The sequence below is a fragment of the Brachyhypopomus gauderio genome, unplaced genomic scaffold (assembly GCF_052324685.1).
Source record: "Brachyhypopomus gauderio isolate BG-103 unplaced genomic scaffold, BGAUD_0.2 sc273, whole genome shotgun sequence".
In the NCBI taxonomy this organism is placed as follows: Eukaryota; Metazoa; Chordata; class Actinopteri; order Gymnotiformes; family Hypopomidae; genus Brachyhypopomus; species Brachyhypopomus gauderio.
The window spans coordinates 38,845-110,933 of NW_027507094.1; positions in this window are offsets into that span (position 1 = coordinate 38,845).

Sequence of the window (72,089 nt, forward strand, 5' to 3'; positions counted from 1 at the left end):
TGCAGCTCTGATGTTAATAAAGCAGTGGGACAAGCTCAGCATCCAGAATGGAGTACTCTTCAGGGTGACAAGAGATGTGACAAGTAAGCAAAGAAGGTCTCAGTTTGTACTTCCAGAAAGTCTTAAACAACAGGCTTTATCCGGTTTGCATGACATGGCCGGACATCAAGGTCAGGCTAGGACTCTTCATCTCACAAGGCAGCGCTTCTTCTGGCCAAGAATGGAAAGGGACATTAGACAATATATAAGATGCTGTGAGCGGTGCATACTAGCTAAAACCCCTGAACCTGCAGCCAGGGCACCTCTAGAGAGTATAGTTACATCTGCCCCTATGGAGCTTGTTTGTATCGATTTTTGGAGTGCAGAGGATGCAAAGCAAAGGTCAGTGGATGTTCTTGTGGTCACTGATCACTATACCAAACTAGCTCATGCATTTCCCTGTGCCAATCAAACAGCGAAGCAAGTGGCAAAGAAGTTATGGGATAATGTGTTCTGTGTTTATGGATTCCCACAGCGCATCCACTCAGATCAAGGAGCTAACTTTGAAAGTGAGCTCGTGGCTGAGCTTCTTAAATTGTCAGGGGTTGCCAAATCACGTACAACCGGGTACCATCCAATGGGGAATGGGGGAACCGAGAGGTTCAATAGAACCCTGGGAAGTATGCTCCGTGCTTTGCCCCTGAAGTCCAAGCAGCAGTGGCCGCAGCAAATACAAGCTTTGACGTTCGCGTATAATGCTACTGTGCACGAAACTACGGGCTATGCCCCCTTTTATCTTATGTTTGGTCGAGTCCCTAGACTCCCAATAGACGTGGTTTTCAAGCAAGTGCTAAAGGACCCAATCATAGTTGACTACAACACCTATGCCAAGTCTCTGATGTCAACTCTGCATGAAGCTGCCCAAATCGCACAACAGCATGCAGCCAAAGAAAGACAGAGACAAGCTCATGAATATAATAAAAGAGCCAAGGGCGTTGCTTTGAATATTGGGGACAGAGTCCTCCTTGCAAATAAGGGAGAACGAGGGAAAAGGAAGTTGGCTGACAGGTGGGAATCCACCATATACACCATCATTGACAGTAACCCTAAGACACACATTTACAAAATCGAAGATGACCGCGGGAGAGTCAAGGTTGTTCATCGAAATCTAATCCTCGATGTGAGTTTTCTGCCTATTCAGGAAGCCACTCAAGATGAAATGATCTCAGATGATTCAGATAGAGTGGATGAACTTCAGGCTACTGGCCATGATAGCTCTGGAGAAGACAGCTCTGACGTCACTGAAGAATCATGGACTTCCTTATCAGAGACTCCAGAGGAGCTCGTTTCTGAGGAAGAGTGCTGTGAAAGTACTAGAGACCTGTCCCATGATTTGCGACCAGATGATTGGCGACGAATGTCTGGAGGAATAGGGCCTGATGTTGATCGTAGTCCTAACAGAACACCAGACCTAACTGACTTAGATGTAATTCCTGAGTCACCTGTTAATGACACTGACGACCACAGTGTACAAGATCCTGACATGACAGAAATGCCTGATATGGATACGGACGCAGAAGCAGCTGAAAGTCAGAATGCTAGCACAGCGCCAGGTTTAGTCAGGACAAGGGCTGGCAGGGTAGTAAAAGCAGTCAGCAGGTTAATTGAGTCTATGGTGCAAAAGCAGCACACAAACACCCTGAGAGGCAAACTTCATAGAAGGTCACAGTCTTTGTTTTCTTTGTCTTAAAATGGACAATAGGGGGATTCCTATGTTGTCACAATGACAGGTTTTGTTGGAGTAAGTTTTGTTTTGGAAAGAACATTTGATTAAGAAGGTACCAAGTCATATGTGGTGTAAAAGGCATCATATTTCCTAAGAAGGAGCTGAAGCCTGATCAACTTCTGCTCCATCTGAACTTGTTTTACAAGTAGTTTGATATACTGGAAGTTAGGATTATTTCCTTTAAGGTAATTTGGACCGGATTTTGAAAGATGTTTGCTCCTATGTGGTATTGTGGTTGATTCTCATTACTGTTAATACATTCTGGGTTTCTGTGAAATTTAGGAGGGGTGAATGTAGCAGATGGAAAAAATGATGTTTATATTTTGTTGTATTTGTGATTTATTTTATTAATTTCACAGAAATCCCTCCTTTATTTTTATTTTGTTTTGGAAGTTCTTTACGGTTCTGTGTGGCAATGGGAGTGCGTATATTCCTTTTGTCCGGTCTGTGCACCCGTAGTTACTCCCCCTATTGTCGCGTTTGGCGCAATTTTTCCCTCAGTCTGTGGCGAACCTGACTGAGAGAGGTATGCTGTGTAGCGCTCTACATAAATTGTGCATTTTAATAGTTAAAGCAGTTATTTTGTGAGCATTTCTAATACACATCGATATTGTAAGCCTAGCGACATGTACTACGGTGTTGCCAGTAATATTTCTGAGTTTTAAAACGGTTTTAAAAGCAAAGTTACACTCTTTATCGGGCAGTAAGCGCCCTTTGCTAATCGTTCGGCAAAGTAGCTTCCTAGCTCTATCGTCTAACGGATAAAATGGTTTTCTTTCCATGTTAGGCATGCCTGTTGAAGCTAGTGATGATGCCTGTTGAATATTTTTGCTTTGCTTTTTATGGTGTTTATACAGGTGAGTGCTCTCATTGCCATTTTAGTTTGTTTGATCTTGGTCGATGTACTGTGTATTCAAAATAGAGGACTTTCGTTTTATCAATTCTTTCTTTTTGTATTAAGGGGTAAATGCGGGTGATTTTAGTTGAGATCTCAGGATAACAAAACAGATTAAGATAAAAGTGATTAAAGTGGGAATGTATTTTGAAATTGGTGTATAATAATATTAGGGATATCAATGTTGAAATTAGGTTATATATATATGTATTTTTTTTATTTCTCTGTATACATGCATGCGAGTCTGTGGCGAACCTGACTGAGAGAGGCATGCCTGTTGAAGCTAGTGATGATGCCTGTTGAATATTTTTGCTTTGCTTTTTATGGTGTTTATACAGAATACACAGACTGAAGCTGATTCCGGTGTCCAGAGTTTTATTCCTCACATACACAACGCAGAAGGGAGTAGCTTAAACCCACACACCGGCTACACAAAGCCATATAATGAGATTAGAACTATAGATTTCTAGAGAAATCTGGCGTGAGATGATTCTAGCATACCGGTAGTTTTTAAATCTACTTAATAAAGAATAATATTCATTCATAAAGAGAACAGCCTTTTAACCACTCCACTTATGGTAGTGAATTTATGGAATCAGAGAAATTCGAACTGAAGTATAATGGTATCAAAAGAAAGAAGTTTGAGATTAATCCAGTTTCTAGTGTCCATGCAAAAACTTTGTAAATATTGAGATGGAAAAACATATGCTCCTGGGATTCATCTTCTGACTTAAAAAAGGTCCATTAATCCACATCAAGTTTAACTCTTCTTTCAAGAAACATGGCTACAGGATATATCTTATTTATTATTTTGAAATGAGTCTCTTTTACTTTAGAAGACATGAGCCATTTGACAAGCCTTTGTGGTTTTATAATTTTTATTAGGATGTTTCTTGAAAGAATATCTATTATATCTTTTGTCTCATACCATCAGTGATAATCTTGTTATTACACTTGAACTCAACAGTCATTCACTTTTAACATGGGCATCGAAACAGTCAACTCTGAATATAAAATGTTAAAGGAATCACTTTGCAGACTTTCTTTAAATCTTTATAACAACTCATATCAGATCATATTTTTTCAACAAAGGATGAGAAATTTAAAACATCATGGCAATCTTTTTCATAGCAATCTTTTGTAAATATTGACTTCCTTACCAACTGTGCCCTATTATTCTGTGACCGCGGTCTTCATCCATGTGAAATTTCAAACCCTCTAAAATATTCAAGGACCGTCAAGGACGGCTGTCTTTTATGCCTGTTTTCAAAAACTTTCCAGGGCCTTGAACTTATTTTTTCAGATTCACAAACTTTCAAGGATTTCAAGGACCCGTGGGAACCCTGTAGGCCTATGATATGATATTTATGTCCAATATAGTCCGACAGGCTATGCCAAGCTACCGTAGCCAACTCCGGTAGCATCCGACACGATACAGAGTACTCCAGCACTCAAAAGCTCCAATACTGTCTATAATCTAATGTTTAGTATTAGAATATATATTTTGTACAATATCGCTTATGAAAAATTATCAATTTTTACTCACGTGTACACTGAGTCGCGTCGTAGCGGGTGTACGGTCTCACTTCCGGGTTGGCGAAAATGCCGAAAATTGCTCATATATTCCATAAAAAGTTATCGGTTTATGTTCAAAAGTATCCACAATCAGAATAAAAACGAACAAAATAATCCACGACTGCTTCAGTTTCGCCGAATAGTGCGTTCTGGGGAGCTTGGCTTAGGTTAGCAAAGGTTAGCGGTTAGCTTATGTTGCTATGCTAGCGGACCCACATTGGAAATGAAGCGCGACTTTCCGAGGGCTCAATAAAAAAATATAATTGAGCAATCATGGCAAATGAGGGCTGGTTAGCTTCAGAAGGAAGTAAACTATTGGTTAGAAGAGCTTCCAATCACTTGTAAGGCTCCGGCTTGTCTCTGTGGACTGATCAAGTTGGTGCACTTGCAGTCAACACGAGCGAGTGTGGCCAGGGTTGGCAGGTCGTGCATAAATATCCCGGCCAAAGTCAGTGTAAAATGCGCCCGTCAGAAGCCAAAAGTAGCCCAAAGTGTTAGAGTGTTAAAATTGAGACTATTTAAGTATTATATCGCCATCGATTGTTATTGTTGACTTGTAACTCCCGCGGTGGGCCAAGTGAAAAGTAGCCCAAAAACGAAAAACTTTGAAGGAGTTTCAAACAAGCCCAATTTGGAGTGAAAACCGCGAATCTGGCAACCAGGTTTAGATGGTATGTGCAGTATATAAAGAGCTGCAAATTCATATATGTCTCGAGGACGGTATGCCAAAAAGTATATTAACCTAAATATATTTTAGGAAACAGAATAGTCCTATATTACATATATTCTAGTTCTACATTAACTGTTCAAACATTATTCCATTTTTCCCTGTGCAAAAATAAGATTTCGCTACCACAATGCATTACTATTTTGCATAAACCAATCAGCTTCAAGTCGGCATATGACGCCCGCTGACGTTTCTAGGAAGTAAACAGGAAACTAACGAGCTAACTGTGAATGTCTTTGGACTGGCTTGATCAAATTTGACAATTAAGCCATCTTTTTTTAGTTATATTGTGCTGCATCTAATAAAGTATGGTTAGCAAACGCTTCCTTGTATCCATGTTAACGTTAGTGATTGTATCAATAAATTTACCTTGACAGACCACAAGCTATTACTTACTATTGAGATGTTTGTTTTAGCTAGCTAACTATGAAGCTGCTGTGTAAGTAGCATATCATTACATTTTTATTTTTATTCATCTTCCCCCCTGCACAGTGTCAATGAAAAACAAGGTGACAGGAGAGGTCCGCGTGAGGGCAGTTTGTCATAGGTCTATGAGGAAAAGTGAAAAGCCACATGACTTGAGAGTAGGATCAATGGTTACACACACACACACACAAGTGTTTGTGTATATATGTATGTATGTATGTATGTACAAACATGCACTAATCAGTCATAACAATTACTGTTTTTTCGCAAGATATTTAAATATGGCAGTCTGAACTAAAGAAGCAAAAGCAGCCTTAATCCTGTGGTCTTTGCTGAATAAGACTTCCAGGGACTTCACATACAGTTGTTCCTGTTCTGGCAAAACAAAATATCCTGTTCTCACTCAACAAAATATTGGGCGCAGTGGGGGGCGCAAAATTATTCTCATCTATTAATGGGGGGCACGGCAGAAAACGTTTGGGAACCACTCCTTTAATGTATAAGTGTATAGAAGTGTATAACCACTACATCAGATTACTGCCATAATATAAGCAAAGCTGATTAAATATTGAAGGTGTGGTCATCTCCAATCACACCCTTCACTAATCACATTGACTAAATCTATAGCATCAATAAAACATGGTATTTGGTGCCCAAGCTTTTGCATGTGCCTACATATTTTATCTCTCTACCTTCAGTGAATTAAAGTGGATGTGTACAGTCAACTAATTTGGGAAACTTTACCTGACTTATTTATTTTTGCTCAATTACTGCTGTTCAATAAAATGTTAACAGATATTTTAATATATTTTTTTCTCCTTAGATGGTGTTAAAACACTCGAGCCCTGTCATTTTGGTGAGCACCCATTGCTCCTGTGTGGCAGGATGTGCCCTGTGCAATCATTTGGTTGCCCTTCTTTATCAGACTGCACACTATTCTCAGCTAGATATTCCTGCTGTACCCCCAGTCCAAAGCTGCACAGACACCGAGCAGCGAGTTACCTAGCATGTCAGTTTGTATGTCACATGTATGTTCATCCATATGTAGCCACCATTAAAACAGTGCTAAATGTGTCCCTACTTTTAGGGTGTGAAGCCGGGACCCGTTGGAGAAATGGAGGTTCGAAAACCAAGGAATTCAACTGCTGACTGTGTGAGGTTATATATATATATATATATATATAGGTTATATATATATATATATATATATATATATATATATATATATATATATATATATATATATATATATATATATATAAGTTATCTTTTAAACCTTATATTCAACATCTAATTAAAAAGCTTAGACTTTTGTTAGGTTTTTATTATAGAAATAAATCTTGTTTTTCTTTTATTGTAAAAAAGAAGTTAGTTGAAGCAACGTTCATGCCTGTATTAGATTATGGAGATATTTTGTATATGAATGCTCCTGTGCACTGTTTGAGCATACTGGACAGTGTGTATCATAGTGCTTTGCGATTTATAACAAACTGTCGACCTCTTACTCATCATTGTTTGTTATACACAAAAGTGAATTGGACTTTGTTGCAGGCACGACGTTTTGCACATTGGTATGTTTTTATTTACAAAGCACTAATTGGGAATTTGCCTAATTATTTATGTTGTCTTCTGAATAGAAGGCAAAGTCTGCTCAGTCTTCGTTCGAGTGAGTTTTTGCAACTTGCTGTTCCTAGAGCTCGAACAGAGCTAGGAAAGACTGCTTTTAGTTTTGCTGCTCCATACACATGGAACCGGTTACAGGCTGATATAAAAATCAAGGACCTTGTTTCTTTGAACAGATTTAAGACTCTGATAAAATCAGTCAGGTCCAGATCATCTGTGTGTGCGTGTTTTAATAAATTTTATGTGAGATTTTGAATGTATCTTGAATGTTGTAATTTGTGCTGCTGCTCGGTCTCTCTTGGCCAGGTCTCTCTTGTAAAAGGGATCTTGTATCTCAAGGGACTAACCTGGTTAAATAAAGGCAAATAAAAAAATAAAAAAATATTACCTTTGATCCATGTGATGTGTAATGAAGTTTAGATTATATTGTGGCAGTAATTTGATTTAATGGTTATACACGTTTTTGCTTTTAATATTTTTCAGAAGTTCACATTATAAAGCGTTTGGATGGAGAAATGCCCAATGTTGCCATGCTAAGAGTGTCAGAGGTCTATAAGAAGTTTTAGTCCTGTAATTGCCCCTCTGGTTACAACAATGGGCATGTGAACTGCAGTCCCATTAGTTGAATGTGCTTTTGGGCCTGTAGAGGCAGGGAGTGTGGTTTCATTCCATCATAAGCCAGCAGCAGTGAGAGAAATTGTGAACATCCCAGGTGCCCCCACTGAAGCACCCCTTGCTATCCAAAACTATAGGCTGGGACGATGAGAATGTGCGTATGTTTTGTGAGAAGAGGAAGAAGTGCATGTTAAGTCCCTGGAAGTGTGATTGAGCATGGGCCAGAGGATTGAAGCTGCAACACAGGAGCAGAGTTGATGTGAAGAATGGCATGGTCTGAGAAAGATGAGAGTAACATGTACAGCAGGCATGTGAAACATAGGGCCCGCGGGCCGGACCCGTCCCGTTGGATTATTTAATACGGCCCGGCATAAATTTCTGAGTATGTCAAAAAATGAAGCAAGTCTCTAGCTCATTTCTATCAAAAGTTGTGATTTTTAAAAAATGAATACAAATCAAATGCTCTCTCTGGTCGCTAGAGGGCAGTAAATGACAGCATGCAGCACTGACACGAGTTAAAGCTTCAGTCAAAGGATGCAATTCCGCTATGAAGCGATTCTGCTATGAAGGATAAATTTGGGTCCGTGGAAATGAATACGTTTTATCAATATCTCGTGCCAGGTTACCCCAAATTAACAGCCATGGCTGCATAAGTTCTATCCATGTTTGGGACTACTTATCTTTGTGAACAGGTGTTCTCTGTAATGAACAATAATAAAACAAAGCAGCGCTCAAGGTTAACAAATAAACACTTGAATGACATTGTTAAATGTGCTGCTACTCAGGATTTGACACCTAATATCGATGCACTTGTGAAGGCAAAAAGATGCCAAGTTACAGGAGCCAGCAGCAGCAAGTAGACTGCAGGAATGCAGTGAGAGAGAGAGAAAAAAAGTGTGATGACACGAAATTTGTTTGCACTCATGAATACAGATCATTAAAAATAAGATTCATCTGGTTTCATATTAAAGATAATTAATATTGTGCAGTATGTTCTCAGCTTCAGTAGGCCCAGCCTAGTAGTTTGATCTGATGTAGTCTAATTTTATTACCCATGCACTGCTATAACTTTTATTTGTATTTCTTTTTTTATTTATTTCAAAGCAGTATGACTATTAAGGCGAAAATATTTTTTTCATAGCTCCCACTTGAGTTTGTTAATGTGGTGAGTTGCTTCAGGTATAAAACTGCATTCACTCAACTGTTAAAATAAACCAGTTGTTAACACATTCACCGTCAAACATGAAAATCTTTTTTTTTTCATTGTTTTAATGTGTTGTGCTTAGAAAAGATCCCTTTTCATCCATGATTATAATATGTAGGGTAGGCTAAAAATGTAGGCTGAATGATAAAGCATAGTACTGAAAAATAAAGCTAAATATTTGGAGTTGATTTGTAGTTACTGATCCGGCTCACCTGAGAACAGAAGGTCTGGATCCGGCCCCACAGCCAAACTGAGTTTGACATGCCTGATCTACACGTTTCCATGAGGCAAACCATGTTCGAGGACATACTTCTGCAGAGAATTTGGCAGAGAGAATCTACAGGGGAACTGTCCAGACCAAGGACATGAGGGGAGGAATTCATATGGAGCCAGTTGCAGTTCAAGAGTACTGCATTCTGAAAAATGTGAATTATTCACCATGTGGGTTTGTCATTCACCCTGATGCTCCATGGCTGGGTTGTTCCCCTGATGGAGTAATCTTCGATCCCTCTGAGAATCCACCATTTGGACTCTTAGAAGTCAAATGCCCCAACATTCAGAGTTATGTGGACTGCCCCTATCTGAAAATGTCAAGCGGTGCTTTGAAACTTCGGAGGCAACACAAGTACTGCTGGCAAGTTCAGGGACAGATCCTCTTGACTGGTTTAGAATGGTGTGATTTTGTTGTGTGTGCTCAGGAGGACACACTAGTTGAGCGAGTTTACAAAAATCAAGAAGTGATGCACACCATTAGAGAAAAAGCGGATCATTTTTTCTTTTACCATTACATACAAAAGTGTTTGCAGTAAAACATAAATACAATGATTACCTGTATAGTGTCAGATTAATTATCTGTTGTTCATTAAGAAGTGATTTGTTTGTTTTTTCTGTCAATGGATTAATTCCACTGTTTTTATGTCTTCCTTTAAGTGCAGACATAAAAAAAATATGAGAAGGATTTTTGATTCTCCAAGCCAAGGTTTATTACAGCAGGTTATTAAGACCAGTAATAATAAAGCATCAAAACATATTTACATATTTTCGATATTTAAATGCATACATTCTAAAATTTGCTCCATGTCTTTACAAGTGGTCCATTCTGATAGTTCACAAGCAGACAAGATACAGTAAATAGCTGATTTATGCTGCCTGAAATAGACATGGGGATGACGGTGTCAAACAATTTGTGCTCCTTTACTCGTCGGATGCACCGTTCAACATGTACCCTGAGCCTGGCTACGGACTGTGTGTGTTTTACGTCATGTGCAGACATTCGTGTGCACCTTTTCAGGAAAACTGGCCTGTGGATCTTACATGGTACAAGATCGTCTACCAGGAAGCCCTTATCCACCATTATTGCCATGTCAGGGGTAAGTAGAGGAATAATTCCTGACTGTCTGAACATCTCCCTGTCACTAATAGACCCAGCATAGAGTCCAGACACAAAGGTTATGGCACTATGGGGTGCCATTCCAATTAAGAAAGTAGGTTTGGAGTTGGTGACCCGTATCATCTGATGTGTTGCAGGTTCAATCAGTTCCCAGAAGGCCATCAGGTGGTTGTAGGTTGCAAACCTGCAAAGACAGTAGATGGATTATTAAGATACACTGATCAAAAACGAATCAGTCATATCCAGTATTTTTGTTCAGAAGCTCATCTTTTTAGATCATTTTAACTCTATTGTGCACACATTCCAGGCGGACATTTTAAAAATTCCTCAGATTCCCGACATAGTCCACTATAAAACTAGATATCTCAGGTTGTACATATAGGGAAATGATAATTCATGGCTCAAACTGAAGTAGACAGTTGGGGGAACATATTGATTCACTTCAATACCATATTCCTTGGTTTGTTTTATTTTAGAACCTCTATTACAGATGCTAATATGCCAGGAATGTCAGACAGGGTTCCCACACCTTGGTTAACATAAAATTCAAGGACCTTTCAATGACTTTCCAGGACCAACTTCCTCAAATTCAAGGACAGCACCTGCCAGCATTTACCTACTCTTACCCCTGAATATGTTATCAAAAAACGATGTTAATACAACGCAAATTCAAAAGACTGAATGTCATTTCAAGCCATGCATCCTGAAATTTTCTGTGCATGACTGGCAATTTAGCAATGCACATCTGAGATGACGACATTCACGTAAAATGGCTATAGTTGTTGAAGGATCAACAACTACCTACAGGAAACACTTGCTTTCGGTGCTGAACAAACAAACAAATTTCTCTACAGGAGAATGACCAAACTTTGCCAAGTAAAAGTCAGCATAGGCCCTGTAGAATCAATGTAATTTTAAATGAACTTGTGCTGGCAAAATAATGACACGTTGACAGTAGACAAATAATAATAATAATAACAATAATACACATATGCATATACACATACAGTACATACATAAAACAGAGGAGCAAAGCCATATAATGAGATTAGAACTATAGATTTCTAGAGAAATCTGGCGTGAGATGATTCTAGCATAGTTTTTAAATCTACTTAATAAAGAATAATATTCATTCATAAAGAGAACAGCCTTTTAACCACTCCACTTATGGTAGTGAATTTATGGAATCAGAGAAATTCGAACTGAAGTATAATGGTATCAAAAGAAAGAAGTTTGAGATTAATCCAGTTTCTAGTGTCCATGCAAAAACTTTGTAAATATTGAGATGGAAAAACATATGCTCCTGGGATTCATCTTCTGACTTAAAAAAGGTCCATTAATCCACATCAAGTTTAACTCTTCTTTCAAGAAACATGGCTACAGGATATATCTTATTTATTATTTTGAAATGAGTCTCTTTTACTTTAGAAGACATGAGCCATTTGACAAGCCTTTGTGGTTTTATAATTTTTATTAGGATGTTTCTTGAAAGAATATCTATTATATCTTTTGTCTCATACCATCAGTGATAATCTTGTTATTACACTTGAACTCAACAGTCATTCACTTTTAACATGGGCATCGAAACAGTCAACTCTGAATATAAAATGTTAAAGGAATCACTTTGCAGACTTTCTTTAAATCTTTATAACAACTCATATCAGATCATATTTTTTCAACAAAGGATGAGAAATTTAAAACATCATGGCAATCTTTTTCATAGCAATCTTTTGTAAATATTGACTTCCTTACCAACTGTGCCCTATTATTCTGTGACCGCGGTCTTCATCCATGTGAAATTTCAAACCCTCTAAAATATTCAAGGACCGTCAAGGACGGCTGTCTTTTATGCCTGTTTTCAAAAACTTTCCAGGGCCTTGAACTTATTTTTTCAGATTCACAAACTTTCAAGGATTTCAAGGACCCGTGGGAACCCTGTAGGCCTATGATATGATATTTATGTCCAATATAGTCCGACAGGCTATGCCAAGCTACCGTAGCCAACTCCGGTAGCATCCGACACGATACAGAGTACTCCAGCACTCAAAAGCTCCAATACTGTCTATAATCTAATGTTTAGTATTAGAATATATATTTTGTACAATATCGCTTATGAAAAATTATCAATTTTTACTCACGTGTACACTGAGTCGCGTCGTAGCGGGTGTACGGTCTCACTTCCGGGTTGGCGAAAATGCCGAAAATTGCTCATATATTCCATAAAAAGTTATCGGTTTATGTTCAAAAGTATCCACAATCAGAATAAAAACGAACAAAATAATCCACGACTGCTTCAGTTTCGCCGAATAGTGCGTTCTGGGGAGCTTGGCTTAGGTTAGCAAAGGTTAGCGGTTAGCTTATGTTGCTATGCTAGCGGACCCACATTGGAAATGAAGCGCGACTTTCCGAGGGCTCAATAAAAAAATATAATTGAGCAATCATGGCAAATGAGGGCTGGTTAGCTTCAGAAGGAAGTAAACTATTGGTTAGAAGAGCTTCCAATCACTTGTAAGGCTCCGGCTTGTCTCTGTGGACTGATCAAGTTGGTGCACTTGCAGTCAACACGAGCGAGTGTGGCCAGGGTTGGCAGGTCGTGCATAAATATCCCGGCCAAAGTCAGTGTAAAATGCGCCCGTCAGAAGCCAAAAGTAGCCCAAAGTGTTAGAGTGTTAAAATTGAGACTATTTAAGTATTATATCGCCATCGATTGTTATTGTTGACTTGTAACTCCCGCGGTGGGCCAAGTGAAAAGTAGCCCAAAAACGAAAAACTTTGAAGGAGTTTCAAACAAGCCCAATTTGGAGTGAAAACCGCGAATCTGGCAACCAGGTTTAGATGGTATGTGCAGTATATAAAGAGCTGCAAATTCATATATGTCTCGAGGACGGTATGCCAAAAAGTATATTAACCTAAATATATTTTAGGAAACAGAATAGTCCTATATTACATATATTCTAGTTCTACATTAACTGTTCAAACATTATTCCATTTTTCCCTGTGCAAAAATAAGATTTCGCTACCACAATGCATTACTATTTTGCATAAACCAATCAGCTTCAAGTCGGCATATGACGCCCGCTGACGTTTCTAGGAAGTAAACAGGAAACTAACGAGCTAACTGTGAATGTCTTTGGACTGGCTTGATCAAATTTGACAATTAAGCCATCTTTTTTTAGTTATATTGTGCTGCATCTAATAAAGTATGGTTAGCAAACGCTTCCTTGTATCCATGTTAACGTTAGTGATTGTATCAATAAATTTACCTTGACAGACCACAAGCTATTACTATTGAGATGTTTGTTTTAGCTAGCTAACTATGAAGCTGCTGTGTAAGTAGCATATCATTACATTTTTATTTTTATTCATCTTCCCCCCTGCACAGTGTCAATGAAAAACAAGGTGACAGGAGAGGTCCGCGTGAGGGCAGTTTGTCATAGGTCTATGAGGAAAAGTGAAAAGCCACATGACTTGAGAGTAGGATCAATGGTTACACACACACACACAAGTGTTTGTGTATATATGTATGTATGTATGTATGTATGTACAAACATGCACTAATCAGTCATAACAATTACTGTTTTTTCGCAAGATATTTAAATATGGCAGTCTGAACTAAAGAAGCAAAAGCAGCCTTAATCCTGTGGTCTTTGCTGAATAAGACTTCCAGGGACTTCACATACAGTTGTTCCTGTTCTGGCAAAACAAAATATCCTGTTCTCACTCAACAAAATATTGGGCGCAGTGGGGGGCGCAAAATTATTCTCATCTATTAATGGGGGGCACGGCAGAAAACGTTTGGGAACCACTCCTTTAATGTATAAGTGTATAGAAGTGTATAACCACTACATCAGATAACTGCCATAATATAAGCAAAGCTGATTAAATATTGAAGGTGTGGTCATCTCCAATCACACCCTTCACTAATCACATTGACTAAATCTATAGCATCAATAAAACATGGTATTTGGTGCCCAAGCTTTTGCATGTGCCTACATATTTTATCTCTCTACCTTCAGTGAATTAAAGTGGATGTGTACAGTCAACTAATTTGGGAAACTTTACCTGACTTATTTATTTTTGCTCAATTACTGCTGTTCAATAAAATGTTAACAGATATTTTAATATATTTTTTCTCCTTAGATGGTGTTAAAACACTCGAGCCCTGTCATTTTGGTGAGCACCCATTGCTCCTGTGTGGCAGGATGTGCCCTGTGCAATCATTTGGTTGCCCTTCTTTATCAGACTGCACACTATTCTCAGCTAGATATTCCTGCTGTACCCCCAGTCCAAAGCTGCACAGACACCGAGCAGCGAGTTACCTAGCATGTCAGTTTGTATGTCACATGTATGTTCATCCATATGTAGCCACCATTAAAACAGTGCTAAATGTGTCCCTACTTTTAGGGTGTGAAGCCGGGACCCGTTGGAGAAATGGAGGTTCGAAAACCAAGGAATTCAACTGCTGACTGTGTGAGGTTATATATATATATATATATATATATATATAAGTTATCTTTTAAACCTTATATTCAACATCTAATTAAAAAGCTTAGACTTTTGTTAGGTTTTTATTATAGAAATAAATCTTGTTTTTCTTTTATTGTAAAAAAGAAGTTAGTTGAAGCAACGTTCATGCCTGTATTAGATTATGGAGATATTTTGTATATGAATGCTCCTGTGCACTGTTTGAGCATACTGGACAGTGTGTATCATAGTGCTTTGCGATTTATAACAAACTGTCGACCTCTTACTCATCATTGTTTGTTATACACAAAAGTGAATTGGACTTTGTTGCAGGCACGACGTTTTGCACATTGGTATGTTTTTATTTACAAAGCACTAATTGGGAATTTGCCTAATTATTTATGTTGTCTTCTGAATAGAAGGCAAAGTCTGCTCAGTCTTCGTTCGAGTGAGTTTTTGCAACTTGCTGTTCCTAGAGCTCGAACAGAGCTAGGAAAGACTGCTTTTAGTTTTGCTGCTCCATACACATGGAACCGGTTACAGGCTGATATAAAAATCAAGGACCTTGTTTCTTTGAACAGATTTAAGACTCTGATAAAATCAGTCAGGTCCAGATCATCTGTGTGTGCGTGTTTTAATAAATTTTATGTGAGATTTTGAATGTATCTTGAATGTTGTAATTTGTGCTGCTGCTCGGTCTCTCTTGGCCAGGTCTCTCTTGTAAAAGGGATCTTGTATCTCAAGGGACTAACCTGGTTAAATAAAGGCAAATAAAAAAATAAAAAAATATTACCTTTGATCCATGTGATGTGTAATGAAGTTTAGATTATATTGTGGCAGTAATTTGATTTAATGGTTATACACGTTTTTGCTTTTAATATTTTTCAGAAGTTCACATTATAAAGCGTTTGGATGGAGAAATGCCCAATGTTGCCATGCTAAGAGTGTCAGAGGTCTATAAGAAGTTTTAGTCCTGTAATTGCCCCTCTGGTTACAACAATGGGCATGTGAACTGCAGTCCCATTAGTTGAATGTGCTTTTGGGCCTGTAGAGGCAGGGAGTGTGGTTTCATTCCATCATAAGCCAGCAGCAGTGAGAGAAATTGTGAACATCCCAGGTGCCCCCACTGAAGCACCCCTTGCTATCCAAAACTATAGGCTGGGACGATGAGAATGTGCGTATGTTTTGTGAGAAGAGGAAGAAGTGCATGTTAAGTCCCTGGAAGTGTGATTGAGCATGGGCCAGAGGATTGAAGCTGCAACACAGGAGCAGAGTTGATGTGAAGAATGGCATGGTCTGAGAAAGATGAGAGTAACATGTACAGCAGGCATGTGAAACATAGGGCCCGCGGGCCGGACCCGTCCCGTTGGATTATTTAATACGGCCCGGCATAAATTTCTGAGTATGTCAAAAAATGAAGCAAGTCTCTAGCTCATTTCTATCAAAAGTTGTGATTTTTAAAAAATGAATACAAATCAAATGCTCTCTCTGGTCGCTAGAGGGCAGTAAATGACAGCATGCAGCACTGACACGAGTTAAAGCTTCAGTCAAAGGATGCAATTCCGCTATGAAGCGATTCTGCTATGAAGGATAAATTTGGGTCCGTGGAAATGAATACGTTTTATCAATATCTCGTGCCAGGTTACCCCAAATTAACAGCCATGGCTGCATAAGTTCTATCCATGTTTGGGACTACTTATCTTTGTGAACAGGTGTTCTCTGTAATGAACAATAATAAAACAAAGCAGCGCTCAAGGTTAACAAATAAACACTTGAATGACATTGTTAAATGTGCTGCTACTCAGGATTTGACACCTAATATCGATGCACTTGTGAAGGCAAAAAGATGCCAAGTTACAGGAGCCAGCAGCAGCAAGTAGACTGCAGGAATGCAGTGAGAGAGAGAGAAAAAAAGTGTGATGACACGAAATTTGTTTGCACTCATGAATACAGATCATTAAAAATAAGATTCATCTGGTTTCATATTAAAGATAATTAATATTGTGCAGTATGTTCTCAGCTTCAGTAGGCCCAGCCTAGTAGTTTGATCTGATGTAGTCTAATTTTATTACCCATGCACTGCTATAACTTTTATTTGTATTTCTTTTTTTATTTATTTCAAAGCAGTATGACTATTAAGGCGAAAATATTTTTTTCATAGCTCCCACTTGAGTTTGTTAATGTGGTGAGTTGCTTCAGGTATAAAACTGCATTCACTCAACTGTTAAAATAAACCAGTTGTTAACACATTCACCGTCAAACATGAAAATCTTTTTTTTTTCATTGTTTTAATGTGTTGTGCTTAGAAAAGATCCCTTTTCATCCATGATTATAATATGTAGGGTAGGCTAAAAATGTAGGCTGAATGATAAAGCATAGTACTGAAAAATAAAGCTAAATATTTGGAGTTGATTTGTAGTTACTGATCCGGCTCACCTGAGAACAGAAGGTCTGGATCCGGCCCCACAGCCAAACTGAGTTTGACATGCCTGATCTACACGTTTCCATGAGGCAAACCATGTTCGAGGACATACTTCTGCAGAGAATTTGGCAGAGAGAATCTACAGGGGAACTGTCCAGACCAAGGACATGAGGGGAGGAATTCATATGGAGCCAGTTGCAGTTCAAGAGTACTGCATTCTGAAAAATGTGAATTATTCACCATGTGGGTTTGTCATTCACCCTGATGCTCCATGGCTGGGTTGTTCCCCTGATGGAGTAATCTTCGATCCCTCTGAGAATCCACCATTTGGACTCTTAGAAGTCAAATGCCCCAACATTCAGAGTTATGTGGACTGCCCCTATCTGAAAATGTCAAGCGGTGCTTTGAAACTTCGGAGGCAACACAAGTACTGCTGGCAAGTTCAGGGACAGATCCTCTTGACTGGTTTAGAATGGTGTGATTTTGTTGTGTGTGCTCAGGAGGACACACTAGTTGAGCGAGTTTACAAAAATCAAGAAGTGATGCACACCATTAGAGAAAAAGCGGATCATTTTTTCTTTTACCATTACATACAAAAGTGTTTGCAGTAAAACATAAATACAATGATTACCTGTATAGTGTCAGATTAATTATCTGTTGTTCATTAAGAAGTGATTTGTTTGTTTTTTCTGTCAATGGATTAATTCCACTGTTTTTATGTCTTCCTTTAAGTGCAGACATAAAAAAAATATGAGAAGGATTTTTGATTCTCCAAGCCAAGGTTTATTACAGCAGGTTATTAAGACCAGTAATAATAAAGCATCAAAACATATTTACATATTTTCGATATTTAAATGCATACATTCTAAAATTTGCTCCATGTCTTTACAAGTGGTCCATTCTGATAGTTCACAAGCAGACAAGATACAGTAAATAGCTGATTTATGCTGCCTGAAATAGACATGGGGATGACGGTGTCAAACAATTTGTGCTCCTTTACTCGTCGGATGCACCGTTCAACATGTACCCTGAGCCTGGCTACGGACTGTGTGTGTTTTACGTCATGTGCAGACATTCGTGTGCACCTTTTCAGGAAAACTGGCCTGTGGATCTTACATGGTACAAGATCGTCTACCAGGAAGCCCTTATCCACCATTATTGCCATGTCAGGGGTAAGTAGAGGAATAATTCCTGACTGTCTGAACATCTCCCTGTCACTAATAGACCCAGCATAGAGTCCAGACACAAAGGTTATGGCACTATGGGGTGCCATTCCAATTAAGAAAGTAGGTTTGGAGTTGGTGACCCGTATCATCTGATGTGTTGCAGGTTCAATCAGTTCCCAGAAGGCCATCAGGTGGTTGTAGGTTGCAAACCTGCAAAGACAGTAGATGGATTATTAAGATACACTGATCAAAAACGAATCAGTCATATCCAGTATTTTTGTTCAGAAGCTCATCTTTTTAGATCATTTTAACTCTATTGTGCACACATTCCAGGCGGACATTTTAAAAATTCCTCAGATTCCCGACATAGTCCACTATAAAACTAGATATCTCAGGTTGTACATATAGGGAAATGATAATTCATGGCTCAAACTGAAGTAGACAGTTGGGGGAACATATTGATTCACTTCAATACCATATTCCTTGGTTTGTTTTATTTTAGAACCTCTATTACAGATGCTAATATGCCAGGAATGTCAGACAGGGTTCCCACACCTTGGTTAACATAAAATTCAAGGACCTTTCAATGACTTTCCAGGACCAACTTCCTCAAATTCAAGGACAGCACCTGCCAGCATTTACCTACTCTTACCCCTGAATATGTTATCAAAAAACGATGTTAATACAACGCAAATTCAAAAGACTGAATGTCATTTCAAGCCATGCATCCTGAAATTTTCTGTGCATGACTGGCAATTTAGCAATGCACATCTGAGATGACGACATTCACGTAAAATGGCTATAGTTGTTGAAGGATCAACAACTACCTACAGGAAACACTTGCTTTCGGTGCTGAACAAACAAACAAATTTCTCTACAGGAGAATGACCAAACTTTGCCAAGTAAAAGTCAGCATAGGCCCTGTAGAATCAATGTAATTTTAAATGAACTTGTGCTGGCAAAATAATGACACGTTGACAGTAGACAAATAATAATAATAATAACAATAATACACATATGCATATACACATACAGTACATACATAAAACAGAGGAGCAAAGCCATATAATGAGATTAGAACTATAGATTTCTAGAGAAATCTGGCGTGAGATGATTCTAGCATAGTTTTTAAATCTACTTAATAAAGAATAATATTCATTCATAAAGAGAACAGCCTTTTAACCACTCCACTTATGGTAGTGAATTTATGGAATCAGAGAAATTCGAACTGAAGTATAATGGTATCAAAAGAAAGAAGTTTGAGATTAATCCAGTTTCTAGTGTCCATGCAAAAACTTTGTAAATATTGAGATGGAAAAATATATGCTCCTGGGATTCATCTTCTGACTTAAAAAAGGTCCATTAATCCACATCAAGTTTAACTCTTCTTTCAAGAAACATGGCTACAGGATATATCTTATTTATTATTTTGAAATGAGTCTCTTTTACTTTAGAAGACATGAGCCATTTGACAAGCCTTTGTGGTTTTATAATTTTTATTAGGATGTTTCTTGAAAGAATATCTATTATATCTTTTGTCTCATACCATCAGTGATAATCTTGTTATTACACTTGAACTCAACAGTCATTCACTTTTAACATGGGCATCGAAACAGTCAACTCTGAATATAAAATGTTAAAGGAATCACTTTGCAGACTTTCTTTAAATCTTTATAACAACTCATATCAGATCATATTTTTTCAACAAAGGATGAGAAATTTAAAACATCATGGCAATCTTTTTCATAGCAATCTTTTGTAAATATTGACTTCCTTACCAACTGTGCCCTATTATTCTGTGACCGCGGTCTTCATCCATGTGAAATTTCAAACCCTCTAAAATATTCAAGGACCGTCAAGGACGGCTGTCTTTTATGCCTGTTTTCAAAAACTTTCCAGGGCCTTGAACTTATTTTTTCAGATTCACAAACTTTCAAGGATTTCAAGGACCCGTGGGAACCCTGTATGATATGATATTTATGTCCAATATAGTCCGACAGGCTATGCCAAGCTACCGTAGCCAACTCCGGTAGCATCCGACACGATACAGAGTACTCCAGCACTCAAAAGCTCCAATACTGTCTATAATCTAATGTTTAGTATTAGAATATATATTTTGTACAATATCGCTTATGAAAAATTATCAATTTTTACTCACGTGTACACTGAGTCGCGTCGTAGCGGGTGTACGGTCTCACTTCCGGGTTGGCGAAAATGCCGAAAATTGCTCATATATTCCATAAAAAGTTATCGGTTTATGTTCAAAAGTATCCACAATCAGAATAAAAACGAACAAAATAATCCACGACTGCTTCAGTTTCGCCGAATAGTGCGTTCTGGGGAGCTTGGCTTAGGTTAGCAAAGGTTAGCGGTTAGCTTATGTTGCTATGCTAGCGGACCCACATTGGAAATGAAGCGCGACTTTCCGAGGGCTCAATAAAAAAATATAATTGAGCAATCATGGCAAATGAGGGCTGGTTAGCTTCAGAAGGAAGTAAACTATTGGTTAGAAGAGCTTCCAATCACTTGTAAGGCTCCGGCTTGTCTCTGTGGACTGATCAAGTTGGTGCACTTGCAGTCAACACGAGCGAGTGTGGCCAGGGTTGGCAGGTCGTGCATAAATATCCCGGCCAAAGTCAGTGTAAAATGCGCCCGTCAGAAGCCAAAAGTAGCCCAAAGTGTTAGAGTGTTAAAATTGAGACTATTTAAGTATTATATCGCCATCGATTGTTATTGTTGACTTGTAACTCCCGCGGTGGGCCAAGTGAAAAGTAGCCCAAAAACGAAAAACTTTGAAGGAGTTTCAAACAAGCCCAATTTGGAGTGAAAACCGCGAATCTGGCAACCAGGTTTAGATGGTATGTGCAGTATATAAAGAGCTGCAAATTCATATATGTCTCGAGGACGGTATGCCAAAAAGTATATTAACCTAAATATATTTTAGGAAACAGAATAGTCCTATATTACATATATTCTAGTTCTACATTAACTGTTCAAACATTATTCCATTTTTCCCTGTGCAAAAATAAGATTTCGCTACCACAATGCATTACTATTTTGCATAAACCAATCAGCTTCAAGTCGGCATATGACGCCCGCTGACGTTTCTAGGAAGTAAACAGGAAACTAACGAGCTAACTGTGAATGTCTTTGGACTGGCTTGATCAAATTTGACAATTAAGCCATCTTTTTTTAGTTATATTGTGCTGCATCTAATAAAGTATGGTTAGCAAACGCTTCCTTGTATCCATGTTAACGTTAGTGATTGTATCAATAAATTTACCTTGACAGACCACAAGCTATTACTATTGAGATGTTTGTTTTAGCTAGCTAACTATGAAGCTGCTGTGTAAGTAGCATATCATTACATTTTTATTTTTATTCATCTTCCCCCCTGCACAGTGTCAATGAAAAACAAGGTGACAGGAGAGGTCCGCGTGAGGGCAGTTTGTCATAGGTCTATGAGGAAAAGTGAAAAGCCACATGACTTGAGAGTAGGATCAATGGTTACACACACACACACAAGTGTTTGTGTATATATGTATGTATGTATGTATGTATGTACAAACATGCACTAATCAGTCATAACAATTACTGTTTTTTCGCAAGATATTTAAATATGGCAGTCTGAACTAAAGAAGCAAAAGCAGCCTTAATCCTGTGGTCTTTGCTGAATAAGACTTCCAGGGACTTCACATACAGTTGTTCCTGTTCTGGCAAAACAAAATATCCTGTTCTCACTCAACAAAATATTGGGCGCAGTGGGGGGCGCAAAATTATTCTCATCTATTAATGGGGGGCACGGCAGAAAACGTTTGGGAACCACTCCTTTAATGTATAAGTGTATAGAAGTGTATAACCACTACATCAGATAACTGCCATAATATAAGCAAAGCTGATTAAATATTGAAGGTGTGGTCATCTCCAATCACACCCTTCACTAATCACATTGACTAAATCTATAGCATCAATAAAACATGGTATTTGGTGCCCAAGCTTTTGCATGTGCCTACATATTTTATCTCTCTACCTTCAGTGAATTAAAGTGGATGTGTACAGTCAACTAATTTGGGAAACTTTACCTGACTTATTTATTTTTGCTCAATTACTGCTGTTCAATAAAATGTTAACAGATATTTTAATATATTTTTTCTCCTTAGATGGTGTTAAAACACTCGAGCCCTGTCATTTTGGTGAGCACCCATTGCTCCTGTGTGGCAGGATGTGCCCTGTGCAATCATTTGGTTGCCCTTCTTTATCAGACTGCACACTATTCTCAGCTAGATATTCCTGCTGTACCCCCAGTCCAAAGCTGCACAGACACCGAGCAGCGAGTTACCTAGCATGTCAGTTTGTATGTCACATGTATGTTCATCCATATGTAGCCACCATTAAAACAGTGCTAAATGTGTCCCTACTTTTAGGGTGTGAAGCCGGGACCCGTTGGAGAAATGGAGGTTCGAAAACCAAGGAATTCAACTGCTGACTGTGTGAGGTTATATATATATATATATATATATATATAAGTTATCTTTTAAACCTTATATTCAACATCTAATTAAAAAGCTTAGACTTTTGTTAGGTTTTTATTATAGAAATAAATCTTGTTTTTCTTTTATTGTAAAAAAGAAGTTAGTTGAAGCAACGTTCATGCCTGTATTAGATTATGGAGATATTTTGTATATGAATGCTCCTGTGCACTGTTTGAGCATACTGGACAGTGTGTATCATAGTGCTTTGCGATTTATAACAAACTGTCGACCTCTTACTCATCATTGTTTGTTATACACAAAAGTGAATTGGACTTTGTTGCAGGCACGACGTTTTGCACATTGGTATGTTTTTATTTACAAAGCACTAATTGGGAATTTGCCTAATTATTTATGTTGTCTTCTGAATAGAAGGCAAAGTCTGCTCAGTCTTCGTTCGAGTGAGTTTTTGCAACTTGCTGTTCCTAGAGCTCGAACAGAGCTAGGAAAGACTGCTTTTAGTTTTGCTGCTCCATACACATGGAACCGGTTACAGGCTGATATAAAAATCAAGGACCTTGTTTCTTTGAACAGATTTAAGACTCTGATAAAATCAGTCAGGTCCAGATCATCTGTGTGTGCGTGTTTTAATAAATTTTATGTGAGATTTTGAATGTATCTTGAATGTTGTAATTTGTGCTGCTGCTCGGTCTCTCTTGGCCAGGTCTCTCTTGTAAAAGGGATCTTGTATCTCAAGGGACTAACCTGGTTAAATAAAGGCAAATAAAAAAATAAAAAAATATTACCTTTGATCCATGTGATGTGTAATGAAGTTTAGATTATATTGTGGCAGTAATTTGATTTAATGGTTATACACGTTTTTGCTTTTAATATTTTTCAGAAGTTCACATTATAAAGCGTTTGGATGGAGAAATGCCCAATGTTGCCATGCTAAGAGTGTCAGAGGTCTATAAGAAGTTTTAGTCCTGTAATTGCCCCTCTGGTTACAACAATGGGCATGTGAACTGCAGTCCCATTAGTTGAATGTGCTTTTGGGCCTGTAGAGGCAGGGAGTGTGGTTTCATTCCATCATAAGCCAGCAGCAGTGAGAGAAATTGTGAACATCCCAGGTGCCCCCACTGAAGCACCCCTTGCTATCCAAAACTATAGGCTGGGACGATGAGAATGTGCGTATGTTTTGTGAGAAGAGGAAGAAGTGCATGTTAAGTCCCTGGAAGTGTGATTGAGCATGGGCCAGAGGATTGAAGCTGCAACACAGGAGCAGAGTTGATGTGAAGAATGGCATGGTCTGAGAAAGATGAGAGTAACATGTACAGCAGGCATGTGAAACATAGGGCCCGCGGGCCGGACCCGTCCCGTTGGATTATTTAATACGGCCCGGCATAAATTTCTGAGTATGTCAAAAAATGAAGCAAGTCTCTAGCTCATTTCTATCAAAAGTTGTGATTTTTAAAAAATGAATACAAATCAAATGCTCTCTCTGGTCGCTAGAGGGCAGTAAATGACAGCATGCAGCACTGACACGAGTTAAAGCTTCAGTCAAAGGATGCAATTCCGCTATGAAGCGATTCTGCTATGAAGGATAAATTTGGGTCCGTGGAAATGAATACGTTTTATCAATATCTCGTGCCAGGTTACCCCAAATTAACAGCCATGGCTGCATAAGTTCTATCCATGTTTGGGACTACTTATCTTTGTGAACAGGTGTTCTCTGTAATGAACAATAATAAAACAAAGCAGCGCTCAAGGTTAACAAATAAACACTTGAATGACATTGTTAAATGTGCTGCTACTCAGGATTTGACACCTAATATCGATGCACTTGTGAAGGCAAAAAGATGCCAAGTTACAGGAGCCAGCAGCAGCAAGTAGACTGCAGGAATGCAGTGAGAGAGAGAGAAAAAAAGTGTGATGACACGAAATTTGTTTGCACTCATGAATACAGATAATTAAAAATAAGATTCATCTGGTTTCATATTAAAGATAATTAATATTGTGCAGTATGTTCTCAGCTTCAGTAGGCCCAGCCTAGTAGTTTGATCTGATGTAGTCTAATTTTATTACCCATGCACTGCTATAACTTTTATTTGTATTTCTTTTTTTATTTATTTCAAAGCAGTATGACTATTAAGGCGAAAATATTTTTTTCATAGCTCCCACTTGAGTTTGTTAATGTGGTGAGTTGCTTCAGGTATAAAACTGCATTCACTCAACTGTTAAAATAAACCAGTTGTTAACACATTCACCGTCAAACATGAAAATCTTTTTTTTTTCATTGTTTTAATGTGTTGTGCTTAGAAAAGATCCCTTTTCATCCATGATTATAATATGTAGGGTAGGCTAAAAATGTAGGCTGAATGATAAAGCATAGTACTGAAAAATAAAGCTAAATATTTGGAGTTGATTTGTAGTTACTGATCCGGCTCACCTGAGAACAGAAGGTCTGGATCCGGCCCCACAGCCAAACTGAGTTTGACATGCCTGATCTACACGTTTCCATGAGGCAAACCATGTTCGAGGACATACTTCTGCAGAGAATTTGGCAGAGAGAATCTACAGGGGAACTGTCCAGACCAAGGACATGAGGGGAGGAATTCATATGGAGCCAGTTGCAGTTCAAGAGTACTGCATTCTGAAAAATGTGAATTATTCACCATGTGGGTTTGTCATTCACCCTGATGCTCCATGGCTGGGTTGTTCCCCTGATGGAGTAATCTTCGATCCCTCTGAGAATCCACCATTTGGACTCTTAGAAGTCAAATGCCCCAACATTCAGAGTTATGTGGACTGCCCCTATCTGAAAATGTCAAGCGGTGCTTTGAAACTTCGGAGGCAACACAAGTACTGCTGGCAAGTTCAGGGACAGATCCTCTTGACTGGTTTAGAATGGTGTGATTTTGTTGTGTGTGCTCAGGAGGACACACTAGTTGAGCGAGTTTACAAAAATCAAGAAGTGATGCACACCATTAGAGAAAAAGCGGATCATTTTTTCTTTTACCATTACATACAAAAGTGTTTGCAGTAAAACATAAATACAATGATTACCTGTATAGTGTCAGATTAATTATCTGTTGTTCATTAAGAAGTGATTTGTTTGTTTTTTCTGTCAATGGATTAATTCCACTGTTTTTATGTCTTCCTTTAAGTGCAGACATAAAAAAAATATGAGAAGGATTTTTGATTCTCCAAGCCAAGGTTTATTACAGCAGGTTATTAAGACCAGTAATAATAAAGCATCAAAACATATTTACATATTTTCGATATTTAAATGCATACATTCTAAAATTTGCTCCATGTCTTTACAAGTGGTCCATTCTGATAGTTCACAAGCAGACAAGATACAGTAAATAGCTGATTTATGCTGCCTGAAATAGACATGGGGATGACGGTGTCAAACAATTTGTGCTCCTTTACTCGTCGGATGCACCGTTCAACATGTACCCTGAGCCTGGCTACGGACTGTGTGTGTTTTACGTCATGTGCAGACATTCGTGTGCACCTTTTCAGGAAAACTGGCCTGTGGATCTTACATGGTACAAGATCGTCTACCAGGAAGCCCTTATCCACCATTATTGCCATGTCAGGGGTAAGTAGAGGAATAATTCCTGACTGTCTGAACATCTCCCTGTCACTAATAGACCCAGCATAGAGTCCAGACACAAAGGTTATGGCACTATGGGGTGCCATTCCAATTAAGAAAGTAGGTTTGGAGTTGGTGACCCGTATCATCTGATGTGTTGCAGGTTCAATCAGTTCCCAGAAGGCCATCAGGTGGTTGTAGGTTGCAAACCTGCAAAGACAGTAGATGGATTATTAAGATACACTGATCAAAAACGAATCAGTCATATCCAGTATTTTTGTTCAGAAGCTCATCTTTTTAGATCATTTTAACTCTATTGTGCACACATTCCAGGCGGACATTTTAAAAATTCCTCAGATTCCCGACATAGTCCACTATAAAACTAGATATCTCAGGTTGTACATATAGGGAAATGATAATTCATGGCTCAAACTGAAGTAGACAGTTGGGGGAACATATTGATTCACTTCAATACCATATTCCTTGGTTTGTTTTATTTTAGAACCTCTATTACAGATGCTAATATGCCAGGAATGTCAGACAGGGTTCCCACACCTTGGTTAACATAAAATTCAAGGACCTTTCAATGACTTTCCAGGACCAACTTCCTCAAATTCAAGGACAGCACCTGCCAGCATTTACCTACTCTTACCCCTGAATATGTTATCAAAAAACGATGTTAATACAACGCAAATTCAAAAGACTGAATGTCATTTCAAGCCATGCATCCTGAAATTTTCTGTGCATGACTGGCAATTTAGCAATGCACATCTGAGATGACGACATTCACGTAAAATGGCTATAGTTGTTGAAGGATCAACAACTACCTACAGGAAACACTTGCTTTCGGTGCTGAACAAACAAACAAATTTCTCTACAGGAGAATGACAAAACTTTGCCAAGTAAAAGTCAGCATAGGCCCTGTAGAATCAATGTAATTTTAAATGAACTTGTGCTGGCAAAATAATGACACGTTGACAGTAGACAAATAATAATAATAATAACAATAATACACATATGCATATACACATACAGTACATACATAAAACAGAGGAGCAAAGCCATATAATGAGATTAGAACTATAGATTTCTAGAGAAATCTGGCGTGAGATGATTCTAGCATAGTTTTTAAATCTACTTAATAAAGAATAATATTCATTCATAAAGAGAACAGCCTTTTAACCACTCCACTTATGGTAGTGAATTTATGGAATCAGAGAAATTCGAACTGAAGTATAATGGTATCAAAAGAAAGAAGTTTGAGATTAATCCAGTTTCTAGTGTCCATGCAAAAACTTTGTAAATATTGAGATGGAAAAACATATGCTCCTGGGATTCATCTTCTGACTTAAAAAAGGTCCATTAATCCACATCAAGTTTAACTCTTCTTTCAAGAAACATGGCTACAGGATATATCTTATTTATTATTTTGAAATGAGTCTCTTTTACTTTAGAAGACATGAGCCATTTGACAAGCCTTTGTGGTTTTATAATTTTTATTAGGATGTTTCTTGAAAGAATATCTATTATATCTTTTGTCTCATACCATCAGTGATAATCTTGTTATTACACTTGAACTCAACAGTCATTCACTTTTAACATGGGCATCGAAACAGTCAACTCTGAATATAAAATGTTAAAGGAATCACTTTGCAGACTTTCTTTAAATCTTTATAACAACTCATATCAGATCATATTTTTTCAACAAAGGATGAGAAATTTAAAACATCATGGCAATCTTTTTCATAGCAATCTTTTGTAAATATTGACTTCCTTACCAACTGTGCCCTATTATTCTGTGACCGCGGTCTTCATCCATGTGAAATTTCAAACCCTCTAAAATATTCAAGGACCGTCAAGGACGGCTGTCTTTTATGCCTGTTTTCAAAAACTTTCCAGGGCCTTGAACTTATTTTTTCAGATTCACAAACTTTCAAGGATTTCAAGGACCCGTGGGAACCCTGTAGGCCTATGATATGATATTTATGTCCAATATAGTCCGACAGGCTATGCCAAGCTACCGTAGCCAACTCCGGTAGCATCCGACACGATACAGAGTACTCCAGCACTCAAAAGCTCCAATACTGTCTATAATCTAATGTTTACTATTAGAATATATATTTTGTACAATATCGCTTATGAAAAATTATCAATTTTTACTCACGTGTACACTGAGTCGCGTCGTAGCGGGTGTACGGTCTCACTTCCGGGTTGGCGAAAATGCCGAAAATTGCTCATATATTCCATAAAAAGTTATCGGTTTATGTTCAAAAGTATCCACAATCAGAATAAAAACGAACAAAATAATCCACGACTGCTTCAGTTTCGCCGAATAGTGCGTTCTGGGGAGCTTGGCTTAGGTTAGCAAAGGTTAGCGGTTAGCTTATGTTGCTATGCTAGCGGACCCACATTGGAAATGAAGCGCGACTTTCCGAGGGCTCAATAAAAAAATATAATTGAGCAATCATGGCAAATGAGGGCTGGTTAGCTTCAGAAGGAAGTAAACTATTGGTTAGAAGAGCTTCCAATCACTTGTAAGGCTCCGGCTTGTCTCTGTGGACTGATCAAGTTGGTGCACTTGCAGTCAACACGAGCGAGTGTGGCCAGGGTTGGCAGGTCGTGCATAAATATCCCGGCCAAAGTCAGTGTAAAATGCGCCCGTCAGAAGCCAAAAGTAGCCCAAAGTGTTAGAGTGTTAAAATTGAGACTATTTAAGTATTATATCGCCATCGATTGTTATTGTTGACTTGTAACTCCCGCGGTGGGCCAAGTGAAAAGTAGCCCAAAAACGAAAAACTTTGAAGGAGTTTCAAACAAGCCCAATTTGGAGTGAAAACCGCGAATCTGGCAACCAGGTTTAGATGGTATGTGCAGTATATAAAGAGCTGCAAATTCATATATGTCTCGAGGACGGTATGCCAAAAAGTATATTAACCTAAATATATTTTAGGAAACAGAATAGTCCTATATTACATATATTCTAGTTCTACATTAACTGTTCAAACATTATTCCATTTTTCCCTGTGCAAAAATAAGATTTCGCTACCACAATGCATTACTATTTTGCATAAACCAATCAGCTTCAAGTCGGCATATGACGCCCGCTGACGTTTCTAGGAAGTAAACAGGAAACTAACGAGCTAACTGTGAATGTCTTTGGACTGGCTTGATCAAATTTGACAATTAAGCCATCTTTTTTTAGTTATATTGTGCTGCATCTAATAAAGTATGGTTAGCAAACGCTTCCTTGTATCCATGTTAACGTTAGTGATTGTATCAATAAATTTACCTTGACAGACCACAAGCTATTACTATTGAGATGTTTGTTTTAGCTAGCTAACTATGAAGCTGCTGTGTAAGTAGCATATCATTACATTTTTATTTTTATTCATCTTCCCCCCTGCACAGTGTCAATGAAAAACAAGGTGACAGGAGAGGTCCGCGTGAGGGCAGTTTGTCATAGGTCTATGAGGAAAAGTGAAAAGCCACATGACTTGAGAGTAGGATCAATGGTTACACACACACACACAAGTGTTTGTGTATATATGTATGTATGTATGTATGTATGTACAAACATGCACTAATCAGTCATAACAATTACTGTTTTTTCGCAAGATATTTAAATATGGCAGTCTGAACTAAAGAAGCAAAAGCAGCCTTAATCCTGTGGTCTTTGCTGAATAAGACTTCCAGGGACTTCACATACAGTTGTTCCTGTTCTGGCAAAACAAAATATCCTGTTCTCACTCAACAAAATATTGGGCGCAGTGGGGGGCGCAAAATTATTCTCATCTATTAATGGGGGGCACGGCAGAAAACGTTTGGGAACCACTCCTTTAATGTATAAGTGTATAGAAGTGTATAACCACTACATCAGATAACTGCCATAATATAAGCAAAGCTGATTAAATATTGAAGGTGTGGTCATCTCCAATCACACCCTTCACTAATCACATTGACTAAATCTATAGCATCAATAAAACATGGTATTTGGTGCCCAAGCTTTTGCATGTGCCTACATATTTTATCTCTCTACCTTCAGTGAATTAAAGTGGATGTGTACAGTCAACTAATTTGGGAAACTTTACCTGACTTATTTATTTTTGCTCAATTACTGCTGTTCAATAAAATGTTAACAGATATTTTAATATATTTTTTCTCCTTAGATGGTGTTAAAACACTCGAGCCCTGTCATTTTGGTGAGCACCCATTGCTCCTGTGTGGCAGGATGTGCCCTGTGCAATCATTTGGTTGCCCTTCTTTATCAGACTGCACACTATTCTCAGCTAGATATTCCTGCTGTACCCCCAGTCCAAAGCTGCACAGACACCGAGCAGCGAGTTACCTAGCATGTCAGTTTGTATGTCACATGTATGTTCATCCATATGTAGCCACCATTAAAACAGTGCTAAATGTGTCCCTACTTTTAGGGTGTGAAGCCGGGACCCGTTGGAGAAATGGAGGTTCGAAAACCAAGGAATTCAACTGCTGACTGTGTGAGGTTATATATATATATATATATATATATAGGTTATATATATATATATATATATATATATATATATATATATATATATATATATATATATATATATATATATATATATATATATAAGTTATCTTTTAAACCTTATATTCAACATCTAATTAAAAAGCTTAGACTTTTGTTAGGTTTTTATTATAGAAATAAATCTTGTTTTTCTTTTATTGTAAAAAAGAAGTTAGTTGAAGCAACGTTCATGCCTGTATTAGATTATGGAGATATTTTGTATATGAATGCTCCTGTGCACTGTTTGAGCATACTGGACAGTGTGTATCATAGTGCTTTGCGATTTATAACAAACTGTCGACCTCTTACTCATCATTGTTTGTTATACACAAAAGTGAATTGGACTTTGTTGCAGGCACGACGTTTTGCACATTGGTATGTTTTTATTTACAAAGCACTAATTGGGAATTTGCCTAATTATTTATGTTGTCTTCTGAATAGAAGGCAAAGTCTGCTCAGTCTTCGTTCGAGTGAGTTTTTGCAACTTGCTGTTCCTAGAGCTCGAACAGAGCTAGGAAAGACTGCTTTTAGTTTTGCTGCTCCATACACATGGAACCGGTTACAGGCTGATATAAAAATCAAGGACCTTGTTTCTTTGAACAGATTTAAGACTCTGATAAAATCAGTCAGGTCCAGATCATCTGTGTGTGCGTGTTTTAATAAATTTTATGTGAGATTTTGAATGTATCTTGAATGTTGTAATTTGTGCTGCTGCTCGGTCTCTCTTGGCCAGGTCTCTCTTGTAAAAGGGATCTTGTATCTCAAGGGACTAACCTGGTTAAATAAAGGCAAATAAAAAAATAAAAAAATATTACCTTTGATCCATGTGATGTGTAATGAAGTTTAGATTATATTGTGGCAGTAATTTGATTTAATGGTTATACACGTTTTTGCTTTTAATATTTTTCAGAAGTTCACATTATAAAGCGTTTGGATGGAGAAATGCCCAATGTTGCCATGCTAAGAGTGTCAGAGGTCTATAAGAAGTTTTAGTCCTGTAATTGCCCCTCTGGTTACAACAATGGGCATGTGAACTGCAGTCCCATTAGTTGAATGTGCTTTTGGGCCTGTAGAGGCAGGGAGTGTGGTTTCATTCCATCATAAGCCAGCAGCAGTGAGAGAAATTGTGAACATCCCAGGTGCCCCCACTGAAGCACCCCTTGCTATCCAAAACTATAGGCTGGGACGATGAGAATGTGCGTATGTTTTGTGAGAAGAGGAAGAAGTGCATGTTAAGTCCCTGGAAGTGTGATTGAGCATGGGCCAGAGGATTGAAGCTGCAACACAGGAGCAGAGTTGATGTGAAGAATGGCATGGTCTGAGAAAGATGAGAGTAACATGTACAGCAGGCATGTGAAACATAGGGCCCGCGGGCCGGACCCGTCCCGTTGGATTATTTAATACGGCCCGGCATAAATTTCTGAGTATGTCAAAAAATGAAGCAAGTCTCTAGCTCATTTCTATCAAAAGTTGTGATTTTTAAAAAATGAATACAAATCAAATGCTCTCTCTGGTCGCTAGAGGGCAGTAAATGACAGCATGCAGCACTGACACGAGTTAAAGCTTCAGTCAAAGGATGCAATTCCGCTATGAAGCGATTCTGCTATGAAGGATAAATTTGGGTCCGTGGAAATGAATACGTTTTATCAATATCTCGTGCCAGGTTACCCCAAATTAACAGCCATGGCTGCATAAGTTCTATCCATGTTTGGGACTACTTATCTTTGTGAACAGGTGTTCTCTGTAATGAACAATAATAAAACAAAGCAGCGCTCAAGGTTAACAAATAAACACTTGAATGACATTGTTAAATGTGCTGCTACTCAGGATTTGACACCTAATATCGATGCACTTGTGAAGGCAAAAAGATGCCAAGTTACAGGAGCCAGCAGCAGCAAGTAGACTGCAGGAATGCAGTGAGAGAGAGAGAAAAAAAGTGTGATGACACGAAATTTGTTTGCACTCATGAATACAGATAATTAAAAATAAGATTCATCTGGTTTCATATTAAAGATAATTAATATTGTGCAGTATGTTCTCAGCTTCAGTAGGCCCAGCCTAGTAGTTTGATCTGATGTAGTCTAATTTTATTACCCATGCACTGCTATAACTTTTATTTGTATTTCTTTTTTTATTTATTTCAAAGCAGTATGACTATTAAGGCGAAAATATTTTTTTCATAGCTCCCACTTGAGTTTGTTAATGTGGTGAGTTGCTTCAGGTATAAAACTGCATTCACTCAACTGTTAAAATAAACCAGTTGTTAACACATTCACCGTCAAACATGAAAATCTTTTTTTTTTCATTGTTTTAATGTGTTGTGCTTAGAAAAGATCCCTTTTCATCCATGATTATAATATGTAGGGTAGGCTAAAAATGTAGGCTGAATGATAAAGCATAGTACTGAAAAATAAAGCTAAATATTTGGAGTTGATTTGTAGTTACTGATCCGGCTCACCTGAGAACAGAAGGTCTGGATCCGGCCCCACAGCCAAACTGAGTTTGACATGCCTGATCTACACGTTTCCATGAGGCAAACCATGTTCGAGGACATACTTCTGCAGAGAATTTGGCAGAGAGAATCTACAGGGGAACTGTCCAGACCAAGGACATGAGGGGAGGAATTCATATGGAGCCAGTTGCAGTTCAAGAGTACTGCATTCTGAAAAATGTGAATTATTCACCATGTGGGTTTGTCATTCACCCTGATGCTCCATGGCTGGGTTGTTCCCCTGATGGAGTAATCTTCGATCCCTCTGAGAATCCACCATTTGGACTCTTAGAAGTCAAATGCCCCAACATTCAGAGTTATGTGGACTGCCCCTATCTGAAAATGTCAAGCGGTGCTTTGAAACTTCGGAGGCAACACAAGTACTGCTGGCAAGTTCAGGGACAGATCCTCTTGACTGGTTTAGAATGGTGTGATTTTGTTGTGTGTGCTCAGGAGGACACACTAGTTGAGCGAGTTTACAAAAATCAAGAAGTGATGCACACCATTAGAGAAAAAGCGGATCATTTTTTCTTTTACCATTACATACAAAAGTGTTTGCAGTAAAACATAAATACAATGATTACCTGTATAGTGTCAGATTAATTATCTGTTGTTCATTAAGAAGTGATTTGTTTGTTTTTTCTGTCAATGGATTAATTCCACTGTTTTTATGTCTTCCTTTAAGTGCAGACATAAAAAAAATATGAGAAGGATTTTTGATTCTCCAAGCCAAGGTTTATTACAGCAGGTTATTAAGACCAGTAATAATAAAGCATCAAAACATATTTACATATTTTCGATATTTAAATGCATACATTCTAAAATTTGCTCCATGTCTTTACAAGTGGTCCATTCTGATAGTTCACAAGCAGACAAGATACAGTAAATAGCTGATTTATGCTGCCTGAAATAGACATGGGGATGACGGTGTCAAACAATTTGTGCTCCTTTACTCGTCGGATGCACCGTTCAACATGTACCCTGAGCCTGGCTACGGACTGTGTGTGTTTTACGTCATGTGCAGACATTCGTGTGCACCTTTTCAGGAAAACTGGCCTGTGGATCTTACATGGTACAAGATCGTCTACCAGGAAGCCCTTATCCACCATTATTGCCATGTCAGGGGTAAGTAGAGGAATAATTCCTGACTGTCTGAACATCTCCCTGTCACTAATAGACCCAGCATAGAGTCCAGACACAAAGGTTATGGCACTATGGGGTGCCATTCCAATTAAGAAAGTAGGTTTGGAGTTGGTGACCCGTATCATCTGATGTGTTGCAGGTTCAATCAGTTCCCAGAAGGCCATCAGGTGGTTGTAGGTTGCAAACCTGCAAAGACAGTAGATGGATTATTAAGATACACTGATCAAAAACGAATCAGTCATATCCAGTATTTTTGTTCAGAAGCTCATCTTTTTAGATCATTTTAACTCTATTGTGCACACATTCCAGGCGGACATTTTAAAAATTCCTCAGATTCCCGACATAGTCCACTATAAAACTAGATATCTCAGGTTGTACATATAGGGAAATGATAATTCATGGCTCAAACTGAAGTAGACAGTTGGGGGAACATATTGATTCACTTCAATACCATATTCCTTGGTTTGTTTTATTTTAGAACCTCTATTACAGATGCTAATATGCCAGGAATGTCAGACAGGGTTCCCACACCTTGGTTAACATAAAATTCAAGGACCTTTCAATGACTTTCCAGGACCAACTTCCTCAAATTCAAGGACAGCACCTGCCAGCATTTACCTACTCTTACCCCTGAATATGTTATCAAAAAACGATGTTAATACAACGCAAATTCAAAAGACTGAATGTCATTTCAAGCCATGCATCCTGAAATTTTCTGTGCATGACTGGCAATTTAGCAATGCACATCTGAGATGACGACATTCACGTAAAATGGCTATAGTTGTTGAAGGATCAACAACTACCTACAGGAAACACTTGCTTTCGGTGCTGAACAAACAAACAAATTTCTCTACAGGAGAATGACAAAACTTTGCCAAGTAAAAGTCAGCATAGGCCCTGTAGAATCAATGTAATTTTAAATGAACTTGTGCTGGCAAAATAATGACACGTTGACAGTAGACAAATAATAATAATAATAACAATAATACACATATGCATATACACATACAGTACATACATAAAACAGAGGAGCAAAGCCATATAATGAGATTAGAACTATAGATTTCTAGAGAAATCTGGCGTGAGATGATTCTAGCATAGTTTTTAAATCTACTTAATAAAGAATAATATTCATTCATAAAGAGAACAGCCTTTTAACCACTCCACTTATGGTAGTGAATTTATGGAATCAGAGAAATTCGAACTGAAGTATAATGGTATCAAAAGAAAGAAGTTTGAGATTAATCCAGTTTCTAGTGTCCATGCAAAAACTTTGTAAATATTGAGATGGAAAAACATATGCTCCTGGGATTCATCTTCTGACTTAAAAAAGGTCCATTAATCCACATCAAGTTTAACTCTTCTTTCAAGAAACATGGCTACAGGATATATCTTATTTATTATTTTGAAATGAGTCTCTTTTACTTTAGAAGACATGAGCCATTTGACAAGCCTTTGTGGTTTTATAATTTTTATTAGGATGTTTCTTGAAAGAATATCTATTATATCTTTTGTCTCATACCATCAGTGATAATCTTGTTATTACACTTGAACTCAACAGTCATTCACTTTTAACATGGGCATCGAAACAGTCAACTCTGAATATAAAATGTTAAAGGAATCACTTTGCAGACTTTCTTTAAATCTTTATAACAACTCATATCAGATCATATTTTTTCAACAAAGGATGAGAAATTTAAAACATCATGGCAATCTTTTTCATAGCAATCTTTTGTAAATATTGACTTCCTTACCAACTGTGCCCTATTATTCTGTGACCGCGGTCTTCATCCATGTGAAATTTCAAACCCTCTAAAATATTCAAGGACCGTCAAGGACGGCTGTCTTTTATGCCTGTTTTCAAAAACTTTCCAGGGCCTTGAACTTATTTTTTCAGATTCACAAACTTTCAAGGATTTCAAGGACCCGTGGGAACCCTGTAGGCCTATGATATGATATTTATGTCCAATATAGTCCGACAGGCTATGCCAAGCTACCGTAGCCAACTCCGGTAGCATCCGACACGATACAGAGTACTCCAGCACTCAAAAGCTCCAATACTGTCTATAATCTAATGTTTAGTATTAGAATATATATTTTGTACAATATCGCTTATGAAAAATTATCAATTTTTACTCACGTGTACACTGAGTCGCGTCGTAGCGGGTGTACGGTCTCACTTCCGGGTTGGCGAAAATGCCGAAAATTGCTCATATATTCCATAAAAAGTTATCGGTTTATGTTCAAAAGTATCCACAATCAGAATAAAAACGAACAAAATAATCCACGACTGCTTCAGTTTCGCCGAATAGTGCGTTCTGGGGAGCTTGGCTTAGGTTAGCAAAGGTTAGCGGTTAGCTTATGTTGCTATGCTAGCGGACCCACATTGGAAATGAAGCGCGACTTTCCGAGGGCTCAATAAAAAAATATAATTGAGCATCCATGGCCAATGAGGGCTGGTTAGCTTCAGAAGGAAGTAAACTATTGGTTAGAAGAGCTTCCAATCACTTGTAAGGCTCCGGCTTGTCTCTGTGGACTGATCAAGTTGGTGCACTTGCAGTCAACACGAGCGAGTGTGGCCAGGGTTGGCAGGTCGTGCATAAATATCCCGGCCAAAGTCAGTGTAAAATGCGCCCGTCAGAAGCCAAAAGTAGCCCAAAGTGTTAGAGTGTTAAAATTGAGACTATTTAAGTATTATATCGCCATCGATTGTTATTGTTGACTTGTAAGTCCCGCGGTGGGCCAAGTGAAAAGTAGCCCAAAAACGAAAAACTTTGAAGGAGTTTCAAACAAGCCCAATTTGGAGTGAAAACCGCGAATCTGGCAACCAGGTTTAGATGGTATGTGCAGTATATAAAGAGCTGCAAATTCATATATGTCTCGAGGACGGTATGCCAAAAAGTATATTAATCTAAATATATTTTAGGAAACAGATTAGTCCTATATTACATATATTCTAGTTCTACATTAACTGTTCAAACATTATTCCATTTTTCCCTGTGCAAAAATAAGATTTCGCTACCACAATGCATTACTATTTTGCATAAACCAATCAGCTTCAAGTCGGCATATGACGCCCGCTGACGTTTCTAGGAAGTAAACAGGAAACTAACGAGCTAACTGTGAATGTCTTTGGACTGGCTTGATCAAATTTGACAATTAAGCCATCTTTTTTTAGTTATATTGTGCTGCATCTAATAAAGTATGGTTAGCAAACGCTTCCTTGTATCCATGTTAACGTTAGTGATTGTATCAATAAATTTACCTTGACAGACCACAAGCTATTACTTACTATTGAGATGTTTGTTTTAGCTAGCTAACTATGAAGCTGCTGTGTAAGTAGCATATCATTACATTTTTATTTTTATTCATCTTCCCCCCTGCACAGTGTCAATGAAAAACAAGGTGACAGGAGAGGTCCGCGTGAGGGCAGTTTGTCATAGGTCTATGAGGAAAAGTGAAAAGCCACATGACTTGAGAGTAGGATCAATGGTTACACACACACACACACACAAGTGTTTGTGTATATATGTATGTATGTATGTATGTACAAACATGCACTAATCAGTCATAACAATTACTGTTTTTTCGCAAGATATTTAAATATGGCAGTCTGAACTAAAGAAGCAAAAGCAGCCTTAATCCTGTGGTCTTTGCTGAATAAGACTTCCAGGGACTTCACATACAGTTGTTCCTGTTCTGGCAAAACAAAATATCCTGTTCTCACTCAACAAAATATTGGGCGCAGTGGGGGGCGCAAAATTATTCTCATCTATTAATGGGGGGCACGGCAGAAAACGTTTGGGAACCACTCCTTTAATGTATAAGTGTATAGAAGTGTATAACCACTACATCAGATTACTGCCATAATATAAGCAAAGCTGATTAAATATTGAAGGTGTGGTCATCTCCAATCACACCCTTCACTAATCACATTGACTAAATCTATAGCATCAATAAAACATGGTATTTGGTGCCCAAGCTTTTGCATGTGCCTACATATTTTATCTCTCTACCTTCAGTGAATTAAAGTGGATGTGTACAGTCAACTAATTTGGGAAACTTTACCTGACTTATTTATTTTTGCTCAATTACTGCTGTTCAATAAAATGTTAACAGATATTTTAATATATTTTTTCTCCTTAGATGGTGTTAAAACACTCGAGCCCTGTCATTTTGGTGAGCACCCATTGCTCCTGTGTGGCAGGATGTGCCCTGTGCAATCATTTGGTTGCCCTTCTTTATCAGACTGCACACTATTCTCAGCTAGATATTCCTGCTGTACCCCCAGTCCAAAGCTGCACAGACACCGAGCAGCGAGTTACCTAGCATGTCAGTTTGTATGTCACATGTATGTTCATCCATATGTAGCCACCATTAAAACAGTGCTAAATGTGTCCCTACTTTTAGGGTGTGAAGCCGGGACCCGTTGGAGAAATGGAGGTTCGAAAACCAAGGAATTCAACTGCTGACTGTGTGAGGTTATATATATATATATATATATATATATATATAAGTTATCTTTTAAACCTTATATTCAACATCTAATTAAAAAGCTTAGACTTTTGTTAGGTTTTTATTATAGAAATAAATCTTGTTTTTCTTTTATTGTAAAAAAGAAGTTAGTTGAAGCAACGTTCATGCCTGTATTAGATTATGGAGATATTTTGTATATGAATGCTCCTGTGCACTGTTTGAGCATACTGGACAGTGTGTATCATAGTGCTTTGCGATTTATAACAAACTGTCGACCTCTTACTCATCACTGTTTGTTATACACAAAAGTGAATTGGACTTTGTTGCAGGCACGACGTTTTGCACATTGGTATGTTTTTATTTACAAAGCACTAATTGGGAATTTGCCTAATTATTTATGTTGTCTTCTGAATAGAAGGCAAAGTCTGCTCAGTCTTCGTTCGAGTGAGTTTTTGCAACTTGCTGTTCCTAGAGCTCGAACAGAGCTAGGAAAGACTGCTTTTAGTTTTGCTGCTCCATACACATGGAACCGGTTACAGGCTGATATAAAAATCAAGGACCTTGTTTCTTTGAACAGATTTAAGACTCTGATAAAATCAGTCAGGTCCAGATCATCTGTGTGTGCGTGTTTTAATAAATTTTATGTGAGATTTTGAATGTATCTTGAATGTTGTAATTTGTGCTGCTGCTCGGTCTCTCTTGGCCAGGTCTCTCTTGTAAAAGGGATCTTGTATCTCAAGGGACTAACCTGGTTAAATAAAGGCAAATAAAAAAATAAAAAAATATTACCTTTGATCCATGTGATGTGTAATGAAGTTTAGATTATATTGTGGCAGTAATTTGATTTAATGGTTATACACGTTTTTGCTTTTAATATTTTTCAGAAGTTCACATTATAAAGCGTTTGGATGGAGAAATGCCCAATGTTGCCATGCTAAGAGTGTCAGAGGTCTATAAGAAGTTTTAGTCCTGTAATTGCCCCTCTGGTTACAACAATGGGCATGTGAACTGCAGTCCCATTAGTTGAATGTGCTTTTGGGCCTGTAGAGGCAGGGAGTGTGGTTTCATTCCATCATAAGCCAGCAGCAGTGAGAGAAATTGTGAACATCCCAGGTGCCCCCACTGAAGCACCCCTTGCTATCCAAAACTATAGGCTGGGACGATGAGAATGTGCGTATGTTTTGTGAGAAGAGGAAGAAGTGCATGTTAAGTCCCTGGAAGTGTGATTGAGCATGGGCCAGAGGATTGAAGCTGCAACACAGGAGCAGAGTTGATGTGAAGAATGGCATGGTCTGAGAAAGATGAGAGTAACATGTACAGCAGGCATGTGAAACATAGGGCCCGCGGGCCGGACCCGTCCCGTTGGATTATTTAATACGGCCCGGCATAAATTTCTGAGTATGTCAAAAAATGAAGCAAGTCTCTAGCTCATTTCTATCAAAAGTTGTGATTTTTAAAAAATGAATACAAATCAAATGCTCTCTCTGGTCGCTAGAGGGCAGTAAATGACAGCATGCAGCACTGACACGAGTTAAAGCTTCAGTCAAAGGATGCAATTCCGCTATGAAGCGATTCTGCTATGAAGGATAAATTTGGGTCCGTGGAAATGAATACGTTTTATCAATATCTCGTGCCAGGTTACCCCAAATTAACAGCCATGGCTGCATAAGTTCTATCCATGTTTGGGACTACTTATCTTTGTGAACAGGTGTTCTCTGTAATGAACAATAATAAAACAAAGCAGCGCTCAAGGTTAACAAATAAACACTTGAATGACATTGTTAAATGTGCTGCTACTCAGGATTTGACACCTAATATCGATGCACTTGTGAAGGCAAAAAGATGCCAAGTTACAGGAGCCAGCAGCAGCAAGTAGACTGCAGGAATGCAGTGAGAGAGAGAGAAAAAAAGTGTGATGACACGAAATTTGTTTGCACTCATGAATACAGATCATTAAAAATAAGATTCATCTGGTTTCATATTAAAGATAATTAATATTGTGCAGTATGTTCTCAGCTTCAGTAGGCCCAGCCTAGTAGTTTGATCTGATGTAGTCTAATTTTATTACCCATGCACTGCTATAACTTTTATTTGTATTTCTTTTTTTATTTATTTCAAAGCAGTATGACTATTAAGGCGAAAATATTTTTTTCATAGCTCCCACTTGAGTTTGTTAATGTGGTGAGTTGCTTCAGGTATAAAACTGCATTCACTCAACTGTTAAAATAAACCAGTTGTTAACACATTCACCGTCAAACATGAAAATCTTTTTTTTTTCATTGTTTTAATGTGTTGTGCTTAGAAAAGATCCCTTTTCATCCATGATTATAATATGTAGGGTAGGCTAAAAATGTAGGCTGAATGATAAAGCATAGTACTGAAAAATAAAGCTAAATATTTGGAGTTGATTTGTAGTTACTGATCCGGCTCACCTGAGAACAGAAGGTCTGGATCCGGCCCCACAGCCAAACTGAGTTTGACATGCCTGATCTACACGTTTCCATGAGGCAAACCATGTTCGAGGACATACTTCTGCAGAGAATTTGGCAGAGAGAATCTACAGGGGAACTGTCCAGACCAAGGACATGAGGGGAGGAATTCATATGGAGCCAGTTGCAGTTCAAGAGTACTGCATTCTGAAAAATGTGAATTATTCACCATGTGGGTTTGTCATTCACCCTGATGCTCCATGGCTGGGTTGTTCCCCTGATGGAGTAATCTTCGATCCCTCTGAGAATCCACCATTTGGACTCTTAGAAGTCAAATGCCCCAACATTCAGAGTTATGTGGACTGCCCCTATCTGAAAATGTCAAGCAGTGCTTTGAAACTTCGGAGGCAACACAAGTACTGCTGGCAAGTTCAGGGACAGATCCTCTTGACTGGTTTAGAATGGTGTGATTTTGTTGTGTGTGCTCAGGAGGACACACTAGTTGAGCGAGTTTACAAAAATCAAGAAGTGATGCACACCATTAGAGAAAAAGCGGATCATTTTTTCTTTTACCATTACATACAAAAGTGTTTGCAGTAAAACATAAATACAATGATTACCTGTATAGTGTCAGATTAATTATCTGTTGTTCATTAAGAAGTGATTTGTTTGTTTTTTCTGTCAATGGATTAATTCCACTGTTTTTATGTCTTCCTTTAAGTGCAGACATAAAAAAAATATGAGAAGGATTTTTGATTCTCCAAGCCAAGGTTTATTACAGCAGGTTATTAAGACCAGTAATAATAAAGCATCAAAACATATTTACATATTTTCGATATTTAAATGCATACATTCTAAAATTTGCTCCATGTCTTTACAAGTGGTCCATTCTGATAGTTCACAAGCAGACAAGATACAGTAAATAGCTGATTTATGCTGCCTGAAATAGACATGGGGATGACGGTGTCAAACAATTTGTGCTCCTTTACTTGTCGGATGCACCGTTCAACATGTACCCTGAGCCTGGCTACGGACTGTGTGTGTTTTACGTCATGTGCAGACATTCGTGTGCACCTTTTCAGGAAAACTGGCCTGTGGATCTTACATGGTACAAGATCGTCTACCAGGAAGCCCTTATCCACCATTATTGCCATGTCATGGGTAAGTAGAGGAATAATTCCTGACTGTCTGAACATCTCCCTGTCACTAATAGACCCAGCATAGAGTCCAGACACAAAGGTTATGGCACTATGGGGTGCCATTCCAATTAAGAAAGTAGGTTTGGAGTTGGTGACCCGTATCATCTGATGTGTTGCAGGTTCAATCAGTTCCCAGAAGGCCATCAGGTGGTTGTAGGTTGCAAACCTGCAAAGACAGTAGATGGATTATTAAGATACACTGATCAAAAACGAATCAGTCATATCCAGTATTTTTGTTCAGAAGCTCATCTTTTTAGATCATTTTAACTCTATTGTGCACACATTCCAGGCGGACATTTTAAAAATTCCTCAGATTCCCGACATAGTCCACTATAAAACTAGATATCTCAGGTTGTACATATAGGGAAATGATAATTCATGGCTCAAACTGAAGTAGACAGTTGGGGGAACATATTGATTCACTTCAATACCATATTCCTTGGTTTGTTTTATTTTAGAACCTCTATTACAGATGCTAATATGCCAGGAATGTCAGACAGGGTTCCCACACCTTGGTTAACATAAAATTCAAGGACCTTTCAATGACTTTCCAGGACCAACTTCCTCAAATTCAAGGACAGCACCTGCCAGCATTTACCTACTCTTACCCCTGAATATGTTATCAAAAAACGATGTTAATACAACGCAAATTCAAAAGACTGAATGTCATTTCAAGCCATGCATCCTGAAATTTTCTGTGCATGACTGGCAATTTAGCAATGCACATCTGAGATGACGACATTCACGTAAAATGGCTATAGTTGTTGAAGGATCAACAACTACCTACAGGAAACACTTGCTTTCGGTGCTGAACAAACAAACAAATTTCTCTACAGGAGAATGACAAAACTTTGCCAAGTAAAAGTCAGCATAGGCCCTGTAGAATCAATGTAATTTTAAATGAACTTGTGCTGGCAAAATAATGACACGTTGACAGTAGACAAATAATAATAATAATAACAATAATACACATATGCATATACACATACAGTACATACATAAAACAGAGGAGCAAAGCCATATAATGAGATTAGAACTATAGATTTCTAGAGAAATCTGGCGTGAGATGATTCTAGCATAGTTTTTAAATCTACTTAATAAAGAATAATATTCATTCATAAAGAGAACAGCCTTTTAACCACTCCACTTATGGTAGTGAATTTATGGAATCAGAGAAATTCGAACTGAAGTATAATGGTATCAAAAGAAAGAAGTTTGAGATTAATCCAGTTTCTAGTGTCCATGCAAAAACTTTGTAAATATTGAGATGGAAAAACATATGCTCCTGGGATTCATCTTCTGACTTAAAAAAGGTCCATTAATCCACATCAAGTTTAACTCTTCTTTCAAGAAACATGGCTACAGGATATATCTTATTTATTATTTTGAAATGAGTCTCTTTTACTTTAGAAGACATGAGCCATTTGACAAGCCTTTGTGGTTTTATAATTTTTATTAGGATGTTTCTTGAAAGAATATCTATTATATCTTTTGTCTCATACCATCAGTGATAATCTTGTTATTACACTTGAACTCAACAGTCATTCACTTTTAACATGGGCATCGAAACAGTCAACTCTGAATATAAAATGTTAAAGGAATCACTTTGCAGACTTTCTTTAAATCTTTATAACAACTCATATCAGATCATATTTTTTCAACAAAGGATGAGAAATTTAAAACATCATGGCAATCTTTTTCATAGCAATCTTTTGTAAATATTGACTTCCTTACCAACTGTGCCCTATTATTCTGTGACCGCGGTCTTCATCCATGTGAAATTTCAAACCCTCTAAAATATTCAAGGACCGTCAAGGACGGCTGTCTTTTATGCCTGTTTTCAAAAACTTTCCAGGGCCTTGAACTTATTTTTTCAGATTCACAAACTTTCAAGGATTTCAAGGACCCGTGGGAACCCTGTAGGCCTATGATATGATATTTATGTCCAATATAGTCCGACAGGCTATGCCAAGCTACCGTAGCCAACTCCGGTAGCATCCGACACGATACAGAGTACTCCAGCACTCAAAAGCTCCAATACTGTCTATAATCTAATGTTTAGTATTAGAATATATATTTTGTACAATATCGCTTATGAAAAATTATCAATTTTTACTCACGTGTACACTGAGTCGCGTCGTAGCGGGTGTACGGTCTCACTTCCGGGTTGGCGAAAATGCCGAAAATTGCTCATATATTCCATAAAAAGTTATCGGTTTATGTTCAAAAGTATCCACAATCAGAATAAAAACGAACAAAATAATCCACGACTGCTTCAGTTTCGCCGAATAGTGCGTTCTGGGGAGCTTGGCTTAGGTTAGCAAAGGTTAGCGGTTAGCTTATGTTGCTATGCTAGCGGACCCACATTGGAAATGAAGCGCGACTTTCCGAGGGCTCAATAAAAAAATATAATTGAGCAATCATGGCAAATGAGGGCTGGTTAGCTTCAGAAGGAAGTAAACTATTGGTTAGAAGAGCTTCCAATCACTTGTAAGGCTCCGGCTTGTCTCTGTGGACTGATCAAGTTGGTGCACTTGCAGTCAACACGAGCGAGTGTGGCCAGGGTTGGCAGGTCGTGCATAAATATCCCGGCCAAAGTCAGTGTAAAATGCGCCCGTCAGAAGCCAAAAGTAGCCCAAAGTGTTAGAGTGTTAAAATTGAGACTATTTAAGTATTATATCGCCATCGATTGTTATTGTTGACTTGTAACTCCCGCGGTGGGCCAAGTGAAAAGTAGCCCAAAAACGAAAAACTTTGAAGGAGTTTCAAACAAGCCCAATTTGGAGTGAAAACCGCGAATCTGGCAACCAGGTTTAGATGGTATGTGCAGTATATAAAGAGCTGCAAATTCATATATGTCTCGAGGACGGTATGCCAAAAAGTATATTAACCTAAATATATTTTAGGAAACAGAATAGTCCTATATTACATATATTCTAGTTCTACATTAACTGTTCAAACATTATTCCATTTTTCCCTGTGCAAAAATAAGATTTCGCTACCACAATGCATTACTATTTTGCATAAACCAATCAGCTTCAAGTCGGCATATGACGCCCGCTGACGTTTCTAGGAAGTAAACAGGAAACTAACGAGCTAACTGTGAATGTCTTTGGACTGGCTTGATCAAATTTGACAATTAAGCCATCTTTTTTTAGTTATATTGTGCTGCATCTAATAAAGTATGGTTAGCAAACGCTTCCTTGTATCCATGTTAACGTTAGTGATTGTATCAATAAATTTACCTTGACAGACCACAAGCTATTACTATTGAGATGTTTGTTTTAGCTAGCTAACTATGAAGCTGCTGTGTAAGTAGCATATCATTACATTTTTATTTTTATTCATCTTCCCCCCTGCACAGTGTCAATGAAAAACAAGGTGACAGGAGAGGTCCGCGTGAGGGCAGTTTGTCATAGGTCTATGAGGAAAAGTGAAAAGCCACATGACTTGAGAGTAGGATCAATGGTTACACACACACACACAAGTGTTTGTGTATATATGTATGTATGTATGTATGTATGTACAAACATGCACTAATCAGTCATAACAATTACTGTTTTTTCGCAAGATATTTAAATATGGCAGTCTGAACTAAAGAAGCAAAAGCAGCCTTAATCCTGTGGTCTTTGCTGAATAAGACTTCCAGGGACTTCACATACAGTTGTTCCTGTTCTGGCAAAACAAAATATCCTGTTCTCACTCAACAAAATATTGGGCGCAGTGGGGGGCGCAAAATTATTCTCATCTATTAATGGGGGGCACGGCAGAAAACGTTTGGGAACCACTCCTTTAATGTATAAGTGTATAGAAGTGTATAACCACTACATCAGATAACTGCCATAATATAAGCAAAGCTGATTAAATATTGAAGGTGTGGTCATCTCCAATCACACCCTTCACTAATCACATTGACTAAATCTATAGCATCAATAAAACATGGTATTTGGTGCCCAAGCTTTTGCATGTGCCTACATATTTTATCTCTCTACCTTCAGTGAATTAAAGTGGATGTGTACAGTCAACTAATTTGGGAAACTTTACCTGACTTATTTATTTTTGCTCAATTACTGCTGTTCAATAAAATGTTAACAGATATTTTAATATATTTTTTCTCCTTAGATGGTGTTAAAACACTCGAGCCCTGTCATTTTGGTGAGCACCCATTGCTCCTGTGTGGCAGGATGTGCCCTGTGCAATCATTTGGTTGCCCTTCTTTATCAGACTGCACACTATTCTCAGCTAGATATTCCTGCTGTACCCCCAGTCCAAAGCTGCACAGACACCGAGCAGCGAGTTACCTAGCATGTCAGTTTGTATGTCACATGTATGTTCATCCATATGTAGCCACCATTAAAACAGTGCTAAATGTGTCCCTACTTTTAGGGTGTGAAGCCGGGACCCGTTGGAGAAATGGAGGTTCGAAAACCAAGGAATTCAACTGCTGACTGTGTGAGGTTATATATATATATATATATATATATAGGTTATATATATATATATATATATATATATATATATATATATATATATATATATATATATATATAAGTTATCTTTTAAACCTTATATTCAACATCTAATTAAAAAGCTTAGACTTTTGTTAGGTTTTTATTATAGAAATAAATCTTGTTTTTCTTTTATTGTAAAAAAGAAGTTAGTTGAAGCAACGTTCATGCCTGTATTAGATTATGGAGATATTTTGTATATGAATGCTCCTGTGCACTGTTTGAGCATACTGGACAGTGTGTATCATAGTGCTTTGCGATTTATAACAAACTGTCGACCTCTTACTCATCATTGTTTGTTATACACAAAAGTGAATTGGACTTTGTTGCAGGCACGACGTTTTGCACATTGGTATGTTTTTATTTACAAAGCACTAATTGGGAATTTGCCTAATTATTTATGTTGTCTTCTGAATAGAAGGCAAAGTCTGCTCAGTCTTCGTTCGAGTGAGTTTTTGCAACTTGCTGTTCCTAGAGCTCGAACAGAGCTAGGAAAGACTGCTTTTAGATTTGCTGCTCCATACACATGGAACCGGTTACAGGCTGATATAAAAATCAAGGACCTTGTTTCTTTGAACAGATTTAAGACTCTGATAAAATCAGTCAGGTCCAGATCATCTGTGTGTGCGTGTTTTAATAAATTTTATGTGAGATTTTGAATGTATCTTGAATGTTGTAATTTGTGCTGCTGCTCGGTCTCTCTTGGCCAGGTCTCTCTTGTAAAAGGGATCTTGTATCTCAAGGGACTAACCTGGTTAAATAAAGGCAAATAAAAAAATAAAAAAATATTACCTTTGATCCATGTGATGTGTAATGAAGTTTAGATTATATTGTGGCAGTAATTTGATTTAATGGTTATACACGTTTTTGCTTTTAATATTTTTCAGAAGTTCACATTATAAAGCGTTTGGATGGAGAAATGCCCAATGTTGCCATGCTAAGAGTGTCAGAGGTCTATAAGAAGTTTTAGTCCTGTAATTGCCCCTCTGGTTACAACAATGGGCATGTGAACTGCAGTCCCATTAGTTGAATGTGCTTTTGGGCCTGTAGAGGCAGGGAGTGTGGTTTCATTCCATCATAAGCCAGCAGCAGTGAGAGAAATTGTGAACATCCCAGGTGCCCCCACTGAAGCACCCCTTGCTATCCAAAACTATAGGCTGGGACGATGAGAATGTGCGTATGTTTTGTGAGAAGAGGAAGAAGTGCATGTTAAGTCCCTGGAAGTGTGATTGAGCATGGGCCAGAGGATTGAAGCTGCAACACAGGAGCAGAGTTGATGTGAAGAATGGCATGGTCTGAGAAAGATGAGAGTAACATGTACAGCAGGCATGTGAAACATAGGGCCCGCGGGCCGGACCCGTCCCGTTGGATTATTTAATACGGCCCGGCATAAATTTCTGAGTATGTCAAAAAATGAAGCAAGTCTCTAGCTCATTTCTATCAAAAGTTGTGATTTTTAAAAAATGAATACAAATCAAATGCTCTCTCTGGTCGCTAGAGGGCAGTAAATGACAGCATGCAGCACTGACACGAGTTAAAGCTTCAGTCAAAGGATGCAATTCCGCTATGAAGCGATTCTGCTATGAAGGATAAATTTGGGTCCGTGGAAATGAATACGTTTTATCAATATCTCGTGCCAGGTTACCCCAAATTAACAGCCATGGCTGCATAAGTTCTATCCATGTTTGGGACTACTTATCTTTGTGAACAGGTGTTCTCTGTAATGAACAATAATAAAACAAAGCAGCGCTCAAGGTTAACAAATAAACACTTGAATGACATTGTTAAATGTGCTGCTACTCAGGATTTGACACCTAATATCGATGCACTTGTGAAGGCAAAAAGATGCCAAGTTACAGGAGCCAGCAGCAGCAAGTAGACTGCAGGAATGCAGTGAGAGAGAGAGAAAAAAAGTGTGATGACACGAAATTTGTTTGCACTCATGAATACAGATCATTAAAAATAAGATTCATCTGGTTTCATATTAAAGATAATTAATATTGTGCAGTATGTTCTCAGCTTCAGTAGGCCCAGCCTAGTAGTTTGATCTGATGTAGTCTAATTTTATTACCCATGCACTGCTATAACTTTTATTTGTATTTCTTTTTTTATTTATTTCAAAGCAGTATGACTATTAAGGCGAAAATATTTTTTTCATAGCTCCCACTTGAGTTTGTTAATGTGGTGAGTTGCTTCAGGTATAAAACTGCATTCACTCAACTGTTAAAATAAACCAGTTGTTAACACATTCACCGTCAAACATGAAAATCTTTTTTTTTTCATTGTTTTAATGTGTTGTGCTTAGAAAAGATCCCTTTTCATCCATGATTATAATATGTAGGGTAGGCTAAAAATGTAGGCTGAATGATAAAGCATAGTACTGAAAAATAAAGCTAAATATTTGGAGTTGATTTGTAGTTACTGATCCGGCTCACCTGAGAACAGAAGGTCTGGATCCGGCCCCACAGCCAAACTGAGTTTGACATGCCTGATCTACACGTTTCCATGAGGCAAACCATGTTCGAGGACATACTTCTGCAGAGAATTTGGCAGAGAGAATCTACAGGGGAACTGTCCAGACCAAGGACATGAGGGGAGGAATTCATATGGAGCCAGTTGCAGTTCAAGAGTACTGCATTCTGAAAAATGTGAATTATTCACCATGTGGGTTTGTCATTCACCCTGATGCTCCATGGCTGGGTTGTTCCCCTGATGGAGTAATCTTCGATCCCTCTGAGAATCCACCATTTGGACTCTTAGAAGTCAAATGCCCCAACATTCAGAGTTATGTGGACTGCCCCTATCTGAAAATGTCAAGCGGTGCTTTGAAACTTCGGAGGCAACACAAGTACTGCTGGCAAGTTCAGGGACAGATCCTCTTGACTGGTTTAGAATGGTGTGATTTTGTTGTGTGTGCTCAGGAGGACACACTAGTTGAGCGAGTTTACAAAAATCAAGAAGTGATGCACACCATTAGAGAAAAAGCGGATCATTTTTTCTTTTACCATTACATACAAAAGTGTTTGCAGTAAAACATAAATACAATGATTACCTGTATAGTGTCAGATTAATTATCTGTTGTTCATTAAGAAGTGATTTGTTTGTTTTTTCTGTCAATGGATTAATTCCACTGTTTTTATGTCTTCCTTTAAGTGCAGACATAAAAAAAATATGAGAAGGATTTTTGATTCTCCAAGCCAAGGTTTATTACAGCAGGTTATTAAGACCAGTAATAATAAAGCATCAAAACATATTTACATATTTTCGATATTTAAATGCATACATTCTAAAATTTGCTCCATGTCTTTACAAGTGGTCCATTCTGATAGTTCACAAGCAGACAAGATACAGTAAATAGCTGATTTATGCTGCCTGAAATAGACATGGGGATGACGGTGTCAAACAATTTGTGCTCCTTTACTCGTCGGATGCACCGTTCAACATGTACCCTGAGCCTGGCTACGGACTGTGTGTGTTTTACGTCATGTGCAGACATTCGTGTGCACCTTTTCAGGAAAACTGGCCTGTGGATCTTACATGGTACAAGATCGTCTACCAGGAAGCCCTTATCCACCATTATTGCCATGTCAGGGGTAAGTAGAGGAATAATTCCTGACTGTCTGAACATCTCCCTGTCACTAATAGACCCAGCATAGAGTCCAGACACAAAGGTTATGGCACTATGGGGTGCCATTCCAATTAAGAAAGTAGGTTTGGAGTTGGTGACCCGTATCATCTGATGTGTTGCAGGTTCAATCAGTTCCCAGAAGGCCATCAGGTGGTTGTAGGTTGCAAACCTGCAAAGACAGTAGATGGATTATTAAGATACACTGATCAAAAACGAATCAGTCATATCCAGTATTTTTGTTCAGAAGCTCATCTTTTTAGATCATTTTAACTCTATTGTGCACACATTCCAGGCGGACATTTTAAAAATTCCTCAGATTCCCGACATAGTCCACTATAAAACTAGATATCTCAGGTTGTACATATAGGGAAATGATAATTCATGGCTCAAACTGAAGTAGACAGTTGGGGGAACATATTGATTCACTTCAATACCATATTCCTTGGTTTGTTTTATTTTAGAACCTCTATTACAGATGCTAATATGCCAGGAATGTCAGACAGGGTTCCCACACCTTGGTTAACATAAAATTCAAGGACCTTTCAATGACTTTCCAGGACCAACTTCCTCAAATTCAAGGACAGCACCTGCCAGCATTTACCTACTCTTACCCCTGAATATGTTATCAAAAAACGATGTTAATACAACGCAAATTCAAAAGACTGAATGTCATTTCAAGCCATGCATCCTGAAATTTTCTGTGCATGACTGGCAATTTAGCAATGCACATCTGAGATGACGACATTCACGTAAAATGGCTATAGTTGTTGAAGGATCAACAACTACCTACAGGAAACACTTGCTTTCGGTGCTGAACAAACAAACAAATTTCTCTACAGGAGAATGACAAAACTTTGCCAAGTAAAAGTCAGCATAGGCCCTGTAGAATCAATGTAATTTTAAATGAACTTGTGCTGGCAAAATAATGACACGTTGACAGTAGACAAATAATAATAATAATAACAATAATACACATATGCATATACACATACAGTACATACATAAAACAGAGGAGCAAAGCCATATAATGAGATTAGAACTATAGATTTCTAGAGAAATCTGGCGTGAGATGATTCTAGCATAGTTTTTAAATCTACTTAATAAAGAATAATATTCATTCATAAAGAGAACAGCCTTTTAACCACTCCACTTATGGTAGTGAATTTATGGAATCAGAGAAATTCGAACTGAAGTATAATGGTATCAAAAGAAAGAAGTTTGAGATTAATCCAGTTTCTAGTGTCCATGCAAAAACTTTGTAAATATTGAGATGGAAAAACATATGCTCCTGGGATTCATCTTCTGACTTAAAAAAGGTCCATTAATCCACATCAAGTTTAACTCTTCTTTCAAGAAACATGGCTACAGGATATATCTTATTTATTATTTTGAAATGAGTCTCTTTTACTTTAGAAGACATGAGCCATTTGACAAGCCTTTGTGGTTTTATAATTTTTATTAGGATGTTTCTTGAAAGAATATCTATTATATCTTTTGTCTCATACCATCAGTGATAATCTTGTTATTACACTTGAACTCAACAGTCATTCACTTTTAACATGGGCATCGAAACAGTCAACTCTGAATATAAAATGTTAAAGGAATCACTTTGCAGACTTTCTTTAAATCTTTATAACAACTCATATCAGATCATATTTTTTCAACAAAGGATGAGAAATTTAAAACATCATGGCAATCTTTTTCATAGCAATCTTTTGTAAATATTGACTTCCTTACCAACTGTGCCCTATTATTCTGTGACCGCGGTCTTCATCCATGTGAAATTTCAAACCCTCTAAAATATTCAAGGACCGTCAAGGACGGCTGTCTTTTATGCCTGTTTTCAAAAACTTTCCAGGGCCTTGAACTTATTTTTTCAGATTCACAAACTTTCAAGGATTTCAAGGACCCGTGGGAACCCTGTAGGCCTATGATATGATATTTATGTCCAATATAGTCCGACAGGCTATGCCAAGCTACCGTAGCCAACTCCGGTAGCATCCGACACGATACAGAGTACTCCAGCACTCAAAAGCTCCAATACTGTCTATAATCTAATGTTTAGTATTAGAATATATATTTTGTACAATATCGCTTATGAAAAATTATCAATTTTTACTCACGTGTACACTGAGTCGCGTCGTAGCGGGTGTACGGTCTCACTTCCGGGTTGGCGAAAATGCCGAAAATTGCTCATATATTCCATAAAAAGTTATCGGTTTATGTTCAAAAGTATCCACAATCAGAATAAAAACGAACAAAATAATCCACGACTGCTTCAGTTTCGCCGAATAGTGCGTTCTGGGGAGCTTGGCTTAGGTTAGCAAAGGTTAGCGGTTAGCTTATGTTGCTATGCTAGCGGACCCACATTGGAAATGAAGCGCGACTTTCCGAGGGCTCAATAAAAAAATATAATTGAGCATCCATGGCCAATGAGGGCTGGTTAGCTTCAGAAGGAAGTAAACTATTGGTTAGAAGAGCTTCCAATCACTTGTAAGGCTCCGGCTTGTCTCTGTGGACTGATCAAGTTGGTGCACTTGCAGTCAACACGAGCGAGTGTGGCCAGGGTTGGCAGGTCGTGCATAAATATCCCGGCCAAAGTCAGTGTAAAATGCGCCCGTCAGAAGCCAAAAGTAGCCCAAAGTGTTAGAGTGTTAAAATTGAGACTATTTAAGTATTATATCGCCATCGATTGTTATTGTTGACTTGTAACTCCCGCGGTGGGCCAAGTGAAAAGTAGCCCAAAAACGAAAAACTTTGAAGGAGTTTCAAACAAGCCCAATTTGGAGTGAAAACCGCGAATCTGGCAACCAGGTTTAGATGGTATGTGCAGTATATAAAGAGCTGCAAATTCATATATGTCTCGAGGACGGTATGCCAAAAAGTATATTAATCTAAATATATTTTAGGAAACAGATTAGTCCTATATTACATATATTCTAGTTCTACATTAACTGTTCAAACATTATTCCATTTTTCCCTGTGCAAAAATAAGATTTCGCTACCACAATGCATTACTATTTTGCATAAACCAATCAGCTTCAAGTCGGCATATGACGCCCGCTGACGTTTCTAGGAAGTAAACAGGAAACTAACGAGCTAACTGTGAATGTCTTTGGACTGGCTTGATCAAATTTGACAATTAAGCCATCTTTTTTTAGTTATATTGTGCTGCATCTAATAAAGTATGGTTAGCAAACGCTTCCTTGTATCCATGTTAACGTTAGTGATTGTATCAATAAATTTACCTTGACAGACCACAAGCTATTACTTACTATTGAGATGTTTGTTTTAGCTAGCTAACTATGAAGCTGCTGTGTAAGTAGCATATCATTACATTTTTATTTTTATTCATCTTCCCCCCTGCACAGTGTCAATGAAAAACAAGGTGACAGGAGAGGTCCGCGTGAGGGCAGTTTGTCATAGGTCTATGAGGAAAAGTGAAAAGCCACATGACTTGAGAGTAGGATCAATGGTTACACACACACACACACACAAGTGTTTGTGTATATATGTATGTATGTATGTATGTACAAACATGCACTAATCAGTCATAACAATTACTGTTTTTTCGCAAGATATTTAAATATGGCAGTCTGAACTAAAGAAGCAAAAGCAGCCTTAATCCTGTGGTCTTTGCTGAATAAGACTTCCAGGGACTTCACATACAGTTGTTCCTGTTCTGGCAAAACAAAATATCCTGTTCTCACTCAACAAAATATTGGGCGCAGTGGGGGGCGCAAAATTATTCTCATCTATTAATGGGGGGCACGGCAGAAAACGTTTGGGAACCACTCCTTTAATGTATAAGTGTATAGAAGTGTATAACCACTACATCAGATTACTGCCATAATATAAGCAAAGCTGATTAAATATTGAAGGTGTGGTCATCTCCAATCACACCCTTCACTAATCACATTGACTAAATCTATAGCATCAATAAAACATGGTATTTGGTGCCCAAGCTTTTGCATGTGCCTACATATTTTATCTCTCTACCTTCAGTGAATTAAAGTGGATGTGTACAGTCAACTAATTTGGGAAACTTTACCTGACTTATTTATTTTTGCTCAATTACTGCTGTTCAATAAAATGTTAACAGATATTTTAATATATTTTTTCTCCTTAGATGGTGTTAAAACACTCGAGCCCTGTCATTTTGGTGAGCACCCATTGCTCCTGTGTGGCAGGATGTGCCCTGTGCAATCATTTGGTTGCCCTTCTTTATCAGACTGCACACTATTCTCAGCTAGATATTCCTGCTGTACCCCCAGTCCAAAGCTGCACAGACACCGAGCAGCGAGTTACCTAGCATGTCAGTTTGTATGTCACATGTATGTTCATCCATATGTAGCCACCATTAAAACAGTGCTAAATGTGTCCCTACTTTTAGGGTGTGAAGCCGGGACCCGTTGGAGAAATGGAGGTTCGAAAACCAAGGAATTCAACTGCTGACTGTGTGAGGTTATATATATATATATATATATATATATATATAAGTTATCTTTTAAACCTTATATTCAACATCTAATTAAAAAGCTTAGACTTTTGTTAGGTTTTTATTATAGAAATAAATCTTGTTTTTCTTTTATTGTAAAAAAGAAGTTAGTTGAAGCAACGTTCATGCCTGTATTAGATTATGGAGATATTTTGTATATGAATGCTCCTGTGCACTGTTTGAGCATACTGGACAGTGTGTATCATAGTGCTTTGCGATTTATAACAAACTGTCGACCTCTTACTCATCACTGTTTGTTATACACAAAAGTGAATTGGACTTTGTTGCAGGCACGACGTTTTGCACATTGGTATGTTTTTATTTACAAAGCACTAATTGGGAATTTGCCTAATTATTTATGTTGTCTTCTGAATAGAAGGCAAAGTCTGCTCAGTCTTCGTTCGAGTGAGTTTTTGCAACTTGCTGTTCCTAGAGCTCGAACAGAGCTAGGAAAGACTGCTTTTAGTTTTGCTGCTCCATACACATGGAACCGGTTACAGGCTGATATAAAAATCAAGGACCTTGTTTCTTTGAACAGATTTAAGACTCTGATAAAATCAGTCAGGTCCAGATCATCTGTGTGTGCGTGTTTTAATAAATTTTATGTGAGATTTTGAATGTATCTTGAATGTTGTAATTTGTGCTGCTGCTCGGTCTCTCTTGGCCAGGTCTCTCTTGTAAAAGGGATCTTGTATCTCAAGGGACTAACCTGGTTAAATAAAGGCAAATAAAAAAATAAAAAAATATTACCTTTGATCCATGTGATGTGTAATGAAGTTTAGATTATATTGTGGCAGTAATTTGATTTAATGGTTATACACGTTTTTGCTTTTAATATTTTTCAGAAGTTCACATTATAAAGCGTTTGGATGGAGAAATGCCCAATGTTGCCATGCTAAGAGTGTCAGAGGTCTATAAGAAGTTTTAGTCCTGTAATTGCCCCTCTGGTTACAACAATGGGCATGTGAACTGCAGTCCCATTAGTTGAATGTGCTTTTGGGCCTGTAGAGGCAGGGAGTGTGGTTTCATTCCATCATAAGCCAGCAGCAGTGAGAGAAATTGTGAACATCCCAGGTGCCCCCACTGAAGCACCCCTTGCTATCCAAAACTATAGGCTGGGACGATGAGAATGTGCGTATGTTTTGTGAGAAGAGGAAGAAGTGCATGTTAAGTCCCTGGAAGTGTGATTGAGCATGGGCCAGAGGATTGAAGCTGCAACACAGGAGCAGAGTTGATGTGAAGAATGGCATGGTCTGAGAAAGATGAGAGTAACATGTACAGCAGGCATGTGAAACATAGGGCCCGCGGGCCGGACCCGTCCCGTTGGATTATTTAATACGGCCCGGCATAAATTTCTGAGTATGTCAAAAAATGAAGCAAGTCTCTAGCTCATTTCTATCAAAAGTTGTGATTTTTAAAAAATGAATACAAATCAAATGCTCTCTCTGGTCGCTAGAGGGCAGTAAATGACAGCATGCAGCACTGACACGAGTTAAAGCTTCAGTCAAAGGATGCAATTCCGCTATGAAGCGATTCTGCTATGAAGGATAAATTTGGGTCCGTGGAAATGAATACGTTTTATCAATATCTCGTGCCAGGTTACCCCAAATTAACAGCCATGGCTGCATAAGTTCTATCCATGTTTGGGACTACTTATCTTTGTGAACAGGTGTTCTCTGTAATGAACAATAATAAAACAAAGCAGCGCTCAAGGTTAACAAATAAACACTTGAATGACATTGTTAAATGTGCTGCTACTCAGGATTTGACACCTAATATCGATGCACTTGTGAAGGCAAAAAGATGCCAAGTTACAGGAGCCAGCAGCAGCAAGTAGACTGCAGGAATGCAGTGAGAGAGAGAGAAAAAAAGTGTGATGACACGAAATTTGTTTGCACTCATGAATACAGATCATTAAAAATAAGATTCATCTGGTTTCATATTAAAGATAATTAATATTGTGCAGTATGTTCTCAGCTTCAGTAGGCCCAGCCTAGTAGTTTGATCTGATGTAGTCTAATTTTATTACCCATGCACTGCTATAACTTTTATTTGTATTTCTTTTTTTATTTATTTCAAAGCAGTATGACTATTAAGGCGAAAATATTTTTTTCATAGCTCCCACTTGAGTTTGTTAATGTGGTGAGTTGCTTCAGGTATAAAACTGCATTCACTCAACTGTTAAAATAAACCAGTTGTTAACACATTCACCGTCAAACATGAAAATCTTTTTTTTTTCATTGTTTTAATGTGTTGTGCTTAGAAAAGATCCCTTTTCATCCATGATTATAATATGTAGGGTAGGCTAAAAATGTAGGCTGAATGATAAAGCATAGTACTGAAAAATAAAGCTAAATATTTGGAGTTGATTTGTAGTTACTGATCCGGCTCACCTGAGAACAGAAGGTCTGGATCCGGCCCCACAGCCAAACTGAGTTTGACATGCCTGATCTACACGTTTCCATGAGGCAAACCATGTTCGAGGACATACTTCTGCAGAGAATTTGGCAGAGAGAATCTACAGGGGAACTGTCCAGACCAAGGACATGAGGGGAGGAATTCATATGGAGCCAGTTGCAGTTCAAGAGTACTGCATTCTGAAAAATGTGAATTATTCACCATGTGGGTTTGTCATTCACCCTGATGCTCCATGGCTGGGTTGTTCCCCTGATGGAGTAATCTTCGATCCCTCTGAGAATCCACCATTTGGACTCTTAGAAGTCAAATGCCCCAACATTCAGAGTTATGTGGACTGCCCCTATCTGAAAATGTCAAGCAGTGCTTTGAAACTTCGGAGGCAACACAAGTACTGCTGGCAAGTTCAGGGACAGATCCTCTTGACTGGTTTAGAATGGTGTGATTTTGTTGTGTGTGCTCAGGAGGACACACTAGTTGAGCGAGTTTACAAAAATCAAGAAGTGATGCACACCATTAGAGAAAAAGCGGATCATTTTTTCTTTTACCATTACATACAAAAGTGTTTGCAGTAAAACATAAATACAATGATTACCTGTATAGTGTCAGATTAATTATCTGTTGTTCATTAAGAAGTGATTTGTTTGTTTTTTCTGTCAATGGATTAATTCCACTGTTTTTATGTCTTCCTTTAAGTGCAGACATAAAAAAAATATGAGAAGGATTTTTGATTCTCCAAGCCAAGGTTTATTACAGCAGGTTATTAAGACCAGTAATAATAAAGCATCAAAACATATTTACATATTTTCGATATTTAAATGCATACATTCTAAAATTTGCTCCATGTCTTTACAAGTGGTCCATTCTGATAGTTCACAAGCAGACAAGATACAGTAAATAGCTGATTTATGCTGCCTGAAATAGACATGGGGATGACGGTGTCAAACAATTTGTGCTCCTTTACTTGTCGGATGCACCGTTCAACATGTACCCTGAGCCTGGCTACGGACTGTGTGTGTTTTACGTCATGTGCAGACATTCGTGTGCACCTTTTCAGGAAAACTGGCCTGTGGATCTTACATGGTACAAGATCGTCTACCAGGAAGCCCTTATCCACCATTATTGCCATGTCATGGGTAAGTAGAGGAATAATTCCTGACTGTCTGAACATCTCCCTGTCACTAATAGACCCAGCATAGAGTCCAGACACAAAGGTTATGGCACTATGGGGTGCCATTCCAATTAAGAAAGTAGGTTTGGAGTTGGTGACCCGTATCATCTGATGTGTTGCAGGTTCAATCAGTTCCCAGAAGGCCATCAGGTGGTTGTAGGTTGCAAACCTGCAAAGACAGTAGATGGATTATTAAGATACACTGATCAAAAACGAATCAGTCATATCCAGTATTTTTGTTCAGAAGCTCATCTTTTTAGATCATTTTAACTCTATTGTGCACACATTCCAGGCGGACATTTTAAAAATTCCTCAGATTCCCGACATAGTCCACTATAAAACTAGATATCTCAGGTTGTACATATAGGGAAATGATAATTCATGGCTCAAACTGAAGTAGACAGTTGGGGGAACATATTGATTCACTTCAATACCATATTCCTTGGTTTGTTTTATTTTAGAACCTCTATTACAGATGCTAATATGCCAGGAATGTCAGACAGGGTTCCCACACCTTGGTTAACATAAAATTCAAGGACCTTTCAATGACTTTCCAGGACCAACTTCCTCAAATTCAAGGACAGCACCTGCCAGCATTTACCTACTCTTACCCCTGAATATGTTATCAAAAAACGATGTTAATACAACGCAAATTCAAAAGACTGAATGTCATTTCAAGCCATGCATCCTGAAATTTTCTGTGCATGACTGGCAATTTAGCAATGCACATCTGAGATGACGACATTCACGTAAAATGGCTATAGTTGTTGAAGGATCAACAACTACCTACAGGAAACACTTGCTTTCGGTGCTGAACAAACAAACAAATTTCTCTACAGGAGAATGACCAAACTTTGCCAAGTAAAAGTCAGCATAGGCCCTGTAGAATCAATGTAATTTTAAATGAACTTGTGCTGGCAAAATAATGACACGTTGACAGTAGACAAATAATAATAATAATAACAATAATACACATATGCATATACACATACAGTACATACATAAAACAGAGGAGCAAAGCCATATAATGAGATTAGAACTATAGATTTCTAGAGAAATCTGGCGTGAGATGATTCTAGCATAGTTTTTAAATCTACTTAATAAAGAATAATATTCATTCATAAAGAGAACAGCCTTTTAACCACTCCACTTATGGTAGTGAATTTATGGAATCAGAGAAATTCGAACTGAAGTATAATGGTATCAAAAGAAAGAAGTTTGAGATTAATCCAGTTTCTAGTGTCCATGCAAAAACTTTGTAAATATTGAGATGGAAAAACATATGCTCCTGGGATTCATCTTCTGACTTAAAAAAGGTCCATTAATCCACATCAAGTTTAACTCTTCTTTCAAGAAACATGGCTACAGGATATATCTTATTTATTATTTTGAAATGAGTCTCTTTTACTTTAGAAGACATGAGCCATTTGACAAGCCTTTGTGGTTTTATAATTTTTATTAGGATGTTTCTTGAAAGAATATCTATTATATCTTTTGTCTCATACCATCAGTGATAATCTTGTTATTACACTTGAACTCAACAGTCATTCACTTTTAACATGGGCATCGAAACAGTCAACTCTGAATATAAAATGTTAAAGGAATCACTTTGCAGACTTTCTTTAAATCTTTATAACAACTCATATCAGATCATATTTTTTCAACAAAGGATGAGAAATTTAAAACATCATGGCAATCTTTTTCATAGCAATCTTTTGTAAATATTGACTTCCTTACCAACTGTGCCCTATTATTCTGTGACCGCGGTCTTCATCCATGTGAAATTTCAAACCCTCTAAAATATTCAAGGACCGTCAAGGACGGCTGTCTTTTATGCCTGTTTTCAAAAACTTTCCAGGGCCTTGAACTTATTTTTTCAGATTCACAAACTTTCAAGGATTTCAAGGACCCGTGGGAACCCTGTAGGCCTATGATATGATATTTATGTCCAATATAGTCCGACAGGCTATGCCAAGCTACCGTAGCCAACTCCGGTAGCATCCGACACGATACAGAGTACTCCAGCACTCAAAAGCTCCAATACTGTCTATAATCTAATGTTTAGTATTAGAATATATATTTTGTACAATATCGCTTATGAAAAATTATCAATTTTTACTCACGTGTACACTGAGTCGCGTCGTAGCGGGTGTACGGTCTCACTTCCGGGTTGGCGAAAATGCCGAAAATTGCTCATATATTCCATAAAAAGTTATCGGTTTATGTTCAAAAGTATCCACAATCAGAATAAAAACGAACAAAATAATCCACGACTGCTTCAGTTTCGCCGAATAGTGCGTTCTGGGGAGCTTGGCTTAGGTTAGCAAAGGTTAGCGGTTAGCTTATGTTGCTATGCTAGCGGACCCACATTGGAAATGAAGCGCGACTTTCCGAGGGCTCAATAAAAAAATATAATTGAGCATCCATGGCCAATGAGGGCTGGTTAGCTTCAGAAGGAAGTAAACTATTGGTTAGAAGAGCTTCCAATCACTTGTAAGGCTCCGGCTTGTCTCTGTGGACTGATCAAGTTGGTGCACTTGCAGTCAACACGAGCGAGTGTGGCCAGGGTTGGCAGGTCGTGCATAAATATCCCGGCCAAAGTCAGTGTAAAATGCGCCCGTCAGAAGCCAAAAGTAGCCCAAAGTGTTAGAGTGTTAAAATTGAGACTATTTAAGTATTATATCGCCATCGATTGTTATTGTTGACTTGTAACTCCCGCGGTGGGCCAAGTGAAAAGTAGCCCAAAAACGAAAAACTTTGAAGGAGTTTCAAACAAGCCCAATTTGGAGTGAAAACCGCGAATCTGGCAACCAGGTTTAGATGGTATGTGCAGTATATAAAGAGCTGCAAATTCATATATGTCTCGAGGACGGTATGCCAAAAAGTATATTAACCTAAATATATTTTAGGAAACAGAATAGTCCTATATTACATATATTCTAGTTCTACATTAACTGTTCAAACATTATTCCATTTTTCCCTGTGCAAAAATAAGATTTCGCTACCACAATGCATTACTATTTTGCATAAACCAATCAGCTTCAAGTCGGCATATGACGCCCGCTGACGTTTCTAGGAAGTAAACAGGAAACTAACGAGCTAACTGTGAATGTCTTTGGACTGGCTTGATCAAATTTGACAATTAAGCCATCTTTTTTTAGTTATATTGTGCTGCATCTAATAAAGTATGGTTAGCAAACGCTTCCTTGTATCCATGTTAACGTTAGTGATTGTATCAATAAATTTACCTTGACAGACCACAAGCTATTACTTACTATTGAGATGTTTGTTTTAGCTAGCTAACTATGAAGCTGCTGTGTAAGTAGCATATCATTACATTTTTATTTTTATTCATCTTCCCCCCTGCACAGTGTCAATGAAAAACAAGGTGACAGGAGAGGTCCGCGTGAGGGCAGTTTGTCATAGGTCTATGAGGAAAAGTGAAAAGCCACATGACTTGAGAGTAGGATCAATGGTTACACACACACACACACACAAGTGTTTGTGTATATATGTATGTATGTATGTATGTACAAACATGCACTAATCAGTCATAACAATTACTGTTTTTTCGCAAGATATTTAAATATGGCAGTCTGAACTAAAGAAGCAAAAGCAGCCTTAATCCTGTGGTCTTTGCTGAATAAGACTTCCAGGGACTTCACATACAGTTGTTCCTGTTCTGGCAAAACAAAATATCCTGTTCTCACTCAACAAAATATTGGGCGCAGTGGGGGGCGCAAAATTATTCTCATCTATTAATGGGGGGCACGGCAGAAAACGTTTGGGAACCACTCCTTTAATGTATAAGTGTATAGAAGTGTATAACCACTACATCAGATTACTGCCATAATATAAGCAAAGCTGATTAAATATTGAAGGTGTGGTCATCTCCAATCACACCCTTCACTAATCACATTGACTAAATCTATAGCATCAATAAAACATGGTATTTGGTGCCCAAGCTTTTGCATGTGCCTACATATTTTATCTCTCTACCTTCAGTGAATTAAAGTGGATGTGTACAGTCAACTAATTTGGGAAACTTTACCTGACTTATTTATTTTTGCTCAATTACTGCTGTTCAATAAAATGTTAACAGATATTTTAATATATTTTTTCTCCTTAGATGGTGTTAAAACACTCGAGCCCTGTCATTTTGGTGAGCACCCATTGCTCCTGTGTGGCAGGATGTGCCCTGTGCAATCATTTGGTTGCCCTTCTTTATCAGACTGCACACTATTCTCAGCTAGATATTCCTGCTGTACCCCCAGTCCAAAGCTGCACAGACACCGAGCAGCGAGTTACCTAGCATGTCAGTTTGTATGTCACATGTATGTTCATCCATATGTAGCCACCATTAAAACAGTGCTAAATGTGTCCCTACTTTTAGGGTGTGAAGCCGGGACCCGTTGGAGAAATGGAGGTTCGAAAACCAAGGAATTCAACTGCTGACTGTGTGAGGTTATATATATATATATATATATATATATATATATATATATATATATATATATATATAAGTTATCTTTTAAACCTTATATTCAACATCTAATTAAAAAGCTTAGACTTTTGTTAGGTTTTTATTATAGAAATAAATCTTGTTTTTCTTTTATTGTAAAAAAGAAGTTAGTTGAAGCAACGTTCATGCCTGTATTAGATTATGGAGATATTTTGTATATGAATGCTCCTGTGCACTGTTTGAGCATACTGGACAGTGTGTATCATAGTGCTTTGCGATTTATAACAAACTGTCGACCTCTTACTCATCACTGTTTGTTATACACAAAAGTGAATTGGACTTTGTTGCAGGCACGACGTTTTGCACATTGGTATGTTTTTATTTACAAAGCACTAATTGGGAATTTGCCTAATTATTTATGTTGTCTTCTGAATAGAAGGCAAAGTCTGCTCAGTCTTCGTTTGAGTGAGTTTTTGCAACTTGCTGTTCCTAGAGCTCGAACAGAGCTAGGAAAGACTGCTTTTAGTTTTGCTGCTCCATACACATGGAACCGGTTACAGGCTGATATAAAAATCAAGGACCTTGTTTCTTTGAACAGATTTAAGACTCTGATAAAATCAGTCAGGTCCAGATCATCTGTGTGTGCGTGTTTTAATAAATTTTATGTGAGATTTTGAATGTATCTTGAATGTTGTAATTTGTGCTGCTGCTCGGTCTCTCTTGGCCAGGTCTCTCTTGGCCAGGTCTCTCTTGTAAAAGGGATCTTGTATCTCAAGGGACTAACCTGGTTAAATAAAGGCAAATAAAAAAATAAAAAAATATTACCTTTGATCCATGTGATGTGTAATGAAGTTTAGATTATATTGTGGCAGTAATTTGATTTAATGGTTATACACGTTTTTGCTTTTAATATTTTTCAGAAGTTCACATTATAAAGCGTTTGGATGGAGAAATGCCCAATGTTGCCATGCTAAGAGTGTCAGAGGTCTATAAGAAGTTTTAGTCCTGTAATTGCCCCTCTGGTTACAACAATGGGCATGTGAACTGCAGTCCCATTAGTTGAATGTGCTTTTGGGCCTGTAGAGGCAGGGAGTGTGGTTTCATTCCATCATAAGCCAGCAGCAGTGAGAGAAATTGTGAACATCCCAGGTGCCCCCACTGAAGCACCCCTTGCTATCCAAAACTATAGGCTGGGACGATGAGAATGTGCGTATGTTTTGTGAGAAGAGGAAGAAGTGCATGTTAAGTCCCTGGAAGTGTGATTGAGCATGGGCCAGAGGATTGAAGCTGCAACACAGGAGCAGAGTTGATGTGAAGAATGGCATGGTCTGAGAAAGATGAGAGTAACATGTACAGCAGGCATGTGAAACATAGGGCCCGCGGGCCGGACCCGTCCCGTTGGATTATTTAATACGGCCCGGCATAAATTTCTGAGTATGTCAAAAAATGAAGCAAGTCTCTAGCTCATTTCTATCAAAAGTTGTGATTTTTAAAAAATGAATACAAATCAAATGCTCTCTCTGGTCGCTAGAGGGCAGTAAATGACAGCATGCAGCACTGACACGAGTTAAAGCTTCAGTCAAAGGATGCAATTCCGCTATGAAGCGATTCTGCTATGAAGGATAAATTTGGGTCCGTGGAAATGAATACGTTTTATCAATATCTCGTGCCAGGTTACCCCAAATTAACAGCCATGGCTGCATAAGTTCTATCCATGTTTGGGACTACTTATCTTTGTGAACAGGTGTTCTCTGTAATGAACAATAATAAAACAAAGCAGCGCTCAAGGTTAACAAATAAACACTTGAATGACATTGTTAAATGTGCTGCTACTCAGGATTTGACACCTAATATCGATGCACTTGTGAAGGCAAAAAGATGCCAAGTTACAGGAGCCAGCAGCAGCAAGTAGACTGCAGGAATGCAGTGAGAGAGAGAGAAAAAAAGTGTGATGACACGAAATTTGTTTGCACTCATGAATACAGATCATTAAAAATAAGATTCATCTGGTTTCATATTAAAGATAATTAATATTGTGCAGTATGTTCTCAGCTTCAGTAGGCCCAGCCTAGTAGTTTGATCTGATGTAGTCTAATTTTATTACCCATGCACTGCTATAACTTTTATTTGTATTTCTTTTTTTATTTATTTCAAAGCAGTATGACTATTAAGGCGAAAATATTTTTTTCATAGCTCCCACTTGAGTTTGTTAATGTGGTGAGTTGCTTCAGGTATAAAACTGCATTCACTCAACTGTTAAAATAAACCAGTTGTTAACACATTCACCGTCAAACATGAAAATCTTTTTTTTTCATTGTTTTAATGTGTTGTGCTTAGAAAAGATCCCTTTTCATCCATGATTATAATATGTAGGGTAGGCTAAAAATGTAGGCTGAATGATAAAGCATAGTACTGAAAAATAAAGCTAAATATTTGGAGTTGATTTGTAGTTACTGATCCGGCTCACCTGAGAACAGAAGGTCTGGATCCGGCCCCACAGCCAAACTGAGTTTGACATGCCTGATCTACACGTTTCCATGAGGCAAACCATGTTCGAGGACATACTTCTGCAGAGAATTTGGCAGAGAGAATCTACAGGGGAACTGTCCAGACCAAGGACATGAGGGGAGGAATTCATATGGAGCCAGTTGCAGTTCAAGAGTACTGCATTCTGAAAAATGTGAATTATTCACCATGTGGGTTTGTCATTCACCCTGATGCTCCATGGCTGGGTTGTTCCCCTGATGGAGTAATCTTCGATCCCTCTGAGAATCCACCATTTGGACTCTTAGAAGTCAAATGCCCCAACATTCAGAGTTATGTGGACTGCCCCTATCTGAAAATGTCAAGCAGTGCTTTGAAACTTCGGAGGCAACACAAGTACTGCTGGCAAGTTCAGGGACAGATCCTCTTGACTGGTTTAGAATGGTGTGATTTTGTTGTGTGTGCTCAGGAGGACACACTAGTTGAGCGAGTTTACAAAAATCAAGAAGTGATGCACACCATTAGAGAAAAAGCGGATCATTTTTTCTTTTACCATTACATACAAAAGTGTTTGCAGTAAAACATAAATACAATGATTACCTGTATAGTGTCAGATTAATTATCTGTTGTTCATTAAGAAGTGATTTGTTTGTTTTTTCTGTCAATGGATTAATTCCACTGTTTTTATGTCTTCCTTTAAGTGCAGACATAAAAAAAATATGAGAAGGATTTTTGATTCTCCAAGCCAAGGTTTATTACAGCAGGTTATTAAGACCAGTAATAATAAAGCATCAAAACATATTTACATATTTTCGATATTTAAATGCATACATTCTAAAATTTGCTCCATGTCTTTACAAGTGGTCCATTCTGATAGTTCACAAGCAGACAAGATACAGTAAATAGCTGATTTATGCTGCCTGAAATAGACATGGGGATGACGGTGTCAAACAATTTGTGCTCCTTTACTTGTCGGATGCACCGTTCAACATGTACCCTGAGCCTGGCTACGGACTGTGTGTGTTTTACGTCATGTGCAGACATTCGTGTGCACCTTTTCAGGAAAACTGGCCTGTGGATCTTACATGGTACAAGATCGTCTACCAGGAAGCCCTTATCCACCATTATTGCCATGTCATGGGTAAGTAGAGGAATAATTCCTGACTGTCTGAACATCTCCCTGTCACTAATAGACCCAGCATAGAGTCCAGACACAAAGGTTATGGCACTATGGGGTGCCATTCCAATTAAGAAAGTAGGTTTGGAGTTGGTGACCCGTATCATCTGATGTGTTGCAGGTTCAATCAGTTCCCAGAAGGCCATCAGGTGGTTGTAGGTTGCAAACCTGCAAAGACAGTAGATGGATTATTAAGATACACTGATCAAAAACGAATCAGTCATATCCAGTATTTTTGTTCAGAAGCTCATCTTTTTAGATCATTTTAACTCTATTGTGCACACATTCCAGGCGGACATTTTAAAAATTCCTCAGATTCCCGACATAGTCCACTATAAAACTAGATATCTCAGGTTGTACATATAGGGAAATGATAATTCATGGCTCAAACTGAAGTAGACAGTTGGGGGAACATATTGATTCACTTCAATACCATATTCCTTGGTTTGTTTTATTTTAGAACCTCTATTACAGATGCTAATATGCCAGGAATGTCAGACAGGGTTCCCACACCTTGGTTAACATAAAATTCAAGGACCTTTCAATGACTTTCCAGGACCAACTTCCTCAAATTCAAGGACAGCACCTGCCAGCATTTACCTACTCTTACCCCTGAATATGTTATCAAAAAACGATGTTAATACAACGCAAATTCAAAAGACTGAATGTCATTTCAAGCCATGCATCCTGAAATTTTCTGTGCATGACTGGCAATTTAGCAATGCACATCTGAGATGACGACATTCACGTAAAATGGCTATAGTTGTTGAAGGATCAACAACTACCTACAGGAAACACTTGCTTTCGGTGCTGAACAAACAAACAAATTTCTCTACAGGAGAATGACCAAACTTTGCCAAGTAAAAGTCAGCATAGGCCCTGTAGAATCAATGTAATTTTAAATGAACTTGTGCTGGCAAAATAATGACACGTTGACAGTAGACAAATAATAATAATAATAACAATAATACACATATGCATATACACATACAGTACATACATAAAACAGAGGAGCAAAGCCATATAATGAGATTAGAACTATAGATTTCTAGAGAAATCTGGCGTGAGATGATTCTAGCATAGTTTTTAAATCTACTTAATAAAGAATAATATTCATTCATAAAGAGAACAGCCTTTTAACCACTCCACTTATGGTAGTGAATTTATGGAATCAGAGAAATTCGAACTGAAGTATAATGGTATCAAAAGAAAGAAGTTTGAGATTAATCCAGTTTCTAGTGTCCATGCAAAAACTTTGTAAATATTGAGATGGAAAAACATATGCTCCTGGGATTCATCTTCTGACTTAAAAAAGGTCCATTAATCCACATCAAGTTTAACTCTTCTTTCAAGAAACATGGCTACAGGATATATCTTATTTATTATTTTGAAATGAGTCTCTTTTACTTTAGAAGACATGAGCCATTTGACAAGCCTTTGTGGTTTTATAATTTTTATTAGGATGTTTCTTGAAAGAATATCTATTATATCTTTTGTCTCATACCATCAGTGATAATCTTGTTATTACACTTGAACTCAACAGTCATTCACTTTTAACATGGGCATCGAAACAGTCAACTCTGAATATAAAATGTTAAAGGAATCACTTTGCAGACTTTCTTTAAATCTTTATAACAACTCATATCAGATCATATTTTTTCAACAAAGGATGAGAAATTTAAAACATCATGGCAATCTTTTTCATAGCAATCTTTTGTAAATATTGACTTCCTTACCAACTGTGCCCTATTATTCTGTGACCGCGGTCTTCATCCATGTGAAATTTCAAACCCTCTAAAATATTCAAGGACCGTCAAGGACGGCTGTCTTTTATGCCTGTTTTCAAAAACTTTCCAGGGCCTTGAACTTATTTTTTCAGATTCACAAACTTTCAAGGATTTCAAGGACCCGTGGGAACCCTGTATGATATGATATTTATGTCCAATATAGTCCGACAGGCTATGCCAAGCTACCGTAGCCAACTCCGGTAGCATCCGACACGATACAGAGTACTCCAGCACTCAAAAGCTCCAATACTGTCTATAATCTAATGTTTAGTATTAGAATATATATTTTGTACAATATCGCTTATGAAAAATTATCAATTTTTACTCACGTGTACACTGAGTCGCGTCGTAGCGGGTGTACGGTCTCACTTCCGGGTTGGCGAAAATGCCGAAAATTGCTCATATATTCCATAAAAAGTTATCGGTTTATGTTCAAAAGTATCCACAATCAGAATAAAAACGAACAAAATAATCCACGACTGCTTCAGTTTCGCCGAATAGTGCGTTCTGGGGAGCTTGGCTTAGGTTAGCAAAGGTTAGCGGTTAGCTTATGTTGCTATGCTAGCGGACCCACATTGGAAATGAAGCGCGACTTTCCGAGGGCTCAATAAAAAAATATAATTGAGCATCCATGGCCAATGAGGGCTGGTTAGCTTCAGAAGGAAGTAAACTATTGGTTAGAAGAGCTTCCAATCACTTGTAAGGCTCCGGCTTGTCTCTGTGGACTGATCAAGTTGGTGCACTTGCAGTCAACACGAGCGAGTGTGGCCAGGGTTGGCAGGTCGTGCATAAATATCCCGGCCAAAGTCAGTGTAAAATGCGCCCGTCAGAAGCCAAAAGTAGCCCAAAGTGTTAGAGTGTTAAAATTGAGACTATTTAAGTATTATATCGCCATCGATTGTTATTGTTGACTTGTAACTCCCGCGGTGGGCCAAGTGAAAAGTAGCCCAAAAACGAAAAACTTTGAAGGAGTTTCAAACAAGCCCAATTTGGAGTGAAAACCGCGAATCTGGCAACCAGGTTTAGATGGTATGTGCAGTATATAAAGAGCTGCAAATTCATATATGTCTCGAGGACGGTATGCCAAAAAGTATATTAACCTAAATATATTTTAGGAAACAGAATAGTCCTATATTACATATATTCTAGTTCTACATTAACTGTTCAAACATTATTCCATTTTTCCCTGTGCAAAAATAAGATTTCGCTACCACAATGCATTACTATTTTGCATAAACCAATCAGCTTCAAGTCGGCATATGACGCCCGCTGACGTTTCTAGGAAGTAAACATGAAACTAACGAGCTAACTGTGAATGTCTTTGGACTGGCTTGATCAAATTTGACAATTAAGCCATCTTTTTTTAGTTATATTGTGCTGCATCTAATAAAGTATGGTTAGCAAACGCTTCCTTGTATCCATGTTAACGTTAGTGATTGTATCAATAAATTTACCTTGACAGACCACAAGCTATTACTTACTATTGAGATGTTTGTTTTAGCTAGCTAACTATGAAGCTGCTGTGTAAGTAGCATATCATTACATTTTTATTTTTATTCATCTTCCCCCCTGCACAGTGTCAATGAAAAACAAGGTGACAGGAGAGGTCCGCGTGAGGGCAGTTTGTCATAGGTCTATGAGGAAAAGTGAAAAGCCACATGACTTGAGAGTAGGATCAATGGTTACACACACACACACACACAAGTGTTTGTGTATATATGTATGTATGTATGTATGTACAAACATGCACTAATCAGTCATAACAATTACTGTTTTTTCGCAAGATATTTAAATATGGCAGTCTGAACTAAAGAAGCAAAAGCAGCCTTAATCCTGTGGTCTTTGCTGAATAAGACTTCCAGGGACTTCACATACAGTTGTTCCTGTTCTGGCAAAACAAAATATCCTGTTCTCACTCAACAAAATATTGGGCGCAGTGGGGGGCGCAAAATTATTCTCATCTATTAATGGGGGGCACGGCAGAAAACGTTTGGGAACCACTCCTTTAATGTATAAGTGTATAGAAGTGTATAACCACTACATCAGATTACTGCCATAATATAAGCAAAGCTGATTAAATATTGAAGGTGTGGTCATCTCCAATCACACCCTTCACTAATCACATTGACTAAATCTATAGCATCAATAAAACATGGTATTTGGTGCCCAAGCTTTTGCATGTGCCTACATATTTTATCTCTCTACCTTCAGTGAATTAAAGTGGATGTGTACAGTCAACTAATTTGGGAAACTTTACCTGACTTATTTATTTTTGCTCAATTACTGCTGTTCAATAAAATGTTAACAGATATTTTAATATATTTTTTCTCCTTAGATGGTGTTAAAACACTCGAGCCCTGTCATTTTGGTGAGCACCCATTGCTCCTGTGTGGCAGGATGTGCCCTGTGCAATCATTTGGTTGCCCTTCTTTATCAGACTGCACACTATTCTCAGCTAGATATTCCTGCTGTACCCCCAGTCCAAAGCTGCACAGACACCGAGCAGCGAGTTACCTAGCATGTCAGTTTGTATGTCACATGTATGTTCATCCATATGTAGCCACCATTAAAACAGTGCTAAATGTGTCCCTACTTTTAGGGTGTGAAGCCGGGACCCGTTGGAGAAATGGAGGTTCGAAAACCAAGGAATTCAACTGCTGACTGTGTGAGGTTATATATATATATATATATATATATATATATATATATATATATATATATATATATATATATAAGTTATCTTTTAAACCTTATATTCAACATCTAATTAAAAAGCTTAGACTTTTGTTAGGTTTTTATTATAGAAATAAATCTTGTTTTTCTTTTATTGTAAAAAAGAAGTTAGTTGAAGCAACGTTCATGCCTGTATTAGATTATGGAGATATTTTGTATATGAATGCTCCTGTGCACTGTTTGAGCATACTGGACAGTGTGTATCATAGTGCTTTGCGATTTATAACAAACTGTCGACCTCTTACTCATCATTGTTTGTTATACACAAAAGTGAATTGGACTTTGTTGCAGGCACGACGTTTTGCACATTGGTATGTTTTTATTTACAAAGCACTAATTGGGAATTTGCCTAATTATTTATGTTGTCTTCTGAATAGAAGGCAAAGTCTGCTCAGTCTTCGTTCGAGTGAGTTTTTGCAACTTGCTGTTCCTAGAGCTCGAACAGAGCTAGGAAAGACTGCTTTTAGTTTTGCTGCTCCATACACATGGAACCGGTTACAGGCTGATATAAAAATCAAGGACCTTGTTTCTTTGAACAGATTTAAGACTCTGATAAAATCAGTCAGGTCCAGATCATCTGTGTGTGCGTGTTTTAAT